The sequence below is a fragment of the Setaria viridis genome, chromosome 2 (genome assembly GCF_005286985.2).
Source record: "Setaria viridis chromosome 2, Setaria_viridis_v4.0, whole genome shotgun sequence".
NCBI lineage: Eukaryota > Viridiplantae > Streptophyta > Magnoliopsida > Poales > Poaceae > Setaria > Setaria viridis.
In genome coordinates, this window is record NC_048264.2 from 29,356,078 (window position 1) to 29,415,332 (window position 59,255).

The following is a 59,255-nucleotide window of genomic DNA, read 5'->3' on the forward strand; positions in this document are numbered from 1 at the left end:
CGCACTTATGGCGGTTAATTCGCAGAGATACAAAGCCTGTTCGCTTCAACTTATCAGTCGGCTTATCAGCCACCAAACAGTATTTTTCTCTCACAACAAATCAGTCGTTTCAGCTTTTCAGCCGGCTTATAAGTTCAGCCGAACAAGCTAACACTCTATGCCTAGCTAGGCCTTCCTTTTTATCCTTCTAACACTCTTTTACTCTTTTGGCCCGCCTTCGAACGCGTCACCATGCATTCACATTTTCAGAGGAACTGCTTCCCCTGGAACAACTATGCTGCTATATTCCATCGGCCTTTTCGACCAGTGAAAACATGGACAGCATCTTTTTGAAACAGAAAAATCTAAAGTTGAGAGGGTTCTCGATTTTAAATTTACTCCGGGAGTCCCTCTAATTTAAAGCTGACGAAAAAAGAATGGGATGTCAGAAGACAAAACGGGAAAAAACAGAGGGAGGTAACAATGAGAATGAAGGAAGCAATGCCACCAATCTTATTGGTGAGTCTCTCCTCCAGCGACCTCCTCCTCCAAAAAGCACCTTGTTTTCTTCGACGACTAGCTCAACGCTAGTGAGCTCTAATTTGGATTAGGATTTGGGGTTAGATTAGGGTTTCAGGGTTTCGGTTAGGGAAGGTTCTGTGCTAGCAGATCTAAAGGGGATGTCGGGGAGGCTGCCGGATGGGCAGTGGTGGTGGGGTGTGGGCGGGATGGTGAAGCGGTGGTGGCACCACTCGCCGCAAATGGTGGAGACCGGTTGGGAGGGCTAGTGGCGGGGAGTCGTGATGGTGGTCACATACAAGACGGCAGTCGCATGGGTGGCGAATCCGTCGTATCAGAAGGGCTGGTTGGAGAGCTTGTCCATATGTGTTAGGGTGTCGGAGCGGTGGAGGGGAGGGGGAGGGATTCGCTGCGGGCAGGGTGCGAGTGCGACGGGATTCACAGCGGGGGGCTGAAGCGGGCGGAGAAAGACAAAGTAAAGCAGTGCGTCTTTTTTTTTTTGCAATTGGCAAATGGATAAGGCGCGAGTTGGAGGGCTCTCAACCGAACCTTATCGAGAGAGCTTTCTCCCAGTACTTGCCTCCTTTTTTAAAAGGAGCGAGAACAACTTTATCATACCAATCTCAACTTCCACGTCGATTCACGAAGCCAGGATAACCAATTTTATCCCTAATGTTTCACCAAAAGCTCACTTTAGTTTATATGGTTGCAAAAGGTTCATGTTAAGGCCTACTTTGTTCTTACTTCCTAGCCTCCACTTGCCATGCGCAAAGTGCGGCGATGTCACAACTGGTGGCTTAAAAAATGGACACCACACTATGCGGCAGGAAATGCATACAGTTTGCCTTATTTCAAGCGTGGTTGTTCCTTATCTCGAACCAAGCAATAGCAATCTTATTGTGGCGCCACTAAACCTTGGGTGTGGCAACTGGAGGTGGGAGTCAAACATCCCTATTAATTTTCATCTTTGATGCCATTTGTTCCATTTGGAATATAGAGTGCCACATGTGTGTGCATTTAGTCAGCAGTTAGCGGGTTTGGGTGGTTCGGATTTGCATAATTTGTAGCCAAATTTATAGGTTTTGCTTAGGTGGGGTGAAGCACTAAGTGTTTATTTAGTTTGTTACCACAATACGTTTGGTTTGTTACCACACTTGCAGCACGCTGCAAACACTACCACAGTACGCTAGTTCAATTCCTGCGCCACCAGCTGCCTGAGGTTTGGCGAACAAATCGCCTGCCACACCTTTTACGCGGCTGCAGCGGCCACGTGGCACCCAACGGCATGTACCAAACAAACCTAAAGCACTCTAAGAAAATGTAGATATGCTAAAATTTCTGCCCATCCAAACAATTGTCGACAAAGCACATAATCTCCCAAACATGGTCTATGATTCTATGCATAATAATGCATGTGTGGTCGCAGCAAAAGGAGAAAAGGACAAGAGGTGCTTGTATGGACAAGATTTTGTAATGCAGTGGTTAACTTGTACCGCAGTTCACCTCCAATCACCAAGATTAGGTCCCAAGATCCTGTAACGAAACACAGAACGAATTGTTTCTAGAGTAAGCTCCAGCCAGGGCACGGATTGGCGCGCAGAAAGCAAAGACAAAAAATAAAAGCACGAGTGAAACGACATACAGCCCAAGAAATAAGCCCATTTCTTACTCTCTTCTTTTCTTACTGGAGGCCCAGTACGGAATAAAGGACCCACGTGCGGGCGGGGGAGCGGACGGCATAATGAGGTAGAGACGAAGCATGGAAATGCGGCCCGATAGGAAACGAAAGCCGCCCCTTAATCTTTTTTTGGACACCGCGCTGCCAACGAATGACTATGTTTATATCGAACAAATATGACGACTTTGCAGATATCAAGGACAGATCCTAGTCGCTTTTGTGCTGTTCGTGCACGAAGGTAGGGAATCCAATTGGCAAGCTCGTATTGTTTCTAACTTGCCTTGCTTTCTCTTGGAGTTGGAGATGGCCATCATATTTGGCTAATCTCCCTTCCTGTATTTAAAGGATGAAAATGTGTCCTAAATTATAGCTAAAGTCCTTTCATATAAAAAAAATAATCCAGCATTTTTCGGCGAGATGAAGTTAAAAATTTTGGCAGTATTCTTTGGCCCAACCAAAAAGTAGCACGGCCTATGGCCGGCCAGGTAACTGAAACATCATACAAATTGTGAAATTGGCTGTCAGACAGATCCTTTGATGCTCCGAGTGACCTCTCTCCAACCCTAATTACTACCACACCCAACTTGCTATTACCAGAGCACACACCACAAAAAAAGGGGGGGAAAGCGTGTCAAGCGATGTATGATAATCCGTAATCCACCCAGCACCTTCTGCGATCCCCTGCAAATGATGCCACCGTATAATCATGGCCTGCAGACAGAACCAAGCAATAGGGCATGATGCCAATCGTAATAGCATGTCAATTGTGAAAGGGATTGCTTTTAGTACTGATGCTTAATAAAATGTAATTATTTTCAGCAGCAATTAGGGAGTTCAGACTAATTGCATTTACCTATGTCTCATTCAGTGACCCCACAGAATTATGCAAAAACCCAACCCCTATTTGACCAATTGGAAGTGACATGTTGAAGTAACAAGTGCCAACCTGCCCTATTTGGTCAGACTTTGATGTCATATATCGGCAATAATCCACCCCCCCCCTAAAAATATTATCATATCATTAATTAATTAGTATGAACAGTTTTTAGAAGTATCTGCAAACAAAAATCACTTTCTAAAACAACATTTATTTATGATGCATGGGAGGTGGTACTAATCTATCTTCTTTTCAACTGTGTTTGATGAGTTTTTTTTCCTGGGTGTTAGCGTGGCTAATTATCACCTTTGGAATAAAGATAGAAAATGATAGAAAAGGTTAGCCACTTTCGGCTAACTTTGATGGAGTTTTCAGAGATAAGATTAAGATCCCCATCCCCATGCCATCCACCCTATGCCTCATATAATACTTTATTTTTCAATTATTGGATGCAACTCCTCTTTTGTGGACCCAGAGCACCAAGTGTTACTGTCGCAGTGAACACAAAATCTAGAAGATTAGCAGCATTTTGCTTGCAACAGCAAATACTCTCCTGAATAACAAATAACTGAGGTTTTTGACAGTCGATAAAATAAAACCGTAACAAGTAATTTTTTTATAATCGTTGGCCAAGGTTTAGTTTACGGCCCGCACCTGAGCAGTTTTCTTTTATTGTACTATGTAGCTACACAATAGCCAAGCATATACAGGTTTAATTTGAGTCAGACAGGCCATACGGGGATGCAATTTACTCGGAGCAAATAAGCAAGCTGTCAAGTGGGCATGGTGACCTGAGGCTCACAATTATGCCCCCATCTTCATATTATCCACAGGGAATCTTTTGTGGAGGACATCAAAGCACCAATACAACATAGATATGATATGAGTGCCACCCATGCACACATAGACAGAAGACAGATGCAGTCAATTGCACACATAGGCACCCATCAATGACAGTTTTCCTTTGCTCCTCTCCACTCCATTCTCCACTTATGTGGCTTCTTCTCAGTGAAAGAGAGAGATGGATGGGCATGGACTGCAGTGCATCTTGGAAGGGTGTTTTTGCACACATGATTATTAGCTGCCCAGTGCAGCAGCATCATTCTTTCTCTCCCCACTCCCAACTTTCACCAGACCCCTACTCTACTCCATCTGCAATAGGAATTCATTATTGTTGCAATGGCAGATGCACTCAATAAATGGAATCATGCTGATTTTGTGCCATTGCCAGCCAGATACCTCAGATGCATTCCCCACCCTTGCATCAAATGGGGAGAGGCTGATGCCTGATGGTGCATGTGGTTACAGCAGGGAGCATTTACCAGCTGGAATTAGTTGTATTATTGTTAGGAGTTACTTGTAGTTTGACATCCAAGGCCCTCATGTGATCTCCATGGTTTGTGTATACCCCACTTTGCTATCACATTAATTTGTTACTGTGGTGTCTGTTGTTGATGTAATTCCTTCAACCTTTTTTTTCTAATAACATATTTTTAATGAAATCTAGTAACATTCCTACATTCCAAACAGTTCATCCTAGATATTTTGAAACGGCATGTAGTATTTTGGAGTCGAGGAAAAAAAATCAAGACTATTGATTACTCAATAATAGAGAAGTACTAACAAGCAATTTGTTTGACAAATAAATGCTTCCAGGAAAAGCATCAAAGGATAAACCTAAACCTCAAAGTCATTCCATGCATACATATTATTCCAAGATTCCTAGTTGTTAAAACGGGACCATCCAGTATCATGACTTTGGGAAAAGGATTAAGACAATTACCGCATCGAGAGCGGCATTTCGGTGTATGCTTTGATATTGATCGGGAAAAGGAAGCAAAGTTAGGCTTATCTCCATTGGGTGAGGTCCAAGTGTTTGGGTGTTAACATCGTTCCAAAAATCTGATTACCAGTTGCGGTTGTGTGTTGAAGTATTGGGAGAATAATTGTGCGCAATTTTGACTAGTAATCAACCACCACGTGAACTAGTAATCAGCATGGACAGGCACCATGTGTCGTCGCCAAAAATCTGTACTATTTGATCTGTTTTTTTCTCTAGGGGTGATGGAATGGAACATTGTTGTGAACTGTCACTGCAGGAGCTGGTCCAGTAACTTTGCTAGCTCTCTGCAATCCTAGGACTTTAGGTAACCTGATGTGTCGGATAGGGTACAGTAACATATGGAGGACAAATGTTAGGTCTTAATCAAGATCACGTCTAATCCAGATAGATTAATGTGGTCAGTCACCACTATGGATGGAGTGCTCTAGTAAAGTTTGTGGTGTTGATGTTCTCTTGTATTGTACATATTGGATGGGTTCCAAACGGAGGAATTTTCTGCTTGTTTCACATCTTTTTTTTATCACTTTGTTCAAGAGTATCTTCTCTGTTGCAGTTCTTTCAGGTCTTTTTATTGACCTTGGTGATTAGGTCCTAATCGATTCTGACATGCACATCACCTTCTCTTCATTACTTAAAAAGAAGACCATTATGCATTTTCGTTAACAAGAAAGAAAGCCAAACTCAAGTTGAAAAGGAACTTGAACCTAGATTCAACTAAGATAGATTAAATTGACAACATATGATACGCATTTAGATTGACTAATTCTCTGTGGGAGATAATTTTGCAGGGAAGGGGAGGATTTGCATCAGCTTGTGTGGCAGATTATTCAGCTGGCTTATCAGCCATCAAACAGTGTTTTCCTCTCACAACAAATCAGCCGTTTCAGCTTTTCAGCCGGCTTATAAGCTGAAGCGAACAGGCCCAAGTTGAAGATAGATAAGCATGACAGCTCACATTTTCTGAAAAGCCCCCCTGTTGTTCGGTTGTTCCCCTGTGGTTGTGGCCTCTTCGGCTCTTCTTGCTCCAACTTCTCACCCACACCACACAATAGAAAAATCTTCTGTGAGAGAAGCAGCACTTTTGGATACGGCTCACACGTACACGCTGGTAGGAGTATCTAGGAAGGCTCTAGCTAGCTAGGGCTTCAGCATGCTACATATGCTAGTGAGTTAGGGTAAAAGCGCATTGATTGGTGCTAATTCCCTATCATCTTGATAGCCAGCCAGCCAGCCAGCCAGCCAAGGCATGCAATGCAAGGCTCCGTCACCATCACTAGATTAGATGCGCTTTTAGGGTTTGAAGCTTTGGGTTTTGCCATGCATGATAAATTAAAGGCGGCATGGAGTTCATTGGTCCCATGCACGCATGAGACTCTGCATGTGGATGGTCCTCAGTGCCCAATGATTAGCTAAATAAACCCATGAAAATGAAATTTTAAATTCGACCCACACTACTCCCTCCGTTCCACAAACACCTTCATAACTTGTTCCATAAAAAGTATCCATATAACTCTCACACAATCCAACAAAGACCCTCATAATACCTTCTGGTCAGCCCACAATCGATGCCCGAGTCAGACTCACTAAATAAAGAAGGCTAATAGGTCCAACAATTACTGCAAGCGTGCATGCATAATTAATTCTACTCGGTAATCTATCCGATTAAGAAGAGTTATTAGGGGTACTTTGAACTTTTAGCATTGTCACTATCTTGTCTAAAATTTTTTAAACGAACAATTTTTGTGGGACGGAGGGAGTACATCTTGTAGCAACGGATCCGGCCAGTAGGCTCAGACGCGTTAGGGAATGATCCAGAAGGCTACTGCTTCTTGGTTTGTCCATAATTCGTCGTGCACCCTGATCAAGAACTTATTACTGGTTCTAAGAAAAAAAGTAATGAGAAATGACTATGTTAAACCAAACTAGAGAGGCTTCCTCTATTTCACCATGTTTGTCCACATATCACACCATAGTAGTATTAGAAACAGAACAAGAAAGTAATAGTTCCAAGAAAAAATTAGTGTGAAATGGTCACCTATACTGCTAAATAGCATGATACAATTAAGTAATTAACTTACTCTTACGATAACTACACATCCTTAAAGGACAAATATTTTGGATTGTACCACGACTATACTAAAATTAAAACCAGTTTACAAGGGAAAGTTCCCATTGCAGCTAGTACTAGTAGAAAAGGAGTTGGTGCTTCCACAACGACCAGCATTTGGCGCTGTTCAAAGCACACTGATCGTATGCTAGGCGCCTTTATTGACGCTCTCTCAAGTCAAAACGGCGTCCGATTTCCACCAGATCCGTTTGAGAGCATTAGTCCCCCTTGATCTCAACCATCTGATGGGCCCGTTGACCAGGTACCGACTGATGGGACCCACGAGGCACTACCTCCCGTCATGGCCCACCTGTCAGCACAGCCTCACCGAAACAGAGGTACCTACTGCCGTAGGTCACGTATGCGAGTGTACCAGAGATCCATACCGAAACGGGGAAGCGTGTTTAATGAGCCCTCGTCTACCTCGCAAGATCGATGGCTTCCCCCAGCACGGCAATCAGCGGAGCAATCAATCAATGAGCTCCAACAAACTCCATTGAAAGCCACTTTCATGGCGTGAGGCAATAGCCGTTCCGTCCAACGGCTACCGTCGTCACAGGTCAAACCTTCGCAACAAGATCCGTTTTGATCACGTCCGAGTTGATGTATGTCCCCAAAATATTGAAAATATGGTCTGCAAGGCGAAGCTTTCAACGATAATTCATATGAAAAAAATGATGTTTAAAAAATAAATATTTTAAACTTTCATGGTTAATCCAGTAACATATGATTCATTGCTAAGGGTCTGTTACTTTAGTCCACTATTTTTATGCATTTTTAGTCACTAAAGTCCCAAACAGGTGGACTAAAGGCTTTAGTCCTCTAACCCATATGAGGTGGACTAAACTGGACTAAATTATCTTGGGGACACTCCTGCTCCTCATTTATTGTCCTTCCTCCAGGCCGGCTCCCTCCGCCGGCCTCCCTCCTGCCCGGCCCCTGCCGCCCACCCACCGCCATCGCCGTCGGCCTCCCTCCCGCCAGATGCGAGGGTGGGTGCGCTCTGCCCCGGATGCGGCCTGTCTTCTTCTCCAGAGCGGGATCCCTGTCTTCTTCTCCAGCGAGGCAAGGCGAAGGCGGGCGAGCTCTACACCAGATGCGGGCGGCGCGGCCCCTCCTTGCTCCCTTCGCCGGCGAGCTGCGCCGCCCCGTCTTCTTCTCCAGCGGGATCTCACGATGCCGGGGTGGTGCGCTCCGCCTCAGGGGTGGGCCGGATCGAATTGGCGGAGGGCGAGAGGGATTAGGAATTGGTTCGCAGAAGCGGAGGAGATGGGAGTTTGAAGGTGGTTCCGAAATGGCTTTCAGAGGGAACAAGGAGTAGCAGCGCAAGCACAGGGGTAGTAGGGGTAAAAACGACTTTGTTCAACTATATTAATGGACTTTAGTCCATGCAACCAAACAAGGTAAAACAGGGACTAAACTTTAGTCCATGAACTAAAGGCACCAAACATCAACTAATCTATGCAGTTTTTGTATGTATTGACAGTTAAGGTTATGAAAGTTTAGCAAATGGACATGTATTTTGACAGATTAACCTTTTTGTTTACCTGAAACGCCGCGAAAGTTCGTAGCAAAAGACCGTTTACAATTCCAATTCGATTATTTGAAATTAGACCAGTTGTTTAATTGAGCATAGAAATCAGACCGTTTGAATCAGCTGTATGGCTAGCTGGCTCATTTAGCATGCCATTTATGTTTCGTTTACGCAACAAAACACCGCAAAAGTCTGATGCAAAGACCGTTTACCATTCCAATCGAAATATTCGAAGTAGTGCATACCAACTCTTTTAAAATGCCTTTCTAGCCCGTGAGTCAAACGGATAACCCAGGCGGCTCGAAACGAGTGCACGAGACGAGAGCATGTGGTGTCAAGCTGCGCACATTGCGACGACACAGTTGACAGGGAGGTGAATGCCAAGAGCCAAGATCGAACGAAAATTGTAGCAGCCACGTCAAGGGCGCTGCGGAAAGCGGTCTTGTCATCATTCCAAAAGATGGGAATCTCGTCGACCTTTTCCGAGTTCACGCTGATGGTCTCTTGCTAGCTGTTGCCTCCGGATTTGCCCAACTACTGGTCTCTTGCTTAGTGGGTGTTTGCTTAGTGGGTGTTTCGTTCGTTTAGTCCATAAACTAAACTTTAGTTCCTACTCTATTTGATTTCATGGACTAAATTCCATTAATATAGTTGAACAAAGATCCTTTTATCCCTATGGTACCCCTATTCTGGCTTCTGCTTGCTTGTCCTCGCTCCCCGTTCCCATTCCTTGCCGGCTCCTTTCTTCTTCGAAGAGAGAGAGAGCAGGTCAAGGCCTCGAGGGGGGTGCGACGAAAGGTGGCGCCTTTGGGCGCGCGCGCCAGATCTGGGCTGGGTGGGGGCTCCGGCCGGTGACGGGAGGAGGAGGAGGGCGGCGGCGCCGAGGACCAGCTCCAGGAGTAGATGAACGCCAGCATCCGGATGGAGATGGAGGAGTCGCCGGCAAGGATGGTCGGAGGTGATGAATCGATCGAGCTCTTTGACGATTTCGCTGATTTCGAATTCGCTTGGAGCCCCCACGCGGTTTGCGCTGAAAAAATCGCTGCTTCCTCTTGGGGTTTCAAAGGAGGAAGAGGATGAGAAAAAGGATGAGGTGCTGCCCAGCATGGAGCCCGCGATGACCAAGTCGACCGCCGGCGACATGCAGGTGGACGGGAACCGCTCCACCATCTACGCGTCCGGCGACATTCGGGGGCGAGGGCGGCGGAGGGAGGCCGGTGGCGGCGGCCGGGCTGGAGGGCGGCGGAGGGACGCCGGCGGTGACAGCGGCGGGAAGGAGGTTGGCGGCGTCGACGGCGGGCGGGAGGGAGCCGGGTGGGAGGGAGGGCAATAAATGAGGAGCAGGGGTGTCCCCAAGACACTTTAGTCCAGTTTAATACAGTTTTGTGGACTAGAGAATTAAAGCCTAGTTCAAACTTTAGTCCACCTGTTTGGGTGTTTAGGGACTAAAAGTGTATAAAAACAATGGACTAAAGTTTAGTCCATAGGAATAAACAGGCCCTTATGCCGGCGGCTGATCATCATCTCCACAGGATTGTTATTTTTCCAGCGTGCATGAATATTCCTCTAGACGAAAAGGATAATTATTTGGCGCACACAACTTAAATTTTAGGTTATTGTTGAGGTCTCTTTCAAAATGAAAAATACTAGAGGAATTTGGTAGGATTATGATCCTATACGAAATGTTCCTATAAATTGTGGACCGTAAAATTTCTCATACTTCTACCCCGGCCAGTACTAATTTACTCGAGTAAGGAAACAAGTTTGACCCTTGCTGGGGTAAACCAGATTGACCCTCCTCGGAAGCCGCGCCGCTCCTTAAAGAACCATTTGCAGTGGTTACTTGGAAGGCACTACAACTACCGCCTCCGTCATCACTGCGACCTATAGGCGGGGCAGATCACACACACACAGTCCTCTACTCCAGCCAAAAGCCACTTAAACAAACCGGTGACAGCTCACTGACGGGCAAGAGTCCAACAATCTGATAACAGATCTCGCAGGCAAAATTTAATCGGAATCAGACACAGAGAACCGTTGAGCAGCAGCAGCACTAGTGGTATACCCCCCCCCCCCCCCCCCCCCTCCCCAAATTTAATAAGCTGCCGCGCTGACGTCACGGCACCTGGACCAGGGGAAAGATTAGTTGAGCTTTGCTTGATTAGGTAACCTTAATATCTGCTTGATTGGGCTTGGAGTGATCAAATAGGGAAAGGAAAGAATCCAGTAGCTCGGTTTTTTTTTTCTAATTTGATGAAAGCTGTGAGCTTATCATGGAAGCTCATTAGGATAATGTTCTTTTATATGTTAATAAGCTGGGGATGGATAATGATAAAAAAAAAAGGTGGTGGATGAAAGCGTGTGGGCATCGATTCCATTGACGTTTCAGCGCTTGATGGAGTGTGTGTAGCATGTTAGTAGTATTACCACTGTGGAGATAAAATATTCCATTCGGTTCCATTATTCAATCTGACATTATTTGTGGGAACGGAAAGGTGAGTGAGAGTGGAAAAGGGGGGCGCCTTAATCCATCGTTTTCGTCCATTCCCCTTTGGAGACCATAAGTCATTTACCGATGATTGAAATATTCACTAATCTTAGGAGTTGTATAGCCTTTTAGGTGCTGTGAATCCTAAAAGGAGGGGACGCTTTTACTTTCCATGGCGAGGAATTGCTCTTTTCGTTCTGCGACTTTTTTATTACTCTATGTACCTAGTCTCCAAGATGAGACGTGTCCATTTCATAACCACGTTTCAGACAATACTAGATACTAAAAATGTATACCTTACAAAAAGCATTATGAAAAACAAATCTACTCGTGTTAGCCAACCTCGATAGGTTTTAGAGTATCGACTTGAATCCTTCGGCATACTATAAGCTGCAATAGCCGGAGGAGCCAGCTGATAGCTATTTATAAGCCAGCTGAGGGGATGTTTGGATACGAGGTAGGAGTGTCACATTAGATGTTTGGATGCTAATTAGAAGGACTAAGTATGAGCTAATTATAAAACTAATTGTAGAACCCATATACTAATTCGCGAGACGAATCTATTGAGCCTAATTAATCCATGATTAGCACATGTTTACTGCGGCACATTGTCAAATCATGGAGTATTAGGCTTAATAGATTCGTCTCGCGAATTAGACTCCATTTGTACAATGAGTTTTGTAAATAGTCTATATTTAATACTTCTAATTAGTATTCTAACATCTGATGTGACGAATACTAAACTTTAGGAGGTGTTTCCAAACACCCCCTGAGTTGCTTGGATCGGCTAGATGCTTTTTCCTATCAGCCTTCTATCAACTCTAGCTGATCCACACAAACAAAAAAAGGTCGTTGAGAGCCACAGTTACGTTTCTAGCCTAGAGAACAGTAGAAACTCTGACAATTTTTTGCCTCTGGGATTCTAGGTGTTGCAAACCAGCATATTTGTTTTCATTACTAACACAAACACATGTCCATATGTGACAAATGGAACGGTCATTTAGAATGTGAGAAAAGGAATGGTCATTTTTCTTCTGAAATCTGTGTGCTCCACGGAGGCCCTAGTTGCACTTATATTACCAAGTACAGGTAACCCTAAGGAATAAACAAGTGAGAAGAAGGGCAAAGTAACATGTTCCAATCCCATTAAACAAATGCAGATCCAGCTTCCATGTGCAATCCCCATGCCCCATGCCAGCATCAAATCCCTAGTATTATAGTAATCCCAGGTGTAGCATGATTACCTGGGAAGGCACCTTCTAATAGTAGGAACATCCCCTCATCAGATTAACAATAGTTCATTTGGGGAACCTAACCAAAGGTAGATCAGGATAGGGAAATGAGGAATCTCAGCTGGCAACGCACCGGGCGTGCAGCAGGGCAGGGATTATTGTTTTGTTAGGGTTTTGCGGCCATCTCATGAACCCCAACAACCCAGCAAGCAGATCTTTGAAGCCCATCACGAGCACAGGATAAAGCATGATGATGAGGAGCATCCATATGATGAGTTCCCCTTAAAGAGGCACCAGCATCACCGATCACATTAACAAAGTGATAAATCTTCTCAAAATAAAAAAAATCCGTTGTTTCTCGATGATGGAGTGTTTCAATATCCTGCATAGTGAGGTACACGCAGCCTTTCGCCATGGAAAATAACCTCCTTTAGTTACCTTTATTTTTTTTAAAAAAAACTCCTTTAGTTACCTCCTAAATTGCACATTTTAATATTTGACCATCAATAACTTCAAAAAATCAAATAGATCTCTCATATATAGATCTTTCTATAAAAATAGTATATTTTTATAAACATTGATAGTCCAGCAAATGTTCAGTACAGTGTACTGTTAGATCATTGACGGAAATACAATAAAGATTCGATTTGCATCACAAGGGACAAAACAATGCTCCATTTTTCTGTGGCAAACCATAATTACTTAAATTATGAGGTGCCACTGCAGAGGGTAAGGGACTCTCCCCATCGGCAGATATGTGATAATTGGCGATCCTGTAGAAAGAACCAAAAAGAGGCGTTGGCACCACAATGCGGTGAATATCATTGAGAGCAAATCATGCGTGCGTTTGTTTAGCAGCCGCAGCGCAGGTGCAACCATCGATTGCGCTCTTTGGGAATTGAGCAGGGATGATCGCCAAAGCAGCGGACGCAGGCAGGCGAAGGTGTAAATGAAAAACAAAAGAAAAAAAAACGCACATCTTTTTCACCCTGCCTGGCCTGCGCCCTGCGCAGCGCTGCTGTCAGGACGCCATGCCTAGGCTAATGCCATCACGAGCGCAGAGGCAGCTACTAGTAGCTCACTGCATGATTTGGCTTGTCACGGCAGGCCAGCAGCCGAGCCCCATCCCCATGGCCTCCGAGCGGCCTTTTCAGCGTCAATGGCGGCAGCTTTTGGAGCCCCACGTCCTCCCAGCGCGACAAAAAGCATCGCCTCCCTCCTCATATTCCATCCCATCACCCACAGTGCCGGCGGTACGAGGCCGAACAGCGCCCGCCATTTACTTGCCCTTTTTAGCGCTAAAAACATTCTTAGGACAAAGCGTCGCTGCCTAATTGCCTACCCCTGCCCCAGCTCTAGATCCTTATCTATCCATCAGATCAGATCAGTCTCTAAAACTGTACGACCGGCCTGATGGCTGCCTGTGCTCTCGTCGTCTCTGCGCTTTTGGCGCTAGAGTTGTTGCGAAGCAAGCACTTTTCATGGCTTCAATGCCTGCCTTCCTGTTCCTGACTAGTGGAAGGGGTTAGGAAGAGTTGGAGGCGAAACCATTGCCGGATGGCCAGAACTACACTTACTGATGTGACCAGTACTGTACTTGGTATGGAGCTCGGCAAGCATTTGCAAGCAGTACAGTACAGGTGTGGATCTGTGAGAGCTTCAGCTCAGGTTAGCCTGGCTTCAGTCTAGCTAAAAGGCCACGTTAGTTAGCTAACAGAATCTTAGTACCAAATCATGCATGCAAGTATTATAATAGTGCCCTGCGACTGCTAATCATGGGCTTAGCCATCATCCTACTCCTAATGGCAATCACAAGTACAGAGCAAGTCAATTAATTTATGAGGGGAACAGTGCTCAGAGGAGCAAGAGGGGAGGCTGCTTCCGTTCGGCGCAACAAGCCACAGCACAACAGCATGGGATCCTAGGAGTCTAGAAGCAAGAACCCTCGCCCTGCTTTGCTCCTCTGAGCACGGCTCTTGAATGAGCTCAATCAAAGAGGACAAGAACAACAACCAAGAAGGCTAGGCTACAACCTCTTTTGGTTGGGATGGGATGGGATGGGATGAGATAATCTAATCCTAAATCAGCATCATCATCGGATCCCAAGAACATACAGGGGAGGAAGCTTGGATTCTAGGCATGGCGCACGGCGGCGCATGCTTTCTTGGGGTTAATTTCTTAGATGGAAATTCTAAGGGAAAAAAGGAAAAAGAAATGATCACTGAAATTAAGCTACATGTTTCTCTCTCCATTCTCCCTCCCCTCGCCCCTCTCTCTAGTTTATGCGGACTGCGGCGACGAGGGTCCGTTGACGTTGTCCGGGTGGCCGGCGGTGACGGTGGGGGCGGAGGAGGCGGCGCCGTTGATGTTGAAGCCGGTGGCGGTGGGCGGCGACGAGGTGAGGACGGGAGGGGGAGGGGTGATGGCGGACGGGCTGAATGACGGTGCGGCGACGCCGGCGTTGGCGGTTGAGGTGTGGACCGGCGCGGCGCCGCCGCCGGGGCCGGCGGGGGCGGAGGAGGAGGCGCTGCGGCGGGCGCTGTGGCCGCCGAGGAAGTTGTGCTTGTTGTTGTGCATCCAGACCTTGAAGACGCCCTTGCCGACGCCGATGTCGCGGCACCACTCGTCGACGATGGCCTCGTCGCGCTTCTGCAGCCGCCACCCGAGCCGCTCCGAGAGCTCCTGCATCCGCTGCTTCTGCTCGGCGGTGAACTTGGTGCGGAACCGCTTCCTCGGCATCGCGCCCCCGGGGGGCGGCGCGCTCGACGGCGTCAGCTGGGCGGGGGGCAGCCTCTGCGCCGCGGCCCCCTGCGCGCCGGAGCCGAGCGAGAGCAGCATGTGCGACGCCGACGGGATTGTGAAGTACGCTGGCGGGGGCGGCTGCTGCGCCACCGGCGCCAGCACGTGGTGCGGCGGGGGCGGCGGGGACACCGACCGCTCCTCGTCGTACTCGGAGCCGTCCGAGTCGGAGTCGGAGTCGTCGGCGACGCCCGGGAGCCGGTCCTCGGGCGTCTCCTCGCCGCCGCGGTGCGGCTGGCCGTGCAGCACGCTCGCCGGCACGGGCGGCGGCGGGAGCGCCAGCGGCGCGGGCGGCGGAGGGGAGCCCTCCACCGCCCGGCGGTGGAAGTTGCGGTGGCACCCACACGCCGCGCACTTGAGCGACGTCGGGTCGGCGGGGTTGGCCCCCGGCGAGGGCATGAACTCCCCGCAGCCGTCCACGGCGTGGCCGCCCAGGCTCGCGGCGTGGTTCTTGAGGCACTCGCGGTACAGCGGCTCCCCCGCTGCCGCCACCGCCGCCGGCACCACGGCCGCCGGCTTAACCTTCTTGACGGCGGCGCCGTTGGGGAACATGAGGGGCTTGTACTTGACGTCCATGGCTTCCATGCGGCGCCCCCACTCGGCTTGGCCGGGGGCAGAGAGACACACACAGGGTGGAGAGATTACCTCTAGCTCCTAACCCTGGGGCTTTAGCATGGGACGACGGGTCAAGGGAGGAGGGAGGAAAACAACAGGTAAGGAGGTGAAGAGAGGGCGAGGAGATAAGAATAAAAGGGCAGCGGCAGCTGCAGGGAAGGCTAGTGACTAGTGAGAGAGAGAGAGAAGGGGGAGCGAGAGAGCAAGCTCTTCTACACAAGGGAGAGGAGAGCTCATTTACTCGTGCTATTAGTGAGCCGGAAAAAAAAACAAGTTTTTGAACGATACTCCATCTTGAAGATAGATCAGTGACGACATGGGCTCGAATCCGTTGGAATTTTGCAGGGCACGCATATCTACCGTTGGATTGAGGATTAAGGGTACTGTGCCATTTGAAGAAAATGATATTAGGTGACGCCGGGGTTGTTTTCTTTTCTTGTTGGAACCTCGGCGTGTGAGGTATAGCTGTGACGACGTCACGGTATGGCATATGTAAGCCGTTGTTATACAGTTGGCACCAACTATAAGATATTCAATGCAATTTCACAACTACAAGAATTAAATATTTTATACTCAATAAAATACTGGTATTTCTTAGAGATAGATGATGACGACATATATACACGCTTGGATTCTTTTTTGAAAACAAATATGCACTTGGATTTGTCCACACGGTTGCATTCTTAGTTCATACAGACCTCTCGGGGTTAAGAATCAACGCTAGTGTGACCACATAGGGGAACCCATGACCAATGTCTGTTTTCGTTTGACCACATGCTAAGATTTTTATCATATGTAACACACTGCTAGCAGATTCCTTTTATACTTCCTCCAAAATTATTTTCTTTTTATTTCCTCATCTTGTATATGCAAAAAATCAAATCAAGCATGGTTTTTGTCGAATTGGTCCCTTTAAAAGTCCTAGTCAAGCTCTGCCAATTGTGGCGTCATTTTTAGTTTTGTGAACATCGGCCTGAGGTGCAATTTACAACGTCACCATATGCAAGCAGTTGTTATATAAGTTGTCACCAACTAAAACAAGTTGTCACCAACTAGGCAAATATAGTAGTTCAATATCATGTGATGACAAGAATTAATTGAATTACACTATTTCTTGAAATATAGTTAATGATAACATATGCACTCTAATCCATAGTTGATAAATTCTTTAATATATAGCTAAGAACCAAGCGATTTCGTAATAACAGAGTAAACCATGACCAATGGTTGTTTTTGTTTAACAGTCGATTCAACCATCCATTTAAACTTTAAGGTGTCTTCGTTGTTCTCACAAATTTTATGTATGTGATGATATATTGTTGATATACATCATCATTCATTGTTCAATAATTTGAGTTTGCCTTCAATCTGGCCTTAAAACCCAACCTATTCCATTTGCATTCTGATCGCTCAATGGCCATTTCACATTTGAGAAATTTTAGGTGACACAAATTTCGTTGGAAAGCTACTGTATACATCGTCATACATCAGCATGTCATATGAAAGTTAATCATGTATAGCGGTATTAATTTCCCAATGGTTACCTGTTGCCAATCGTTATTGTTTCATTTTTAGTAATTTTCTTAGCTAATTATCGTTTCCTAGATGATTAGGATTTTTTTTCTTTTAAAAGATAGATTATTGTGCAAAAACATTCCTGATAAACCGTTCCCAACAAGGCTGTAGACACATAATCATAGGAACGAGTGTGCATGCTTCATTGTGAGTGTCTGCTCATGTACGGTGTTTTAAAAAAAATTATCATTGTTAGGAAACTTTTGGTCATGTACCATGATGCTCCTCTTTGCAATGCATGATTCCCAAAACACAGATAGAAAAAATATAGGAATGGAGTTGCATGTCATTTGTAATATTACAGGAATAGAGAAGGCATGACATTCTCTAATTGAACATTTAGATAAACACATGAATTAAAAAGGAGAGAAATACATGCAAAGATAAGTTTCCCATGAGGTTGGCATCATGTTATATTCCCCAAAATTTTTATGGATCAAGCTACTACACAAGAATTTTGAAATACTTCATGAAGACCAAACCTTTGTTTGAACCGACACGAATAGTCCGTAGTTCCTGAATGTTTTGTTTGGTAGTGGAAAAACTATGTTTCTAGAAAATCCGAAACAAACTACAATTTGAGATGGAGAATGTACTTTGGAGAGCAATTCAACTTCTACAGGTGCCACCAAGTAATGCACAGTTCAATTACGATTCTACAATCTTTCCATCGGATAATGTTGTGAAAAAGTCAGCTCCTGAGTGTATCTCCGTTGTATCGTCCGGAGAGCCCATGCCATTGATAGAGAAGTACTATAGTACAAGGCTACAGCTAGTCAAACCATTGAGACTGGCCTTATATCCAAATCAAAACCTTAACTAATAATCCACCCACGATCATTGCATAACTCCAGAACCAGAACACAGTCACGAACAAAGCTGCCATCAACCATGGGGCATTCAGGCAGCGTCAGCCGTTTCGGGGTGGGGGGTCGCGTTAGAGCAACTCCGACAGAGTTGCTATTTAACTCTCCAAGTCCAAATTTGGGAAGTTAGTAAAAAAATGGTGGTCCAACATAATTGCTATTCAGTTCTTCGTCCCATCCAAACTTTTCCTCACACTTCTAAACTTGGCAAGCCAATTTACCTTGTCAAAATGTGAGTTCCACACGCAGTAATTGTCAGAATGGAGAGTGCAAAATGAAGAGACTGTTGAAGTGGATGGATAATGTATATTTTTAGAGAGAAAACTAGTCGTTGATATTTGCAGTACGGAAAATGGCTCTTACGTTACGTTACGAGCCCCTCCTGGCTTAGGCGTGCGGCGCCCGGAGACTTTTGGAACGTATGCGTGCGCGTAGGTCCGCCTGGCCGGCCCTCCCCCACGGAGGAACTCGGAAACGGAAGAGGGGTCAGAGCGAGGGGTGATGACACGGAAGCAAGGTCTAAATGGAACAGGTGGTGCTCATAAATTTGGCCATTTACTCCCTGATGGTGCGGTGGTTGGAAGGGCATCACGCAGGGGGGCGAAGATCCGGCCGAAACGGATTACGTGCACGCGTGATGACTCCCATCCCCGATCGCCACGCGCGCGCGGAATCGGCCGTCGGATTGGCACGGCGCTGGCCCGGGTGAAGTAATTAAATGGAGCAGTGTGTTACTAGCACCGTTTCGGCCTGGCATGCACTTGATGGTTTTGGACGTGAGGTGGTGTAGCCGTGTAGGGGGGCTTTGACGCTTTTGTGGTTGTGGTACAGTGCAGCACAGGCACAGCGATGCCCATGGCGTGCCTGGTGACGCAGTAAATACAGATACCGGTAGCGTTGCCGATTGCAGCGTTGTACGCAGAGGTGGGGGTCAAAAGAACAGGACAGCGCGAGCGCGTCTGTGGCCTGTGGCTACACGAGAGCCGGACAACCGGTGCCGCTCGTAAGGTACGAGTAAACCGTAAACGAGCAATTCATGAGCTAGAGTGTTTCTTTTTTTAGATTAGAGGAGTTCCATGTTCTAGTGATACATCGTTGGTGCATACTGCCTAAGCCGCGCGGGGGGTTTGAGCTGAGGCCCGGCCAGGGCCAAGGCCGACCGGGCTCGAGGCTGGGGCTCAGAATGTTTCTGGTCCAGCGCCTATGCAACCCCCGGCGACAGCCGGGGCAGATCACGGAGAACTGAATTCTGCGCGCTAAGCGCACATGCTGTCCCAGCGTCCCTGGAGCGAGCGCGAGCAGAAGCAGTGCAGAACAGGCGCACGACGAAACGAAACAGTTGGTGGCGCTGTAAAAACCAGCCGGCCGGCCGCAAGGGCGGGCGGGCCCCCCACCACGTGGGGAGCGGCGCCTCGGCGGCTGCCGGCTCCTGGAGTGCTGCTCATCAGCGCGGCCGAGACGGTGGTCGCCAGCTGCCACCACGCCGCGCGGCCGCGTACGTTGGTTGCGCGCGCGGGGGCAGGGCAGTGGGCGCGGGCCGGGTGGGGACTGGGGAGCCGGGGAGCGGGGAGGGAGGGAAGGGTAGCTCTCGCTGCGTCTGCGTCTGCGCCTGTGGGGCTCCCGGCCTCCAGCTCCTCGGCCTGGCTCCCTGGCGGCAGATGGATGGAGACGGAGAGGTTCAGAACTGGATCCGGGGTGGTTTGGTTTGCCGTGTTGGGTTGTTGGTCGGATGGGGGCACGTCGCTGGTGGCCTCGTGCATGGGGGCGGCCGACGAACTGCCGATGCCCTGGTGGTGGGCGCTGCCGCCGCACATGACAGGCCGCGGTGGCGATCGGTGGGTTCGGGGTAGGGGGCCGTGGGCCAGGACTTGGAGCTGCCAGAGAGCACAGGGCACCCGTCCGTCCGGTCGATGTTCGACGGTTCAGATGTGGAGGTGTCGGGGAAATTAGAGCGAGCTGGGTTTCCAAATGCTGCCTGATTACTGTTTCGCAATTGTGTTTTTTTGGTGCAGTGATCATTGCAGTTGCAGATGAAGATTATTGTGCGGATGCTCGGCACTGTTTAGCACAAGTAGCATGCAGACCCACTAGCATTCAAGAACGAAGACGATGGCACGCAGCTCGACCGGTCAACAATGTACGTTCTCCCCGGCGGTACGTGCAGACGCACGGCGGCAAGGTTCCCTCTCCCTCCCCTCGGCCCCCCTTCAACAGAAGACTCGAGCAGCATTTCAACTCACTCCCTACCCTCCTTGATCGGACCACCTCAAACAAGCTACTAGCTAAGCTAACAGTGAAAGAGGCCAAGCACACCACGTAGGCAAGGCACGGCAGCATGTCCTCCGCGCCTGCTGCTGCCAGCAGTGAGTCCGTCCGTGTCCCGCAGCCGTTATCCCGAGCGAGCGAGCACGCGGTCCCGCGACCAAGCCGCTCTGACGCCGGATCGGGGGGCGGAAGCCGGAAGACATGTCGTTTGCGAACAAACGCCGGATCTATCGATCGGGATGCCGACCGGGGCACGGTTTGTGTCAGGTTGACACCGGCGCGGGCGAGCTGGCCTCGGCTGTCACAGAGGGGGGCTAGTTAATGGCGAGTTATCGCCGCTGACAGCACGCACGCCGCCGGTGTCGCTCGTGCGTGGCCCGTGGAAAGGATTGATGCGATGCCGAGCCGCGCTGTCCCCGCCTCCTCCTCCCCGGTGCTGCTGCTGCCGCCTGCGAGCGCAATGTGATCGGGTTAATGTTGCTGTCCTGTGGCCGCCTGCCGGTGCTGTGGGGGTGGGTTACGTTACGGCCGGGGACGGACGACGGGGGCGAGCGTGACCACGCCAAAATTAAATTGGGCCGGAGCCACGGTGACTGATTGGACTGCAGAACGAACGAGCGGTGCGTGCGTGCGTGGTGGTGCAGTGCCACCAGATCCGGTTCCCGTGAAGAGGCCCGGATGTCAGGGGAGGTGAAAAATTGGGGTGCCTGTGATGTAGCGGTGGTACAGTGGTAATTCGGTGCTTTTTCGTGGGGGCGGGATTGCACGACGGACAAGGCTAGCGGCAGCTGCACGTCGGGTCGTCAGCATGTGTTAGTGAGCATGACCGGACACTGTTCCCACTCACGGCCCCCAGCATCACTAATGTTTCCTTGGGTCGTGCATGGTGGCCTGGTGGGCGACGGGAAGAAGAGCCTAGGCGAAGGACGACGGACGGTTTCACCATCATTTCCCTGGGGGAGAGAGAGGAAGTGAACGGTGGCGAGGTTAGCTAGTGTAGGCCGTATTCCGTAAGATGGGCTCTGTTGATTATCATATGGGCCGTGGGCCAGGTTCGAAATATACACGACAAACTGAATCCGTATTTGGGCCCAAATATACACCCGGCCCATCGAACGAGCTGCTTCATCGCGGTCCAGAGTCCAGTACGCCCTTTTTCGGCTTTGTCTTGTACTATATAAACCTAGGACTGGGTGGGCTACATTCACCCAAGTATGGGCTTCTCATTTCTTGAGCGTGGGCTCGTACGAGGCCGTAAGGCGGAGCCCCCCGACAAAAGCTTGCCGGGGAAAGATCAATTCGAGCCGGGGGAGAGCGGATGCGCATGCATCGCCAGTTCATCTGTATAAATAAAACCCCAGGGGCCACGAATCCATCAAACACATTCGTCATTCGATAACAACCGCTCGATGGCGCGCAAACCCAGCCTGCGGTGAAAAACAGTCACCGTGTATCAAGAACCCGTCGTGGATCTGATAAGAGTCCGCGCGCGGCGGAGTTAGCAAAAATGTCTGGGTCCAGCCGGGACGACGAAACCATAGAAGCCACGGCTGTTCTTGTCGTGGCCAGCTGACCCATGTGCCCTGCATGCACGCATGACTGTGACCCAGCATCTAGCAGCATTCTCTAGCTCCAGCCAGATCGATGGACCCGTGTGTTCTGCGACGCGTCGCGGTTTACACCAGCGGGTTGCAGTTGCAGAGACTTGCAGCAGGCCAGCAGCGCGAGGTTATAATGTGAGCGATATAAGTGTGCGGTGAACGTGGATCGACCACGATTGCTGGCCGTACGTTCGTTGTTTGGACGTCTCCCCTGTGTCTGTGTGCCTTCTTCATATAGCCTGTGTCGGTTCAGTCACTCGCGATTAAGCGTGCACATCGATCAATGCAGAAGATGATATATAGAGTGTGATGAGGAGTGGCGCTGCTGTGACGGATTTAGAAAAAAAAATTCCCCGGTCAGGCAGGGAATAAAACCACGAGATGGAACAGTACTTTGCACGACAGCAAATCAGTTTGGTTTCAGGCTTTCAGCGTATATGCTTGTGAAATCAGATGCAGAACCCCAAGGACGACTGCACCAAACCAAACAAAATCTAAGACGACGCATCGTCCCCGATCGACCAAGAGATTCAAGGGACAGTAGTCGGCATCAAGTTATAATAATGGAGAGCACGGGCACGTACAGCGCACAGACGGCTACCGTCTTTATACCGTCTACGCAAGCAAATCGAGCTGATGTGAACAGTGTTTAATGAAGAGGAAGAAGAGAGCCGTCGTCTCGTGAGACGACGGTCGGGGCTCGTGCTCCGAGAAGCAACAGACGGGTCGTCGCGCGTTGTACGCGTCGACTTCACCTGACGACGGCGAGGCAAGATCTGCTGCGGCTATACTTCTTTTGGTATGGAAAAATCAGTAATGGAGTACCTTCTCTCAACATGCGCGTGGTGGCCGTCGGTCACCGGCTCCGTGCCACCAGCCAGCCGCATGCGCTGGCCGGTGCCGAGCCGCAGCGCGGAGTCGGTCCGCACCGCCCGTCGGACCCCGCGCCACGCCGGCCAAGCGGAGCTGCGCAGGCAAACGGACGTTGCGCCGGCCAAGCGAAGTCTTGCTGTTGGGCTGCTGGCCGCCTCGCCCAGATCGAAACGGGAGAGAGAACGAGAGTCAACGGGAGAGACGGGACAGAACAGGAGGGTCATGGACTCTTTGAGAAATATCTTCACCATGTTACATTGTGACCCTAATAAAGATAGAAATTACATAAAGTTCTTTTAGGCAGGCTAGAAGGGTATGAATCAAAATCAAAATGTTACATATTAGTCCTTTAGATAGGTTTGCATTCTCTCAAACGGCATACGTCATGTATTCTCACAAAAGCAACAAAATAGTGTACAAAGATTATGTTTACACTTGATCACCATGATTTATGAGGTTCTTGTATGAATTAATTAGTTTACAGATGAACCATTGTACAAACTGTCTGTTTTGCTGTTTGTGTGTGACGTGGCAAGTCTTCACAGACATCAACCATCTACACTGTTGTACAATTGCTGAGATGAGCTCGGAGTGAACGTGGGAGACGCGAGGCGATCTTAATCCAGCTGATTCCCGACATGCATGCACTCGTGCAGGGGCGACCTGATCAGTGTTCAATTAGAGTAGTACTCCATCCGTTCCAAATTGTAGATCGTTTTAACTTTTCTAGGTTCGTAGATATAATTATGCATATAGATATAGAGTATATGTAGGTGTATAGCAAATATTATGCACCTAGAAATGCCAAAACGATCTACAATTTGGAACGGAGGGCGTAGTATCTTTCATCGTACTTAGTTATACTATACAAAGTACAAGCAAAACTTTGCCAATTTCGCCCGGTTACTCGACCTATCAGCTTAGGTACACCTGTCGTCGGTGCACCATCTATTTATTATCTTAATACAACAGTTAAAAGAAGCCACCACGTTCGTCGAGAAGGTCTAGAAATTCCCACATTAATCGAAAAAAGAGAAGAACGTACACCGTTGGATTTTATGAAGATCTAACGGCCTATATTATTCTAAAGAATCCATATTAACGGTCTATATTTCATCGAAAAAAGAGAAGGATATATACCGTTGGATTTTATGATGATCTAACGGTTTATGTCAATCGAGAAAAGAATCCATGTCAAATACAATTAATAGTTTGGACGCAACAGAGCAAGTTTGGAAAGGAATTAGAAAAATATTACTGCCTTCTTTTGGCACTAGGAGTCCTATTCTAATCTAATACCTGATATGTCTTTTTTTTTCTTTGAACGTCACATGCCTTCCTTTTGCGCTAGGCCTCCTCAAAAGACCATGGCCTTCAATGTAACAGCATGCATGCACCGTATAGACAGTAAAATGTCAACTACAAAAGCCGTGCCCAAGTATCACCTAAAGTTATGAAAATACATTCTTCTTTGATGTTACGGTTCGATGACAGGCAACCTTTTTTAGTGTATCTTTTACTAAGTTAGCAATGACATTTAAAGATTAGACAAGCCTATCCAAAGCAAGTTCTAATATCCATCGATTGTGTGGTTAATTTAATATTGCTTAAATATCGATATATAGCCTCTTCCATATAATGTTCGGGGCTTTGCACCTTGGTCTAAGGGGCTGATAAATCTAATAAAAAAATGTGTAAGCGTTTGTTTGATACTCCCTCCGTTCCAAATTGCATATCGTTTTGGCTTTTCTAGGTTCGTATATACTATTACGTTTTGACTTTTCTAGATTCATAGATATTATACATAATAATATATATGAACCTAGAAAAGTCAAAACAACCTGCAATTTGGAACAGAGGGAGTACTAAATAACTTACAGGCACTATATAGGAATTTCGATCAAAATTCATTATATCTAAATACTCCGTTAGAATATTAGGTATTCATATATGTATACTAAAAAAGTGGTACTAATCTATCAGCATGATATGTTATGATAGGAATTGGTATTTTTAAAATATGACACACTAACATTGACATTTTTCAAAAGGCCTAAAAATACCGACCTACCAATTTCAAAAATAAAGAATCTAATTAACATTCAGAGAACTAATAATTTGTTCAAAAACAGAGTACTTGGTGGTACTTAGGGAGTAATGGTGTTATCAATCCTAGCGCAGCCATGCAAAAGGCGCAGCACAATCCCTATGGTTCTAGGTCAAGTCTAAGCAGCAACAACAACACATTGGCAGGCCCGTACCTAAGTTTACCAGGCCCTGGTGCAAATACAAATATGAAAAATATAGTTATACTTCACAATGTAATTACCATAACCATTAATGCTTCGCAGCTCGCGCTAAGTCGCAGTTTCGCTAAATGTTGATTGCATCTATGCCCGCGTGATGGAAGGTGAGGCATCATGACCACAAGACCCTTTTTTCGTAAATGCTTTATTTGATCCTCTGGTTATGAGCTGTTAGGTTTGACGTGAAAAAGACTAGATTGTAGCATGCTTTAGTGGGATAATTGTTCCTTAGGGTGGCCCCTCAAAATTAGTGGGCTTGGAATATTCTAATTTTGATGTTGAGCGGCCTGCACGAGCCATGCAGTTCATGCGAGGAAATTGCAGGGTCAAGGATTCGGTGTGTGACCATATTACAATATATGTGCAAAGGAACAACTTGGAGTGACTATGGATTTATATACACAAGAATATGCACGATAGACTTTAATGATGATCTAACGGTTTAGAATAACACAAAAGGTCCTCTCAAATTGATTTGTTACATATGGATGGCAATAGTATAGAAGTACAACTCTTTTTATACGCATAGAAATAATAGAACCATCATCAGATAGAGTACAACTTTATTTCAAATAACAGAAAAGTCATAAGGTTCCAGATTAATTCCATGCTTTTAGCTAGAGCTTTACATCATAAGGTTCACGAGGGCAAGACCATACGCATGGCAAAAGAAGGCCGAGCTGCCGAGGACATGCGCCATCGAGATATCATGGCGTGCAGCTTGCCGAGGACGTCCGTCATTGCTGCATGTACCTACCAATAATGATCTTGATTTGGATGAGAGCGAGCTCAATGCAATGATGAGGAAATCACTTGGGTTGAACAGATTAGGTCAATTGGCAACAAGGAACCTGATTTTTGTGGGGGTGAAACTCAATCTGAGGACAAGAACGAGCATCACAATTTGGGCATAAAGGTGCTCAATACCGCACGTATAACTCAATTTGAAGGAGCACAAGATCGACCCAGCAACCAGAAACGTGATTAGAGTGGCCACGTGATGCTTAAGACAATAAGACTACAACGCGAGAGCTAGCGTGACACATCGGCTCTCCTGCGCAGCTGCACTGCACTGCTGCACAGAAACAATCCTCTCTCAGTAGAGAACAAAATAAATGCTGTGTCACCTCTAGCGACACATGACAATGGAAGTGGGATTCATTTTTAGTTAATGATCGAAGGGGAGTAGATGCCACGAGGAAGATTACTTTGGGCCGAGTTCCTCTAGCAGCCACATGGTATCCCAGGTGGTTCATCGATGATGTGAAGGGCAAAAATCTATCTTGATAAAGGGAACTTTGATTTTGTAGTTGATATGCAGATGATGATGACGGAATGATGAGTTGTGATGCTGACTAATTTTACAGAAAGAGTAAGGAAAGGGATAGATTTAAATATACTTCGAATTCCGAGCTGTGGCGGAACCGACCAACTTAAACTAGTTTAAGTGTGCCTAATCACTGTCGGAACAGTAATTATCTATAAACGCACTTAAAACAATTTAAATCCGGTAGTCCGTCAAGTGTCCCTAGGACAACCCGAATCATCCACGTACAACTTGAATCTCGGTCATACATTAGGATCACTTCCACGAATGGAAGGCATCAACAAATATTACCTTTTTACATAATACTTACTACTGTAGATTGAAACAAACCTAAGTGCAAGTCAAACCATTCTAAAAAGTTTTCAAACTTAAATACAAGCTAGGGATAGTACTGTTATAAAGTAATTAAACATCTACGGTCCAGTACTAGGTATTTTGAGACTCATAAATACCCTAGTTCTTCGGGTTTTCCTCGGAAGATAGCTTCAGACCTTCTGTAAACAAGTTAAAGGATCCCCTAAGTACGAAGTTACTCAGCAAGGCTGACCTATCCAACCAGTATAAAATAATTATGACTTTAAGAATCCCCTAAGTATGAAGGTATTGAGCAAGACTGACCCGTCTAACCAGTATAAAATAATTATGACTTCAAGGAGTATGAAGGCTTTTTGGTGGGCTGGCTGACTCAACATTTTGTGAAAAGCTTACCACTTGTGAAACCTTAGTTTTGTCATTTTAATAACAATTAATTCTTACCTAACCAGTCTAGGTGAATACAACATTTGATCAATTGAGTGGTACTAAAACATCGTACAACAATATTAATTCAAGGAAAAATATCATATTCAACTTGTTTCATCTACAATGCTTAACACTGATCAAGCGCATTTATAACCGCGAATTGCAACGATCCGGACCGATTTACATCATGCAGGAGATACCTAATCACCAGCCACGCATAGCTGATAGGGCTTTACGCAACGACCTTTCGATTACTTGTACCAAAAGACTGGAAATATAATTACCCAAACCTGGGAACACACCCCCACATAGGACTCCACGTCTGGCCTGATCTCTATGTGAGTTTCAGGCTACGCCCTCACCATGCACCCACGCCAGGTAGGGTAAATATATTTCCACCCTAAGAGCCAACTAACCTACCGGACTTGCTGGTTCCCAATGGCAGTAAGCAACCAAGTAAAATCACTTGATCAGCAGTTAAAACAACGGACGAGCGTTAATCAATTTCATTCTCAGTAAACAGAGCTACCATCTCTAGCTTCTGTCCACATCTTTCAAAACCAGGCCATTTCCTTGAGTTAAGTGTATCACAATATTTTCCTTAAGGGTTCGAGCAATAGTTGTTACTCAAGGGTAGTATCTAAGCATGGCTAAGCATGGGACAATTACTAATTATTCTTGAACAGGTGGCAAAGATGTTCTAACAATCAAGGTTGGATTGGGTTGTGCATAAAAGTAGGTTTTCAATCAACTCCTAGACTTAATACATAAGTAGGAAATAACCAATAATTTGGACACATGAAATGAGTTTCTGAAATTAATAGGTGTAGATGCTCCGGGGCTTACCTGGGGTCATAAAAATTTTAGTATCTTCAGAAGACCCTTCAAATATAGGAGCAAATACCTCAATAGCTTCCTCGTACTTCTGAAGTTCTTCAGATAATTCACAAATTTTAGTACGAGGTTCTTCAGATAATTCATAAATTTTACTCCAGGAGCTTTCGATGCTAAGTCACCGTTGGAATATGCAAAACTATACAACTTATTTTCATGATAAAGATGCAAACCAACACTAAACTACCCAAACCCTCAAATTATTATTTAACTAACCTAACCTTAAACCTTTTCTTTTATTTATAAAAGCTTCACCGTGAGGGTGTCTATGGCGGCCGACGGACGGAAACAACGACGAGATCGACTTGGCCGGCGGTTAGCTGCAAAAAGGAGGGGTGTGGGGCGTGTAATGGGTTGTGGAGGAGCTGTGGGCGCGAGGAATTGGATCAATATGCAGCAAGACTACCGGAATCGAGCGCGAGGCAGCTTGTGCTCTTGCGGTGGGGAAAAAGAAAGAGATGGCGGCGGCGCTTGGATCTTTATAGGCCGGGGAAGGCGGTAAAGAGGCCAGCTGTGGCTCGGTGGCGTGTGCGCGACGCGGAGGAGTCTTGGATGGCAAGGCGGCAGCTGCGTGAGGGCCACGCGAAGACAGGCGGCGGCGCTCCGGCAAGCTGGCAGGCAAGCAGCTGGAGGAGGCGGTTAACAGAGCCAAGAACTTGCTTAATACCCGGCCTGTACTTCACTGATTTCTATCCAAACCATACTCCAATTCCTCCTGATCCTTTAAACAATGTCGTATATGGTTCAGTCAACAACAAACCATAGATAGGGATTTTATTCCAACAAGCAACATATTTGGAGATAATGACCTCTGAACTTTGGGGAAAACTCGAGCTAAAACTGAACCCTTTGAACACACTCTTCAGTTAAACAGCCAGTGCAGAGTTCAATTTTTGAACTCCCAAATAAATATCCAAACTCATTTTTCATTGTTCAATAACTAATGTAATATGTTACCCATATACTATGAATTCCATTTTGCATGATCTTGTCCAAAGTGTTTCTGCTAAATTCTTAAAAATATTTAACCAAATTAAGCTACTCATTACTGCTTTCAGAGTCCAATGGCAATTGCCATTCAGTTTCATCAGTGAGCCCCCAACAGTGTGAACGTTTAATCTTTGAACGTCAATTTAAATTTGAAAACCCTCTCATCCCTATCCAACAACATGTCCAAAAAACTCACTGGGTACCCAAGATCATTTGAAGTTCAAAAACATCCAAGGTACATATGTGATTTTATTCAGAAATCAAATCCAAAATTGGTCACTTGATCATATTTTCAGACTAACAGATTTTCTGAATTGGACTAAGTTGACTCTAGTCAACCTCTTTGACTTCAAATTTGAGGTACTTTGGACTTGAATTTTCTCTCAAAATTTATTCCCTTGAATTATAAATACTTCAAACTCTTGATTTCTCATTTGGTCAAATTTCTCCAAATTTGAATCTTTAATTTGAATATTTGACCAAATTTGACTCAAATTTGCACTTAGTTCATTATCCCTCTTTTTAAGACAAATTTCTTTATTAACCCAATAATAGCTTTCTTTGGCTTTTAATAACACTGGTGTTACACAAGCTCTCTCTACGCATTAGACATGTTCTTGCCCCTTCAATTTTAAAGTTGCTGCACCAATTTCCAATTTTATCTACACATTGTGTCCAATCTGTGGCTGTGGCAACAAAAAGTATTAAACACAAAATCATTTAAATATTTTTTCAAGTAAAAAAAGGCGCGGGCCATCCTGCTAGTTCTTATGCGTTTTAGCTCATGATGATGCCTAACACTGACACTCTTCTGATGCGCTTAGTATTAGGGGCGCCATCGTAGTCTCCCTCATTACAGGCTCACTTGCTGGTGTTCCGTGCTGAGCGTACGCCCACGTAAAGCGGCACATGCGCCGCGCGCGCGCTTGCCAAACTGGCATCACCGCGCCTACGCAGCTACCGCGGAAAGCTCAACAGCTAGCTTGCATGCACCAGGCATCAGCACCGCCCATATTTTACGATCGAGCGGCGCTGAGCATAATTCCGGATCGAAACAGACGAATCTATTCTGCACTCCCCGCCCCAAAAGACAGACCTCAACCTGTTCAGCGGTGTTTGGATCCTAGATGCTAAACTTTAGCGGTGTCACATTGAATGTTCGGATGCTAATTAGGAGAACTAAACATGAGCTAATTATAAAACTAATTGCAAAACCCTGTGCTAATTTGCGAGACGAATCTATTAAACCTAATTAATTCATCATTAGCAAATAGTTACTGTAGCACCACATTGTCAAATCATGAACTAATTAGACTTAATAGATTCGTCTCGCGAATTAGACTCCATCTGTGCAATTAATTTTATAATTAGCCTACGTTTAATACTCCTAATTAGTATCCAAATATCCGATGTGACAGGTGCTAAATTTTAGCAGGGTGTATCCAAACACCCCCAGTCGGTGCAACGGCAGTCGGCACTCACTATGCAGATCGCCGGCTTCAGAGCCACGCCATCCATTTTTCATAAAGCATGTTGGTACTACAATAACGCTATGAAGTAGTGTGGCCAAAGAAGTATTTTCAGCCAGGCCTTGTTAGATTTTACTTGGAAATATTCAGTTTAGAAAAAGAAAGAAAGACAGACAGAAAGAAAGAAGCTCTGAAAACGTCCTGATGATCCACGGACTAAAACTAGACATAGAATCATTTGCTCAATAAGCTATGTATATAAAAGGTTAGATAGGATGAACATGCGCAGCTGCTAGGCAGGGGCTCAAAGCATTCCTTTTGACGCATTCCCTCCGACCCCTTTCTCTCCAAGCCTAGCTTTTTCAAGGTAACAAATGGGGCAGCGCATGCAGCTTCCACTGTCCACGGACCATTCCACGGCTTGGCCTATAAATACGTCCACATCTTCCAGCTCACTCACCCGTCGTCGCAACAGACCGAAGTCTATCTCCTCTGCTTCACTCCACATCACACACACACAGCCCTTCTTTTGGGAAATTCCTGCGGAATGGCTCTCGCCGGTAGGCTGCTGATCCTCCTCGCCGTCGCCATGGCCAAGCACGAGGTGAGATCAGATCAATGTAATGGCCGTAAGTGCAGATTATTGTTTACTCGGAAGTAGTTCGCCCGAGTGGCTCATGCGGTTGTTACGTTGCGGTCAGGTGCTGGCTCGAGGATCCGACGAGCATGACGACAATGTGTACAAAGTGAGCAAGGTCTGCACTGCTATCTCTTCGGATCTCACGTTTTCAGCCCTCCTTCACAAACTTCAAGTTTATCCATTGCTGATATACGTGCTCTCGCGGATCCTTGTTGTCGTTTTGCAGGGAGGACCGGGCAGTATCAAAAGCTACCGTAAGTGCCCCGGGCCCGCGCTTCCTTTTCTCTCATGTTGTCCATCATCTTCTTCAACCATATAGAGTCACAAATTAGCTAGTTCTACAAAATTAAGACAAAAGAGATGAGAATCAATATTCAGTACTCTCTCCATCCTAAATTATAGGTTGTTTTAGCTTTATTAGATTCATGGACTTTATTATACACTTAGATAGACCATATGTTTAGATACATAATAATATCTTTGCATAACGACCTATATAATTTTTAGTTTAGAACGGAGGGAGTAGTTTGTTTGCATGGTTGGTTATACTAACCTAATAATTAATGGCTGTGTGTGACCGATAGATGATGGATCTCGCGTGCGTTTGCATTGCAGAGTGCTCGCCGGAGTGCACGCGGCGGTGCGGGAACACGCAGTACAGGAAGCCGTGCCTCTTCTTCTGCAACAAGTGCTACAACACCTGCCTGTGCGTGCCGTCGGGATACTACGGCAACAAGGGCGAGTGCCCCTGCTACAACAACTGGAAGACCAAGCGCGGTGGGCCCAAGTGCTCCTGAGAGCCATCTCAAGGCGTGCATAAACGTAACGTCCTGAAGATTAACAGAGGCAGGCGTACTCCAAACAGAGAGATCTTACGATCCTCCTCGATGTAATCGAGAGCATCGCCACACCTGCTCACATAACGTAGTATTGTTGTGCCATCCATCGATGATTCATGCTGTTGCAGGGGCGTGCGCCGATGGACATTGCGCGTGGCCTTTTTAAGCTGGCGTGGAGGAATAACAAGAAGGTCAAAGATGAATTGGAGAATCACAAAAGGATAAAGGGACTGTGGCGCATGAACTCGATGGAGGAGATGGAAGAGTTTATCACGCTATGGGATTTAGGGTCGTTTGGGAGGGCTTCTCCCAAAATGACTTCACTAGTGAAGCCAAAGCCGGTGAAGCTAAAAATAGTACCTTCACCTGACTTCTAATTTATTTTAGCATCGGCTTGCAAAATGGCTTCACGCTACAGTACCTCGTTTTGTGCAAAATAGGTGAAGCCAAAACTGAAATAAGCCCTGCCAAACGTGGCTTTAGTTCAGAACATTGAGTTCACTGATCAGATCGATGAGATTGCATGGCGTTGGATGGCTGATGGGCCTACACATCTAGATTTGCATACATGGCGCAGTTTACACGATCATATAGCAGTTTCATTGATGCATATACATGGAAGGCGCATGCTGAAGGAATGCACAAATTCTTTGCTTGGCTACTAATGCCTAGCAAAATCTTGACAGCAGACAAGTTGGCGGCTAGGAATTGGCCATGCAATTCGGTTTGTGCTATGTGTGATCAGCAACAGGAGAATGCGGTACGCTTGTGTTTGCACTGTGTCTATGCGAGAGAAGTTTGGGCACATATGTGCTCATGGTCAGGAGGCCTCATCCAAGTGCCGCTGATGGAGTTTCAATTGAGGACTGGTAGCAGCAGTCACTTCGTCATCTCCCGAATGCACAAAGAAGAAATAGAAATGTTACTGCGCTGCTTATGTACACGGCCTGGAACCTTTGGAAAGAGAGAAACAGAAGAATGTTTGACGGCAAAATGGCGAGTCCATTGCAGGTGTTCTGGTTCATCAAGGAGAGATTACTGTTTGTCAGCAAGCGGTCAGAGGACCGTGTGTATCTTAGTTTTCTATGTTATCTAGCTTTAATCTCGAGTTTAAGTTCCTAATCATTTATGTAATAGCAACTCTTGTAAGACTTGCATTACTTCTCCTTCTTATATGATCAGGTAGTGCTCCTCCCAAGGTTTAAAAAAAAATGCAGGTTCTACATATTTCATGAGCAACTCGATCCAATTGATTCTTTTAGATAAAAGGCTCGAATGAACCTGTTGTGCACTTTTCACTACCACTGCACCACTACTTTTGTGCCACACTATTTTCATCTGCCTTCTCTTTTTCTATAGGAACCTTGGAAAAGCCACAAAGCTGATATTACAATCGGGAGTTATCCAACTCACGGTCGATCCGACCGCGTTCCTGTCATTCAGAAACGGAAGCCACTGCGTGTGTCGTTCACCTTCTCCATTGTCTTTCTCTTCTCCTTTCTCCATTCTTTATGTTGGATTGTAAGCGTGTCACAGCCCATGGGCCTGCCGTATCCGGCTCCCCATGTGGTCTATATGTATACAACTGTTGCTATTGAGGAATACATCGTGCATTATACAATCTATCATGGTATCACGCGAGTCGTTCCTGCGACCCGCTTCCGCTCAACCCTAGCCGCCGCCAGGGCACCCGCTCGCCAGCTCCACCCACCCACGGCCGCCCCGCTGAGCTCCTCGCCGGCCGATCCCCTCGCCTGCCGCTGAGCTACCCTCGCTAGGCCCCTCTCCTACTCTTCCTGCCGCCGATCCCCATCGCCAGGAACCCCAATGGCCGGTGACGACGCCGCCGCCGCCGCCGCCGCTGCCGCCGAGAAGAAACGGCAAGAGGAGGCGGAGGCCCTCGACATGGCCCTCACCGCCAAGGAGGCGGAAAACGCCACCCTCCACGCCCAGGCGATCGCACTCCACAACATCAAGAGCGCGATCACCCTGGTGCTGGACAAGTCGTCCAACAACTACGGTCAGTGGCGGCCTCTCTTCTTGATTGTGCTCGGCAAGTACAATCTGAAGGAGCACGTCCTCACCGACATCGCCTACCCCGATCGCTCGGCATGGGCGACCATGGACAGCTGCGTCCTCACCTGGATCATCTGCACCGTCTCCAACGATCTGCAACAGTCCCTGCTGATCCGTGATCCCACTGCCCGATCTGCCTGGCTGTTCCTCGAAGACGAGTTCCTCGGCCAGCGCGAATCGCGTGCACTGCTGCTGGAGGCTGAGTTCCGTTCCTTCCGGCAAGGCGATCTCTCAGTGACCGATTATTGCCGTCGCCTTGAAACAATGGCGGCATCCCTCAAGGAGTTCGGTGATCCGATCGGCGACAGGCAGCTTGTCCTCACCCTGCTACGCGGCGTCAATGGGAAGTACCGGCACATGGTGTCCAACCTGAAGATGCGCGCGCCCTTCCCCACGTTCGCCGAGGCACGCACCCTGCTGCTCCTCGAAGAGATCGACATCAACGACGTCCACGACGACGTCACTCCCGCGCCGCCGTCGGAGACTCAGGCGCTGCTCGCGGCAAAACCACAGCCGCCACGCATTGGTTCTGGTGGTTCCGGTGTCCAGGGCAGTAGGACGGGCAACTCCAACAACTCCCGCAACCGCCGCCGGGGACGCGGCGGCAACGGCGGGACCAACAACGGCAAGGCGGGCGCCGGCCAGGGCGCCCCCAACGGCGCCGTGCAGGGCGCTGGACAGCCTGTTGTTTGGCCAGGACAGAACCCCTGGTCCGGCACTCTCCAGCTCTGGCCACACGGCTTCGGCGGCCTTCCTGGACAGCAGCTGCAGCGCCCCCCATACATGCCGTTCGAGCAGCCCCAGCCGGCCCTCCACATGGCACCGTACCACGGAGGGTACTACCAGCTCCCACCACCGCCCCCTGGCTTCAGCTATGGCCCGGTGGCAGGCTCCTCGGCTTCCTCTTCGGCCGGCGCGACGCCGCAGTACGCGGCATGGAACCCCATGGCAGGTGGCTCCTTCGACCAAGCGTCCCTCGTCAACAACTTCAACACAATGACCTTGACGCCGCCGTCGACACCCACCGAGTGGTATGCTGACTCTGGTGCCGGTTCTCATATGACCGCCCACTCTGGTATTCTCTCGTCTCCTCGCTCACCCTCCTGGTCCGATCCTTCCTCTATTATTGTCGGTAATGGTGCTCTCCTGCCCATCACCTCCACTGGCTCATACTCGTTTTCTACACCACAACGCCCTCTTGTTCTAAATAATGTTTTAGTGTCCCCTAGCATTATTAAGAACTTGATCTCTGTTCGTCGGTTCACCATTAATAACAATTGCTCTATCGAGTTTGACCCATTTGGCCTCTCTGGGAAGGATCTACAAACACGGAGCGTGATCGCCAGGTGCAATAGCACGGGGGATCTATACCCATTCTTCCCGTCCACCAGCAGCAGAACACCAGTCTTCGCAGCCACCTCTACACCCACCCTGTGGCGTCGTCGTCTCGGCCACCTTGGTTCAGAAGCATTGTCCAAACTTATTAGCACCCAGGCTATTTCTTGTAATAAACCCAAACATGAACATATATGTCATGCTTGCCAGTTAGGGCGCCATGTTCGCCTCCCTTTCAGTTTATCTAGCTCTCGTGCTACTCATAAATTCGATTTAATACATTGTGACCTTTGGACCTCTCCTATTGCTAGCGTGTCTGGTTACAAATATTATCTCGTAATTATTGATGATTTTTCTCACTATGCTTGGACATTTCCGCTTCGCCTCAAATCCGATACATTTGCCACTATCTCTAATTTCTTTGCCTATGTTCGTACACAGTTTGGCACCATCGTGAAGGCCGTCCAGTGCGACAACGGTCGTGAGTTTGACAACTCTTCGGCCCGCACGTTCTTCCTCTCCCATGGTGTCCTCTTTCGTATGTCGTGCCCCTACACCTCCCAGCAGAATGGTAAAGCCGAGCGCGCCCTTCGCACCATTAACAACATTGTGCGCTCGCTTTTATTTCAGGCTTGTCTTCCACCCGTCTACTGGGTTGACTCCCTCCACACTGCCACATATCTTCTAAACCGTCACCCCACTAAGACTCTTGATGGCCTGACACCATTCTATGCTCTCTACGGCACACATCCCACTTATTCACATCTTCGTGTTTTTGGGTGTGCTTGTTATCCCAATTTATCATCCACCGCACCACATAAATTGGCCCCTCGTTCATCACTTTGTGTCTTCCTTGGCTACTCATCCGACCACAAGGGATATCGCTGCCTCGACTTACACTCCAACCGAATTATCATCTCTCGGCATGTAGTGTTCGATGAATCCATGTTTCCCTTTTCAGCGATGTCTACCTCTCCTTCGGATCCAGCCACTCTTGACTTCTTGAGCGAGGATGACTTTTCCACTATGCCCATCGGGCCTCGTTTTGTGGTTGCAGGTACCCCCCTGGCTCACCACCACCAGCCGGTGCGCCGCCCGTTGTTGAGCATGGCTCCAGCCCGGGCGGCTCGCTGGCACCCGCTGGAGCAGCCTCGGCAGCAGGTGGAGGAGCCACGGCTGCCACTGGCACGTTGCCACCTGCCCAGGCACCTACGGCAGCATCACCTGGAGGTGGCTCGGCTGTAGCCAGCCCGCCACCGGCTGCACCAGCGCCTTCAACTACGACAGCGACACCCTCTGCTGCCCCTGCTGACACCTCGTCGCAGGTAGCTGCTAGTAGAGGGGGCCGCACGGCTTCTACCCTGCCCCAACTCATCGAGCCCGTGGTTAATGATCACGGCATGAGGACTCGAGGCAAGTTTGGTTTCCGCCAGCCAGTTGATCGTCTGAACCTGCACACGACAACGCTCTCGGCCGTTCCCAAGAGCTTTCGTTCCACGCTCGCCGACCCTCACTGGAGAGCCGCGATGCAAGCAGAGTTCGACGCCCTCCTGGCAAATGACACATGGACCCTTGTGCCTCGTCCGTCTGGAGTGAACATCGTCACCGGTAAATGGATTTTTCGTCATAAATTTTTGGCTAACGGTTCTCTTGATCGATACAAGGCACGATGGGTTCTCAGAGGCTTCACTCAACGACCTGGTATTGACTACGAGGAGACTTTCAGTCCAGTTGTCAAACCGGCTACCGTCCGCGTTGTGCTCACACTTGCTCTATCGCGTTCCTGGCCCATTCATCAGCTGGACGTCAAGAATGCATTCCTCCATGGGATTTTGACAGAGACTGTGTATTGCCAGCAGCCAACCGGGTTTGTTGATTCTTCCAAGCCCGATTTTGTTTGCCGATTGAACAAGTCATTATATGGATTGAAGCAGGCTCCCCGAGCATGGCATAGTCGCTTTGCCAGTCACATCACCTCCCTTGGGTTTGTTGAGTCCAAAGCGGACACCTCCCTATTCATATATCGGTGGGGTGCTGACACAGCCTTCTTGCTTCTCTATGTGGATGATATTGTTCTTACTGCTTCGTCACAGAGTTTCCTTCAGCGCATCATCGCAGCTCTGCAACGGGAATTCTCTATGACTGACATGGGTGCTCTCCACCATTTTCTGGGTGTCTCTGTTGATCGCCGCTCAGATGAGTTGTTCCTCTCTCAGAAGCAATACATGCTGGATATTCTGGACCGTGCTGGTATGCGTGACTGCAAGCCTTGCAGTACACCTGTTGATACTCATGCAAAGCTACCTGCTGATGGTGTTCCTGTGGCTGATTCTTCACATTATCGCAGTATCGCCGGTGCCCTTCAGTATCTCACCTTCACCCGTCCTGATATTGCCTATGTTGTTCAGCAAGTTTGTCTATATATGCATGATCCGAGAGAGCCTCATCTCGCTGCCATGAAGCGCATCCTGCGCTATCTCCAGGGAACTTTGGAGCTTGGATTTCACCTACATCGCACCTCGCCTACTGATCTCACTGTGTACTCCGACGCCGATTGGGCTGGTTGCCCTGAGACTCGCCGATCCACTTTTGGCTATGGCGTTTTCTTGGGTGATAATTTGGTCTCATGGTCCTCCAAGCGTCAGGGAACTGTGTCTAGATCTAGTGCAGAGGCTGAGTATCGCGTTGTTGCCAATGGGGTTGCAGAGGCGTGTTGGCTACGACAGCTTCTTCTTGAACTCCATTGCCCTCTTCGACGAGCTACAGTTGTGTATTGTGACAATGTCAGTGCCGTTTATTTATCCACCAACCCCGTTCAGCATCAGCGGACCAAACATGTGGAGATTGACCTACACTTTGTTCGTGACCGCGTGGCCCTTGGAGAAGTTCAAGTTCTACATGTCCCTACTACCTCACAGTATGCCGACATCTTCACCAAAGGGCTGCCGACGTCCGTCTTTGTTGAGTTTAGGTCCAGTCTTAATGTTCGCGGTGCTCCCAGTTCCGACTGCGGGGGAGTGTTGGATTGTAAGCGTGTCACAGCCCATGGGCCTGCCGTATCCGGCTCCCCATGTGGTCTATATGTATACAACTGTTGCTATTGAGGAATACATCGTGCATTATACAATCTATCACTTTATCTCTCTCATCTGTTCCGCTCTCGCGCATCACCCTAGGGTTTCGTCATCTCGCCTTCACTGCTTGCCGTTGGGGAGGGGAGGTGCCCATTGCCAGCGGAAGGGGCTCAGCCCGCGCCCGCAGCTTGTCACCAGGAGGTGAGCTGCTGTGGTGGCCGGACTTGCGGCAACGGCGTCGAGATCTGACCGCGGGGGAGCGACGCAATGTACAACGCGGTGGTTGGAGTGCCGGTGGAGCAGCCCAATCCGAGCACGTGCCTTCGAATCCTGCTCGCCAGAGCCACACGCCAGTCGGCTTCGGATTCCGCGACGGCGGCGGATCCCGTCCAGGCAGCCTCCCATACCGACGGCGGGGATGGCACGGGACCCGCGGAGCCCGCTCCTAGTGGAGGTTGGGTTTCATCGCTATAGCCTACCCCCCTCATCTTCTCCTTCCCGCGTTGGTCTCCGCGGTGGGGTGTCATGCTGCTCGTGGGGCTGGTCTCCATGCTCTCTGATCTTGCAACGATGCTGGGCAAGGTGGTTGACTTGTCTCTCTGCTTCCTTTCTCCCAATCCTCCCCTTCTGTGTTCGTGTGTAATGTTGAGCAAGGTAATTAGCACGAATCTCTGATACTCATTTTACGTTTTGAAAAACTGATACATGCTTCGTTGATGCTAATTGATAACTGGTTGTAGGGACTTTGAAGTCTGAACCTAGAGGAAGATAACAATCCACTCTGGCTCCAAAGCTCGGTGAGATCTCTAAACTCCTAAATGAGCCACAATAATCCTGCAAAAGCAGCAAACTAAGCACTCGTCCGAGCATTTTGGAACAAGGTGGCATGGTCAGATTTCACAAACAATAATCCTTAGGTCTTGATGGTCTACACCTTCTTCCTATATCAATCTAGATCAACTACCATCGATGCAATAGGTCTGGTTTAGCAACTTGTTTTTTCTTTGGAACTGACAACATTTCGGAAGTGGGCTATATCTATAGATAGCTTGTTCGAATACAAAATGGTAAAGTACTTTCTGTTGACATGTAGAGTAAATTTAGACGATCCATTTTCTTTGAATTGGTGTATGAAACTCCAATAATAATCCTCTAGATTAAATAGGTTCTTAATATGCATAATTTGAATGTGTTATTAATTAGTATATATGACTATAGTTTAATTTTCCATACTATTCTCGGTTAGATACTACTATTACTCTTGTTTGTTTAACTTTCAAAGAATAGCCTGCTATGCACATATAAATGACATTCTAATTTAATCTGGAAAAGGCTGTTGGGAACACCTACTTAGGAGAACTGGCTTGAAGTGAGTGGTTAGGATTGGCATGAGTTTCCAGCTGGACCATGCTGTCCATACCACTGGAACCGAAGGCATCGACCTAATTGTACTTTAAGGATAATCCACCAACTTCTGAGCACTTCCTTTCAGTTATCTAATATGAAATTGATCCATTTCTTGCATCATATTTGAAATGGCCAGTCGCCTATGCATTTTTCTTTTTGGTCTTATCACGGTATCGAACTTGATTTATTTGTCTGAGTGCATATATCCATAGCATGTGCCATTTCAGTTTGTTGACTCATTTGTCTAGGGTAGGTCAAATTGTCACTTGAGAGCTAGATCAGTATCTGATTATGCCCTAACAAGAATGTTAATTTGAGAAGTTTATGCAGTTCCTAGCACGGTTTTTCTTGAACATCTTTTCCTAAAAAGTTATCTTCATAAGATTTTCATGTTAGTTTTATATAAGAGCCATAACTCAAAGTTCTCTTGAAAACTTATAAACAAAAATTATGTTGATAAGTTATTCTAAATTTTTTATCTCTATAAGGCTTATTTTGAGTAATTTTCTTTGTCAAGGTTTTCGTGAAATGTTTTTATTCTAAGTTTTCAAGATAGAATGTTAGAAATTTTTTCCAAGTTTTCCATATAAGTTCTATACAAAATTATCTAGCAAGCAATTGATTATCTAACTTAATTGCGAAGGATTAATCGTAAACTTTTTAATACCTAAGTTTAATGAGAGAGTTTTACTTCTTAAGTTTTATGTATAAATTTTAGCATATATTTATACAAGAGCTATAAACAAAAATTCTCTTAAAAACATAAAGAAAAGTCCTGCTAATAAGTTCTTCTAAAAATGCTTTTCTTTAAAAACTTATTCATTAAACCTTTCTCTTCTCATTTATCCATTCTCTTTCTCTCCTGATAAGTTATTCATCAAATTGCAAACATTTAATTATCTAACTTAATTGAGAAAGATTTATCTAAAATTTTTAATATGTAAGTTTAATGAGAAATTTTTACTTCATAAGTTTTATGAATAAGTTTTAGCATATATTTATACAAGATTTATAAATAAAACTTCTCTTCAAAAACATAAAGAAAAAGTTCTGTGAATATGTTATTCATCAAAGTTTTGATAAGAAGTTTTTCTAAAAGAAGCATTTCTCTAAAAAGTTATTAGGATATTTTCTGAGTAAATGTTTTCACAAAAAGTATTTGTTCAGAAAATATTTTTAAAATTTATTAGTAAAGTGGTCTAGATAAGTTATCTAACTATAATAGTTTTTTGAATATTGTTGTAGAGAAGTTATACTGAATATTCTGTAACAATTTTTTTTCAAACTTTTGCTTCGAAATATTTTTAACACAACATTCTGTACAAAGTTTTGCTTTAGAATTATTTTACTCTTTTTTTGTTTAGACTTTTTCTTCAAAACTTTTATTAGATATATATTTTGTACATTTTTTCCTTAAACTTTTCTTACAATTTTTTTACACAGTTTTGCTTCAAAATTTTGTTACGCAACTTTTTTTTTACAAATTCCTGTTGGAAATTTTTCTACACATTTTTTTATAAACTTTAGATTCGAAATTTTGCTACAAATTTCTTTATACAAAGTTTTCTTCAAATTGTTAGACTATATTTGTTTAGAAAGTTTTGCTTCAATTTTTTTCCCAAAATTTACGTATAAGTTTTGGCCAAAGTAGTTAGGTATTAATATTTGTGTAGAAAAGTTATTTATTTCTAACAAAAATTTGGTAGACTAGTTCTCCCAAAATATTTTCACATAAAGTTTTGTATATATTATAAGCTTATATGTAAAAGTTTGTAGAAAATTTTTTATGGAAGCTTTTCCTAAAAGTTTATCTACATAAAATTGCTTATGATAAGTTTTGTAGACAAACTTCCTAGATAAACTTTTAGCAAGTTATCTATATTAAATTGTACAGTATTTATCTAGAAAAATTATATAGAAAATTTCTTTTGGCACATTATCTAGTAAAAGTTCTCTGTCAAAGCTTTCTGTAGAAATTTTCATTTCGCACTTTATGTGATATAGTTCATGCAATAATTGGCTGGTACAATAGGCAAAGATATACTTGATCTTGCGTGCATACCACTTGCTATTTGAATATATAGATCTACTGTCATCATGTTATTTTTTTAATCTTTTTATTATGTGTGTCATGAACTCATGAGTGGGGCAGGATGGTTTATCTTTTCTTTCTAAACTAAGACTTAAATTGTGAACTTTTCATGGAATGAAATGTACTTAGGATCAGCAACTACTAAGATCAGCTATCATGTCTTGTTTACTTGCCTTTGTACTGTAAAAATCTAAAATATGGTGACTAGTTTTACTTTACTAGCCATAGAGGTGTTGTTGCCTATTTGTAAGTGGCAAGCTGCTAAGTTTTTGTAGATACGTTCTCTTGAAAGCATTTGTCGCCATTTGATTATTATGGCAACCTAAAATCTTTAATTTTTAACAACTATTTCCTCCACTTCGTGTTCTTCTTCATAACAAGCTTTTGTAACCACCATTTGTTGCAAATTTGGAGCACAACAGATTCGAACTAGAACTTTGTCGAAATGCTTCTCTTTTTCTTCTTATTTAATTTGTAGCTGTTAAGCTCTAGCATGCCTACCTTGGATATTCTTCTATAGAGAGATGTTCCATCTCATGTCCCATAACATTCAAAGGTTAATAGTCATAAGTTTCTGCCATTTTCTCATTTGATGGCTTGCATTTTTTATGATAAGAATCTTTGAGGTATTTGTTACCTTTTTCATGAATAATCCTATATCTAGTTCTGTGCTATTACTAATGGAGTAATTGATTCAGCAAAGCAAGCATTTCACTATGTTGAAAACTTTTCATTCACTGGTAATATGATATTTTCCTCATGAGCAGAAGACCATGCTTTTAATGATTTTGTTCCTTTCAGTTTTTCTTAAGCTAAGTTTTCTGAGCTAACAGGCTCGTTGCTCCAGCGGTATGTTATTGTTGTGTTTATTCATTTTTTCCTCATAACCATTCTTAGTTTATTTCTACCATGGCTGATGATGTTATCAAATTATTCCTTTTTTGGGCTATTTTTTTCTAACTCTCAACTGCATCTCATATAGATTTTGGATACACTTCTTATTTCTCTATTACTGTTGATGCAGCATGAAAAATGAAAAGCCAGTTTTGGAAAGCACGGAAGGATTTTCTGATGAAAAAGAGAAGGCGGAAAGCCCAATATCTTTATCATTACTATTTGAATAGATTATTTTCTCTTTCCTACTTATTATGTAAGGAGGAGGATAGTGCTAGATTTTACAAGCTTTTTATATATACATGTATCCGTTGAATTTCTTCTTTTTTTTAAAAGTCTCTTGTTTGAAACTACTCCCTTCGTTCCAAATTACAAGGCATTTCAATTTTCTTGGAGACTGAAAGTATTTCAAGTTTGATTAAATTTATACAATAAATACTAATATTGAGGATACTAGATACCAAATAAATACCATTAGTTTCTTCATTAAATATTTTTTTATAGTATATCTATTTGGTAATATGAATCTTTGTTATCCTCTCTATAATTTTGATCAAATATAAAATGATTTGACTCTTCAAAAAATTTGGAATAACTTATAATTTGAAACAGAGGGAGTAGCTTTTATCGTCGCTCTCCCACCCATTTTTACCCCGTGTTTTCCATGACCCCAAATATTTTTGGCATGTTAAAAGTGAAAAGGGTGAAAAAAATGCGTAAAGAGAATGATAGCGGTATTGGTGGCAGCAGCAACGGGAAAAGCCAAAATGACCGATTGGCAGTGGAGCAGGTGCGCGGGAATCAAGAGCGGTAGCATAAGGCCCCTTTGGTAGGGTTCCGGATTTATCTATTAACATTTTGGATTCAGTTTGGCACGGTTCCGAATTCATCCAGAAATATTTTGGATTTAGTTTCTAACTTAAAACGTTTGTTTAGTGAATCACTAAAATCATTTGTCTCACTCGATAGATTCTGATTCTGATAAAGGAGGATAGTTGAAATGAGAAGGAAGTGAATCAGAAATGGGTGAAACATTCTTTTGCCTGTTTCTCCCTTGTAGGGTAAAAAAGTGAAACGTTTCTCCCAATTCTGATTCGAAATGCTTCAAAAAACACCGTTTGGTAGCGATTCTAGTGATTCTGGGAAGAAACTGAAACGTTTCTGGCAGCCAAACGGAGCCTAAATGAACGAGGTAGCATAAATGGATGAAAAGGGAAAGGCAGACGAGGCACGGGGGATCAGCGGGAAAACATACAAAAATCGGGCTGTCAGGGATCGACCGGACGGAAGCACCGTAACCTTGCAATGCCCATGGTGCCACTATCCCATCCAAGCCCACAAGAACCCCCTCTCGCTAAAGAACGAGCGCACACACTCTCTCTGGCTGGATCCACGGTGCCTCCGGTGTTTGGGACTCGGCCAAACAGGCACCAATGGGCCTGAGAGCCTCATGCCAGCACATATCGTTGTTTGAAAAAAACCAAATTACTACTCTTACTTAAGTACAGGCTAGACCATATAACCCCTAATTCTATTAAAAAGTTTACTTAACCCCTTATTTTTGCTAAACCAGGTCAAAATATACCTTTAACACAGACTTAACCTTTAACACAGACTTGAAATTGGATTTGCTAATTTAGTTGATTTTTAATCTGGTTTTGCTGACCGGGGATTTGCTAATTTAGTTGATTTTTAATCTGGTTTTGCTGACCGGATGACATGTCGGCAGCCTACACGGCTAATACATTGAGGCCCTGTTTTCTTCCACTGACTTATTTTTAGTACCCGTCACATCGAATGTTTAGATACTAATTAGGAGTATTAAACGTAGACTATTTACAAAATCCATTACATAAGTGGAGGCTAAACGGCGAGACGAATCTATTAAGCCTAATTAGTCCATGATTTGACAATGTGTTGCTACAGTAAATATTTGCTAATGATGAATTAATTAGGCTTAATTAAGCTTAATAGATTCGTCTCGCCGTTTAGCCTCCACTTATGTAATTGGTTTTGTAAATAGTCTACGTTTAATACTCCTAATTAGTATCTAAACATTCGATGTGACACGTGCTAAAAATAAGACAGTGGAAAAAAACGCCCCTGAGATCCAGAAAACCCCCTTCCCATGTCTCCCTCCCCGTCTCTCTCTGGTTTCTCGCTCGTGTCTTGCTTCGCCGCCGTTGGCTGCAAGGAACCTGTGCTCCCAGTGCCCTGTCGCTGCCAGTGCTTGTGCTTGCGGCAGCCCCAGCAGCTTGTGCGTACGTAGGCCTGCGCCACAGCAGCCTGTTGGTGCACGGGGTCCTGCACCTCCTGATCCTGTACGGCCGCTACTCGCTGCACAGCGCAGAGCTCTAAGACTCCACATGGCAGTACGGCACCTTGCCCTACCTCGCGATAGAGCGATGGATGAGAAGTCAAACATGTGTTGAACTGAGATGGATGATTAGTTCCCTCGAAATCCCAACTTTGCCACTATGAAAAAAGAAGATTCCCATCACATCAAACTTGCGGTACATGCATAGAGTAATAAATGTAGATGAAATCAAAAACTAATTGCATAGTTTTGTTGTACTCTGCGAGATGAATCTTTTGAGCCTAATTAGTTAATGTTTGGACAATAATTCACAAATACAAACGAAATGTTACAGTTGCACATTTATAACAAAATCCTAACTTTGACACTTCCAAATTAGGAACTAAACAAGGTCAAGGTGTATTTTATTTCTCTACCGTACCCACTGCTTGCAGGGGCGGAGCCAGGGGTCACTGGCTCACTGCCAAACCAGCATTGAAAATTATTTTCAGCATTTAGTAGCCAAAGTTGCAAAAATGTATTCATATATTCATTTCAACGTTGCTTCATTACAAAGAAAAAGAAAACTACACAAGGACACAATTCTTCTATGCTTCTGGATCATGTAGCACTCTATTCTGGGTACAGGCAAAGCGAAGCAAGCACTGTATCCTTTTCATCTTTCAGTTCACTCCACGTCGATCACCAAATGAATCTATCTTTTGCACTGAAAGCTAATGGCTTCAATAACAAAATCACAACTGTCCAGGAGCTAGAAGGCCACAGACTAGGCATCTCGACCTTCAGTTTCAGATATTGTAGCAGTACATTGCTTCGTCGATTACAGCTGTGGCGACTTTGGCAATGCCCCAGGGAGAATCTTCCTTAGCGCAGCTCTCTTAGGCATGTTCGCTTCAGCTTATAAGCCGGCTGAAAAGCTGAAACGGGTGATTTGTTGTGAAAGGAAAATACTGTTTGGTGGCTGATAAGCCGGCTGAATAAGCTGAAGCGAATAGGGCTACAATCATTGTGTCTGCACTCCAAGCTGCCCAATTACAAGCCAATCTAATCTCAGATTGTATAATTATTTTGGTCTGAGCCATCTATTTTTGCTAAAGGAAAATTTCATCGAACGCATAGCAAGCATGGGGTGCAGAAATTGAGCAGACCTTATGGTCATCCAACTGAATTAGCCTCAATCCAACACATATGCATCTCCTCGTCCCTCGCTCCACACCGAGGTACGGCCAGGTGCCGAGTCGAGGCCGTGATGCCCGTGCACCGCGAGGCAGGCGGCGGCGGCGGCACAGCGTCAGGTGCCGCATCGAGGCCCTGTAGCCCGTGCGACGCACAGCAGCAGACGGCGGCAACACAGGGCAGGTGCCGCGTCGAGGCTCTGATGCCCATGTGCCGTGCAGTAGGCAGCAGCAGTACCAGGGCTAGCTACCGCGCAGGGGCACGAGCAGAAGCACAGGGAACCAGGAGCATGGGCGTCTTGCAGGTCGCAGCGGCCGATGACAGAGAGCTAGGAACAAGTGAGAAACGAAAGAAACATGGAGACGGGGTTGCGTCATAGCAAATTCAAAAGACTGCTAATATCTTCTTTAGGGAAAAAAATAAAAAAAACTTCAACAGTTCCCTAAATCTTTTCTAATTTTTTTGCGACGTTAAAAAATAGCCTGCCACCACGTAAATTTTAGCGTTCGCGTTCCTCCCAATCCCGATTCTCGCGACCGATTCTCACACACCTCGCCAACAACTGCATCGTAGGCACCGTCTGCCCGCCCTACGCCGTCATCTACGGCTCCAGCTCCACCGCCAGCCTGCTCATTGCTGGTACCCTTCGCGTGCCAGGCCGTCGCGCCGTCACCAAATTCGTCACCGGCTTGCATCCTCGTGTCCGCGCTCCGGTGCCCGCCCGCCGCCGCCGCCGAGGCCATCTGCCTCGTCGTGGTCACCGACTTGGGAGGCGCCGGAGACGTGGGCAGCGGCCCGGCCATCATTCTCGGGAGCTTCCAGCAACAGAACTACTACGTGGAGTACAACCTCGGGAAGGAGAGGTTGGGGTTCCGGCGGCAGCCGTGTGTCGTCGTGAGTGACCAAGCTCGCTCAGGGGAGCTTCTTGCTAGCTGTTTCCATGCTTGCTCAATGTATTGTAGCTTGGGTTTGCAGATTATACTGCTAATAAAATTACTACACTATCGTGTATCGTATCATGTGATTCACACTCAAGCTGAGCGCGCGGGAGGGGTACCGTCGGCGACGTGATCTCCTGGTGACACGGCGTCGCTGGAGATCGCAAGGGGCTGCTGATTTTGACGGAGGAAAAATCAACGACGTGGAGACCTGGCGGGGAAGAAACAGACAGGCCTAATACGATGATGCAGTCTGTTTCGAAATATTAGGAGGCTAGTTATTAGCGTTCTGCTGTGAGCTGATATATTTTTTGGGTGAATTTTTTTTAGCATAGTCCCTAATACCTCGTTTTGGGGAAGAATTTTTTAAGAACTCTTGGAGTTGCTCTTAGCACTTTTACGGGGAGGGATGGTCTGGACATAAACTTATTTGCCACGTAGGCAGCCAACGTGTCAATCTAGTCAGAAAAATTGGTATGTAAATCAGCCAATTATGCCAAAAGGTGTACCGGTTTAGCAAAAACAGGGGGTTAAGTAGACTTTATTCGGATCTAGTTTTTCCTTGTTGTTTTGAGCTATCCATTTGTAGCAATAAAAAGGATTGCTCTTTGGCTGAAATTTGGAGAGGGCATGATATACAGAGAAATTCTAAAGTCAGAAAGAGAGACATGCTTGAGTGTAGGTCTCTTGAGTGTAGGTCAGTTTCATTGTTCTGTATTGGCGATAACCAAATCACATGATGTAATGTGACTTTTCCTACCGACTTGATATTATGAGCTTTACATATTCGCACATTTACTTAGGAAAAGCTTCCCTTACTTTTGTTGCCCGAACTTATTATTCTTTTTGAAAAGTTCTTTCATGCAATTTATCGGACGCCAACGTGACAGGGCCATTCAGGACTCTGGAGCCGTCGGTGCATCGTGAACGAACTCCGTTCGGGTGCGCCTCTACCGACGGAGTGTCACGAGTCACGACTAGTCACTCCGTCGACTACGTACGAAGCGTTAAGCGGCCTGGAATATGCGACCGCGTCGACGGTGGAGTGTTGACTCGAGTCGACGCATGCGTCGTGGATCGTAACCGTCGTCTTAGGACGATTCCACACGCCCATCTCGAATCTGGACGGATGGGCCCACCCGGCAACCCTCCACGCGCACACGAGCCGTGCACTCGCTCGTGGCCCACACGCCACGTGATCTCATTAGTGCGAGTCCACCCAACCAACCCGCTGCGCGTGGGGCCCACGTGATTTAGTACGTTTCGCCGTGGGAGGTTTGGGTTTGGGTCACGGGCACGCGCTTGCACTGCTACCGGTGCTCTCGTAAACGGGGCGAACGAGATCTTGCGCGAGTCAATTTGTATGCGAGAATTTTGCACTCGGCTCGTCACCGCCACCATTCGTACGAACTCGGGCCGGGATGTTTGTCCCCCGCACAAACAAAAACCAAAAAATATCTCTAGCCCGGGTCGGGCAGGCTGTGCTCATACCCGACCCATTATAAGAGTACTGCAACTAGGCCATACCATAGTGCTTTCTTCACAATATAAGTTGAGTTTTACTAGTAACTTTTCGTCATAGATATTTGTAAAAATATAGTAGGAACTATGAACAGGGGCGGAGTCAGGAATTTTACAAACGAGCATTCAATATATCTGTTCCGCAAAATATTTTTTACTTAGAGCTATGCATTTAGGGATAGTGAGAGGCAACGGGAAAAAAAATGATGGGACGAACTAGCAGCGTATGGGGAATAGGGGATTGGGATCATGTGTGCGTTCTTGAACCATATGAGAGGCATGCCCTCATCTAGCCATGGCGAGGCCCATATTAAAAAAAAAATGATTGTTTGGTACACCGACACTAAATTACGACCTGCATCAATGTTACTAATCATTATAAGCATTAGCTAGTCTGTTACACTATGCGTTGGATCGTTTGTCTCTCTCATGAAGGGGTAAAAAAACTTTTTGCTAGTTCGTTGAGGGGGGCCATGGCCCCTGCTGGCCCTCCTGACTATGAAGCCCTGTCCGCCCCTGACTATGAAGCTGTTTGGATGGCGGCTGGTGGCCTGGTGCTCGTTCGACCAACATATCCGTCATTGACTAGAGCGCTTGAGTGAGTTCGGATGGGAGCCGAACTCGCAGGCTCGCGCCCATGCTAGTTCATTTCACCGCCACCGTGAAATGCTGGCATGCGGTCACCAGCACGAACTAAACTATCCTGTATCTTGAGATAAAATTAATTGGATCATTTTAATATACCTAAATTAAGCATAAAAAATAGTCTATAAAATTCGAAATGGTTAACTTAAACAACAACATAATATCGCTTATTCATGATTGTGGGAAGTATACGTAGTCTTTGGCTTGTATTGTACGGCATTCCTTTTGTTGACCACTTTGAGAAGAGTCAATAATCTTACCTAAAAAACTACATGAAAATTCTACCTATATTGCCTAAAATATCGAAGGAAAACAACTCCACCTATTGCACAATTTGCCAATGCTGTGTTATCGATTTGCCGTTGATGAATGGTGCCTGCTTCTTTGCCTGAGTCTTCGAGTTCTTCTGACCAGGTCGGGTCTCAGGCTCTCAGCTACACGCCCCATCCACGAACCCGGAAGGCGGAAGCTAGGCCGCCAGCTCAGCCAGAACGGGAGCGACCGCCTCCTTCCAAAGCCCCGAGCTCTAACGATTTTTTTCCGCTTTTTTCTCTCCGAAACCCTGCGGCGCGGGCACTGTTCCTCCGTCGGTGGAGGTGGAAGAAGGGGGAGTGGGAGCCGAACTGTAAAGCCGCCGGGTGGGGGAACCCCAACTCCACCTCCCCTGAAAATCACACAAACCCACAGCCTGAAAACCCCCCGGCCAAAGCCTCAGATTTTTGCAGCCGCCACCGAAGCTGGCGTTCGCGTAGGAGGCGGCGCACTCTGCCCTGGATCCATCCGGTGAGCCGTCGTCTCCTTTGCTCCCCCACTTCTTTTAGATGCCTTCTTCGTGCTCGTCTCCAAGATCCGGTACTGCCGCCGTTGGGGGCGTCTTCGGATGCTTTTAGGTAAACCCGCAATGCGACGGCTGATTTGTTGTGGAGACCGTGTTGCCGGCATTGTTCCCTTGTTGACATCGTTCTCGTCTTGGCAACTAGGGATCTGACGGCATTTTACAATTTTGGTAAAGTTTGGTGGTTAGGGCGCACTGATGTGATAGATGAGTTAGTACTGCGCATGATTGCGTCAGGGGAAATTCCTTGATTTAGTTTAATCCTGGTTGCTTTTAGTTTTTCTACTACCATTTCATACTAGTTGGTAATTTCTTTTGTCTATTTTGTGTTTAATTCCTCAGGGTAAGCCATGGCTGTCAAGGCGAGCTCCACCGACAACAGGACCAGGAGCACGGTGTCCATATGCATAGTCATTGGCATGTGCTGCTTCTTCTACATCCTCGGTGCGTGGCAGAAGAGCGGGTTCGGCAAGGGTGACAGCATCGCGCTGGAGATCACCAAGCGCACCGACTGCACAATCTTGCCGAACCTCAGCTTCGACACACACCATTCTAAAGCTGGCAGCAGCTCCAGTGATCTTGTTTTGCCGGTGAAGAAGTTCAAGCCGTGCCCTGATCGATTCACGGATTATACCCCTTGTCAAGATCAGAACAGGGCGATGAAGTTCCCTCGGGAGAACATGAACTACAGAGAGAGGCACTGCCCGCCGCAGAAGGAAAAGCTGCACTGTTTAATACCACCACCAAAGGGATATGTGGCTCCATTCCCATGGCCGAAGAGTCGGGACTATGTTCCTTTTGCAAATTGCCCATATAAGAGCTTGACAGTTGAGAAAGCCATCCAGAACTGGGTTCAATATGAGGGTAATGTGTTCAGATTCCCTGGTGGAGGGACACAATTCCCTCAAGGAGCAGATAAGTACATTGATCAGCTGGCATCAGTCATTCCGATCGCCAATGGAACCGTCAGAACTGCTCTTGACACTGGTTGCGGGGTAAGAGAAAATGTCAAAGTGCATAATACTTGTTGCTAATTCAAGCTTAGCTATAAAGTCTAGTCCATGTCTTAACACACTAAACTATTTCAGGTGGCTAGCTGGGGAGCATATTTGTTGAAGAGGAATGTCTTGGCCATGTCATTTGCACCAAGAGATTCCCATGAGGCACAAGTGCAGTTTGCTCTTGAGAGAGGTGTCCCTGCTGTTATTGGTGTTCTTGGTACAATAAAACTTCCTTATCCATCAAGGGCCTTTGACATGGCCCATTGCTCAAGGTGTTTGATTCCATGGGGAGCTAATGGTGAGCCTAACCATGCATCCTTTTATATTCTACATCAAAGCAAATATTTTGTTACCATTAATACTTTGAATATTCATGCTATGCTTTTACATATTTTGTTTTACAATTCAACCATTTTCTCATTTCACAGATGGAATGTACATGATGGAAGTTGATAGGGTTCTAAGGCCTGGTGGCTACTGGGTTCTGTCTGGTCCTCCAATTAATTGGAAGGTGAACTACAAGGGTTGGCAGCGCACAAAGAAGGATCTTGAAGCAGAGCAGAACAGAATAGAGGAAATTGCGGACCTTCTATGTTGGGAAAAAGTCTCAGAGAAGGGTGAGATGGCAATATGGAGGAAAAGGGTAAACACTGAGTCTTGTCCTTCTAGGCAGGGTGAATCCACTGTGCAGATGTGTGAATCAACAAACCCAGATGATGTCTGGTATGCTATTCATGTAATCTTGTTAACAACATCAATCATTTCTATAATCCCTTCCTGTTCCTAATTTTTACTTGCTGCTGCTACATCAGGTACAAGAAGATGAAGGCCTGTGTGACACCCGTTCCAGATGTAAAAGATGGAAGTGAAGTAGCTGGAGGAGCAATCAAGCCTTTCCCAGACAGGCTCAATGCAGTTCCTCCAAGAATTGCTAATGGTTTGATTCCAGGGATTTCATCTCAGGCCTTTCAGAAAGACAATAAAATGTGGAAGAAGCATGTGAAGGCTTATAGCGCTGTGAACAAATATTTACTTACTGGTAGATACAGGAATGTTATGGACATGAATGCAGGCTTTGGGGGATTCGCTGCTGCGATAGAGTCCCCCAAATCTTGGGTAATGAATGTCGTGCCAACTATTGCGAAGATGCCTACCCTGGGTGCTGTGTATGAGCGAGGATTAATCGGCATATACCATGACTGGTATGACATTTTACACTCAAAATATGTACTAAAAAAGTAATGTTCTAATGGGCATGAACTTTACAATTTGATGCAATGTATGCCAGGTGTGAGGCTTTCTCTACTTATCCAAGGACATACGATCTTATCCATGCTAGTGGTCTTTTCACTTTGTATAAGAACAAGTAAGCTATTCTTGCCTTCTGTAGCGAATCCATTGCTCTGATTTCCTGTGCTTATCCATTTTATTTGTTGAAACTAACAATAGGTGCAGCATGGAGGACATTCTCCTGGAGATGGACCGCATCTTAAGGCCAGAAGGTGCCGTCATAGTCCGGGACGATGTTGACGTCTTGACCAAGGTGAATAGCCTTGCTCAGGGCATGAGGTGGAACACAAAGTTGGTCGATCATGAGGACGGTCCCCTCGTGGGCGAGAAGATATTATATGCTGTAAAGCAGTATTGGGTTGGTGGGAATCAGACGGCTGTAGCTTGAAGCAAGCACGTTGCAGGAGCTTCTAACATGAGGAAGTCTGCAATCAACCTTTGACCTGACGATCAAGAATTAGCCTAGGGAGTAATCCTGTAACAAGGGAAAGGGCCTACCCTTGTAGGGTTAGCACTGAAGCAGTCACTACCAGGATACCGTGCTTGCTGGTGATAGCTGCCGCCATATAATGTTGTAACAATTTTGTAATTTTTCGTCCCTCGTGAACTGAATACTCTGTTCAAAAGCTTGCCTATCTCAGAAAAAATTTCTTACGGATCCTCGTACTGTTTTACATGTAGCTACTTTTCCGTAACCGGTGGCATGCAGATCAAGGAGTACAGATATTTTGAAAAGGCCCAGATCTATGTATGCTCTCATGAATGATTATGAAGAAACAAGGGCGCTGAAGGCATTATTGTTGCAACATTCTACGTCCTCTGTGCTAAATTGTAGATGGTACATAGTTTTTACTATGCATGTGTGCGTATACAAACATATATGAATCTAGAAAAGCTAAAACGACCTACAATTTGAAACGGATGGAGTAGTAAAATAGAGCAGCAGACCGAGTCTTTGAAACAATTTGGGGATCATCTGGATGACTAGTGTGAAAATACAGGGTATCTCATCTTCAGAATATTCAGTCAGATAACAAGAGAATGTTTTAGAATACCATATGAAGTACAACAAGCATATCATATTATACGACTCATCGTATCGTGCAACATCGCTCCCAAGGCGTCCTAGTATCACTGCTGTGTCTTCTCCAACGGAGGTCTCTACGACAACTTCAGATCTAGCTGACCCCTGGTCAACTCTGGGAATAGCATAACTCAATTGGATTCGGCAACTTCTCCAGTTCAGGGAGTATTGTCTCTTGTCCATCGTCGCTAACATGAAGCGCTCGAAGTGCTGTCATAACAGTGTCCATTGCACTAGGTCTGTTTGGATACACTACGCTAAACTTTGCCTATCACATCGGATGTTTAGATACTAATTAGGAGTATTAAACATAGTCTAATTACAAAACTAATTGCACAGATGGAGTCTAATTCGCGAGACGAATCTATTAAGCCTGATTAGTCCATGATTTGACAATGTGATGCTACAGTAACCATTTGCTAATGATGGATTAATTAGCCTTTCGTCTCGCGAATTAGACTCCATCTGTGCAATTAGTTCCGTCTGTGCAATTAGTTTTGTAATTAGCTCGTGTTAGTCCTCCTAATTAATATCCGAACATCCGATGTGACCCTGCTAAAGTTTAGCACCTCGTATCCAAACACCCCCTGAGTGTAATGCATGTACATATTGATCATCTTGAGGTGCGGTCATGAGAGATGGTTCTTTGCACTCAACTAGACCCTACTAGACCCTGATCAAGAAGAGAAAACGGTCCGGGCGCCTGAACACGAGCACTGCAGTGAGGACGGGTGTTTCTCTTGCCAAGAAACATCTTTACCAAACTGTAGCATGACGTTTCCTCACTCTCTTTCTTTACGCGGTTGTAGCTTAGGCTTCTAGCTTGAATCAGGTTAGGGGGCGTAAAAATACATTCTTGCTAGTTTCCCCCATGCTACTGTTTCTTTCGTTATTCTGTAATGGAAACGGGGATGTCTCGATTCAAAAAAAAGAAAAGAAAAGAAGACCCTACTAGACCCTGAGAATCCGTATCATTACCAAGTAGGCTTGTCGCTTTGTGGATTTGGCAACCATTGCAAAGATTTTTGGGTTGCATCCGTCTATAAGTGAATCGAATCAGGTAGGCAACACAATAGACCTTTTTTAAAGGAAAAAAAACTGATGAAGAAATAAAACCATATCTAGCTAGAAACCAAAATCAACACAAATGATACAGGATACAAAGAAACCTAAACAATCAACAGGTTCTAATCTTTCAAGAAACAAAACATGGTTTAATCTGTAACTAAATTGTGACAATATATCGCACAGTTAAAGTAACTTATCCAATAACCAAAACAAGGTTCATTAAGCGATTGCACATGATGCAATTACAATAACTTACGATATCAACCTAACTTATGTGACAATAGTACATTCAGCATACTTATCCAATTACACTAAAATGATCACACATGGTGCAATCTCAATAACTTATGCCATCTACCACCCTCCAGATATTATCAACATCTTACAGGCTGCAATTTGATCTGTAGTACCATCATCAACGGGAATGACACCGTGTACAAGGCTCCAGAACAATCAGCTTAGATGTTGCGCAACTTTGTGTTCAATATACATTCTTATGGCCACGACCGCTCTAGACGCTTCCTTGAGCACATCATTGTGAATGGGCCAGCAAGTTTTATTAGCTTCCCCAGAGCACCTCCAAGGATCACGAAGGGTGTCCAATGTAAGACACTCAAGTGAGACTGCGTTCTTGACAATGCAACATGTTAACTCAACCAAGCTCTTTGCAGAGCTAAACCCTATGATCTCCACAATCTTGAGGCAGTTGTGTTGTTGTTCAGGCAGCTCCCCCAAATGTGAGGAACCTCCAAAAAACTGATTCATGCTTCACATCTTCATGAGGCACCTGATGATGAAAAGTAAATTAGATCATGGACCTAACAAAGTGGCCAGATACCTTCGAAGGATAGGACGAACAGTGCCTTACATCCAAGAAAAAAGTCTCCAAGGAAGGAGACGCATCAAAGAAATAAACCAGAGAAACATAATTATATGGTGGGGAAAATGTCCTTTCCGAAATCAGAATGGTTAGATGCTTGAGGTAGAGGAATTTGGTAAGCACCATTGGTGCATTAACCACCTGCACAATAAATATGTCATGTTTGGAAAGATCACACACAGGGTATGACTATGTATCGCTGCACTGCAGCACCTAAAGTCTTAAGAGAATACCTCAATACCCAAACCAATTAAAAGAGTCTCAAGATTTGGCATAATGGACGGAAGCTCAGCACAAGCATAACACACCACATCTGACTGGTGCATGTCCAATTTCTTCATTTTCAATAGTTGTCCAAATGAAAGTTTTATATTATCTCCGGAAAAGTCAATAATTGAGATATTTGGAGCTTTGCACTCTACTGTCTGCAACCTATAGCAATCAAGAACAGTCAGGCAGCTGCAGCACACAAGGTATCTTCAGAAAAATGATCTCCTTGCAGCTATAGAGCTCCAACTGCTCCAAAGCAAGGGAGTTGGAAAGAAGGCACTCTGATTCATCACCCGTAATACGAACCGAACTCAGATTCAGGCTTGTAAGTCTTCTCAAGGGACCAAGTTCAGGTGTGGGACGAAAAACACAAGTGTCAAGTTGAAGATCCCGAATTGAGTTTCTAACACCATCAGAAAAAAGCAAGCATGAGAAGTTGTACTTTTTATATAGGAAAAGGTTGAGCCTTTCAATCCCTGGTCTAACAGCAACCTGGAGCCAACTGTCAATATAAGGAAAGGTACTGTCTTCAGCACCTAAATTAAGCTCCAATGTCTTCAAGCCAGTGCCCGAGTGGTTTCTCAGAATCCTGTCGATATTCCACTTGAGCATTGTCTACCCCATGCATGGTTTCACAAGGTGCGCTGTATTACATAGGTATATGATGCAATTGAATGTAACGGTGGTCGATAAATTGAGCAGAGCATTGCATAGAGAATTTTTTCCCTAATATCCACTTCTGGACCAGCAAAAGTAAATTTCATCCCACAAACAAGAGGAAAATGGAATTTAATGATGTTTGCTGTGCTTTATGCCAATTGGCCAACATAAAAGGTGTCCATCTTATTAGGTTGTAATTGTACCTTCTAAGGAACCTAGAAGCCGTCTTAAACTTCATGTCAAGTGCATCAATGTAGATGCTGCTGACAATAATTTTGGCATACTCTGTGCTAAAAGATATATTTAATACGTATTCACAGGGAGAAGATGAATGCAATTTTGTTATGTTTAGGAACGAGAAATATATAACTAAGATTCTGATGGTTCTCTTGCTATAACTGTCCGCTCTGCAAAGCCTGGTGATATCACAGTTGAATCTCTCAATAACTAGCAAAGAGGACAGCCAAGAACTGGGGGATCCTAGGCTGTTCTGATTATATTGTATAGTTTATCAGAAACAGCATGTAGCTCTGGATGGCAGGACATACGCAGGAGAAGTGAGAAAATAGTGGAATGTGTATTGATCCGAGAATCTCAAGAGAATATTGATCCGACAATTTCGGAGAATTTGAGGTTATTTAACCTTCACAAATAGAAAAGAGTGTATGGATAGTAATATAAATGCGGTAGTGATGTTACCAGTCTTTGCACAGAGAAGTTAGAGCAAAGCAAAGCTACCAATTCACTAGGAGCAGGACTGTGAGCAAATGCAGCACTGAAGGATCTTATGTCTGTTACAAATAATATCCAGCTAGCACTAGCAGAGTCCTATGAATTAGTTTAGTTAGAGCAGTCACAGTAAATGCGTATAGATAATACCTAAGAAGCCATGGGATTAAATTGCTCGATGTTTCGCCATGTCAAAAATCAGCATCACCAGGGCGCACCCAACGTGGGACATGGTGAGACCTGAATACAAAAATCGAAGTTAGTAGGTAAAATACATGGTCAGATCTGAATACAAAAATAGCATAAATTAGGGTTTGGGGGTGTTCGATTTCGCACAGCAGGAAGGTCCGAAGGTAAGGTTAAGGGAACGGGCGGGCATACCCTGGCGGACGCTTATCGGCTTGTCGCTGATGAAGCGCCCGACGAAGACCTGCCCAAGATCGTCGCTGGTAGGAAGGAAAGGCAGTTTTTTTTTTTTTGGTATAAAGGCAGAGGCAAGGGTTCCAAGCCCTTGGATTGCAGACCCTAGCAGTGCCTGAGCCGGACAGCAACTGGCACAGGAGTCGGCCCAGCGTCTTATACAGGTGGCGGCCCATCGTCTGGCCTAGCAGAATTTTTTTATTTATATATATATTTATTTTGCAGAAATACATAGTCGGATGAAAAAATTGTAAAATTAAGCTATTGTCGCCGGCTCAGCCGGCGGAAGGACCTTACCGTCGGCCCAGGCGGCGGTTGGACCGGCGGAAGGGCCATACCGCCGGCCCAACCGGCGATAAGGGGTACATCCCCTTCGCACCATACTTTCAAAAAATCATAACTAATTCATATCAACTTGGATGGAGATAAACTTTATATGAAACTTGTAGATCTCGATGAAATCTACAACTTTATAGTTAAATCCTTTTTCATTTAATATCATATTGGTGCTCAAATAATCAACACAAGTTTCAGATCTAAAATTGAATTTTTAGATATGAAACTTGTGTCGATTATTTCAGCCATTAAATAGCTCCAAATGAAAACAATTTGAACTCCAAAGTTGTAAATCTCCTTGTCGTCGGCTCAGCCGGCGACAATAGCATAATTTTGCAATTTTTTCATCCAACTATATGTTTCTGCAAAATCGATATATATATATATATATATATATATATATATATATATATATATATATATATATATATATAAAAGCTCGCGCACGCAGAGAGACCCGTGGGCCGCAGGCTATTGGCAAGAGCCAGCTGGGATGGGCCAGCAAAGGGCAGCAGCCCGTGGGTAGACCAGACTATATAACACGGGCCTGTTTGTCTGAGCTGCCGACTATATAACACGAGCCTGTTTATCTGAGCTGCAGTTTTTTTAGTTTTCTGAAAAGCTGCAGCTGGATTTTTTTCTAAAAAACTAATAATAATTTTTGAAAAATGTGTTTAACTTTCTGGCTTTTCAACTTTCCATATAAACTCAGCTTTATTGAGCTTCTAGCTTTTCAAAAGCTGCACAAGAAGTTTGCTGTTTGTTTAAACTTCTAATTTTTCACACTAAGAAGCTGCTAGAAACCTCAAACAAACAGGTCCTAGCTCCGGAAGTTCTTTTTTAATGGACCTTCCACATTTTAGATTCGTGCAAACAATCATCTGTCGACTGCGGTTTAGCTCCATGGTTCTAGTCTACCACCACCTTTCACTCTCTCGCACGACGCTACCCCCTAATGCCCGCCACCACCGCCTGCATGTGCCATCCTCTGCGGCCCCGCATTGTTGTTGTCCGCGTGCTCCGCCGTCGCCACCCGGCACACTGCTGTTCACATCCTCCACCTCTGCCGCTACCCGCATGCAGCCTCCACCACTGCTACAGGTCCTGCTACGCCTTGCCTATGTTGTGCTGGTCATCCCAAGCCACCCCC

General features: G+C 45.7%; 3 protein-coding genes and 1 pseudogene across 6 annotated transcripts; 2 read left to right on the plus strand and 2 right to left on the minus strand.

Moving 5' to 3' along the window:
• Positions 1-14,073: 14,073 nt before the first annotated feature.
• On the minus strand, positions 14,074-15,936 carry LOC117841962 (zinc-finger homeodomain protein 9). Its single transcript, XM_034722287.2, has one exon. It carries the CDS (start codon positions 15,639-15,641, stop codon positions 14,538-14,540), a length of 1,104 nt encoding a protein of 367 aa, XP_034578178.1. The 5' UTR covers positions 15,642-15,936; the 3' UTR covers positions 14,074-14,537.
• Positions 15,937-31,013: 15,077 nt separating this feature from the next.
• LOC117845962 (gibberellin-regulated protein 6) lies at positions 31,014-32,565 on the plus strand. 3 transcript variants are annotated; one of them, XM_034727058.2, is made up of 4 exons: positions 31,014-31,182; positions 31,280-31,333; positions 31,445-31,472; positions 31,834-32,565. In XM_034727058.2, exons 1-4 carry the CDS (start codon positions 31,126-31,128, stop codon positions 32,013-32,015), a joined length of 321 nt encoding a protein of 106 aa, XP_034582949.1. In that variant the 5' UTR covers positions 31,014-31,125; the 3' UTR covers positions 32,016-32,565. The 3 variants fall into 3 exon arrangements, with proteins under 3 accessions (XP_034582949.1, XP_072148323.1, XP_072148324.1); XM_072292222.1 differs by having other exon boundaries at positions 31,280-31,472; XM_072292223.1 differs by having other exon boundaries at positions 31,052-31,333.
• Positions 32,566-49,987: 17,422 nt separating this feature from the next.
• On the plus strand, positions 49,988-53,312 carry LOC117845167 (probable methyltransferase PMT2). Of its 2 annotated transcripts, none has more exons than XM_034726105.2 (7): positions 49,988-50,422; positions 50,710-51,362; positions 51,456-51,666; positions 51,797-52,091; positions 52,181-52,570; positions 52,657-52,734; positions 52,818-53,312. In XM_034726105.2, exons 2-7 carry the CDS (start codon positions 50,718-50,720, stop codon positions 53,044-53,046), a joined length of 1,848 nt encoding a protein of 615 aa, XP_034581996.1. In that variant the 5' UTR covers positions 49,988-50,422; positions 50,710-50,717; the 3' UTR covers positions 53,047-53,312. The 2 variants fall into 2 exon arrangements, with proteins under 2 accessions (XP_034581996.1, XP_034581995.1); XM_034726104.2 differs by having other exon boundaries at positions 49,990-50,315.
• Positions 53,313-54,987: 1,675 nt separating this feature from the next.
• Positions 54,988-57,884, minus strand: LOC117845567 (uncharacterized; annotated as a pseudogene).
• Positions 57,885-59,255: the final 1,371 nt, after the last annotated feature.

Bases quoted from the DNA above. Each gene is read 5' to 3' on its own strand.
- LOC117841962 (XM_034722287.2), bottom strand. From the start codon at position 15,641: ATGGAAGCCATGGACGTCAAGTACAAGCCCCTCATGTTCCCCAACGGC.
- LOC117845167 (XM_034726105.2), top strand. From the start codon at position 50,718: ATGGCTGTCAAGGCGAGCTCCACCGACAACAGGACCAGGAGCACGGTG. The intron at 51,363-51,455 runs GTAAGAGAAAAT...AAACTATTTCAG, and splicing joins CTCTTGACACTGGTTGCGGG to GTGGCTAGCTGGGGAGCATA. The intron at 52,571-52,656 runs GTATGACATTTT...AATGTATGCCAG, and splicing joins ATCGGCATATACCATGACTG to GTGTGAGGCTTTCTCTACTT.
- LOC117845962 (XM_072292222.1), top strand. From the start codon at position 31,126: ATGGCTCTCGCCGGTAGGCTGCTGATCCTCCTCGCCGTCGCCATGGCC. The intron at 31,183-31,279 runs GTGAGATCAGAT...CGTTGCGGTCAG, and splicing joins TCGCCATGGCCAAGCACGAG to GTGCTGGCTCGAGGATCCGA. The intron at 31,473-31,833 runs GTAAGTGCCCCG...TTTGCATTGCAG, and splicing joins GGGCAGTATCAAAAGCTACC to AGTGCTCGCCGGAGTGCACG.